General features: G+C 40.1%; 1 long non-coding RNA gene across 1 annotated transcript; it reads right to left on the reverse strand.

Moving 5' to 3' along the window:
• Positions 1-14,096: 14,096 nt before the first annotated feature.
• On the reverse strand, positions 14,097-57,624 carry LOC106035031 (uncharacterized). Its single transcript, XR_010827603.1, has 3 exons — positions 57,206-57,624; positions 17,103-17,143; positions 14,097-14,412 (listed from the first exon to the last, which is right to left on the reverse strand). It is a non-coding gene; the product is annotated as an uncharacterized lncRNA (long non-coding RNA).
• Positions 57,625-72,089: the final 14,465 nt, after the last annotated feature.

The following is a 72,089-nucleotide window of genomic DNA, read 5'->3' on the forward strand; positions in this document are numbered from 1 at the left end:
CACACATACACTCATTTAAAAAAAAAAAAAAAGTTACCCCTCTGTTTTAAGAAGTCAATTTTATCTGAATAGCAAAATATTAGAAAAAAAATATTTACATTCATATTTTAATAAACATTGATTCAAAAAAGGCGTTCAGAATTTTTAAGTAGGTCCTATGAGCCCTGTTCAGAGCTCACATGAAGCATGATTTGGTACCTCACATCTCTTCTTCTAACTCCTGCATTTTTTTCTATGAGGTAAGTCACGATCCTTCACAGGCCTCTGAAAAGTCCTAAAAAGAAGTCCCCAATGTCAGCATGAAGGAAGAAAAGACTAGCAATGATCTCTTCCTGACAATGGAAGAAACAGCATTTTGCAAGGAGCAGGGACTGTTGCTGAAGGCAGAAAAACTAGCCAGTGGAGAACTTGTTCCTTTTCACCATACCCTCAGTAATTACAGTTCCTGATTTACCCTTGAGAATCTTCCTGATGGGAGAATGTTCACACAAGGGTTTCTAGGAAAAAAAAAAAAAAAAAAGGCAGATGACCTATGGTTCAGACCTTCCTACTGCTCCACATCCCATCTGTGCACTCTCTCACCTGAGAAGGCCATAAAAAAGGAGATGCAGCTTCTTCTTCATAAAGGCCTTTGCCTTATTTCTGTTATTAGACGATAAATTCACAGTTTTTTTCTCATCTCATGCCTTGGCCCCTTTCCCTATTACAAAACTTGCACAAGTTTTATTCATCACCACACCACCCTACACATTTTAGACAGCTGTTCTTCCTCTACTTTTCCCCTTTTTTCCCATTTCGGGTTCTTTTTTCCTGTGTTTACCTCCTTTAGCCTTTCCCTAACCAGACTGGAGAACTCTAAGGGCACTTAATTTCACAGCTGCCTCCAAAAGAAGAGCTATTTAAATGAATATGACATGCCTATCCATGCGACAAACATTCACACAAACACAAATACACATCAAGCATGTAAATGCCCTCAAAATGCATGCAAATAATTTCTGCATTGACTCAATTTTACCTGCACAGTTTTCACAGCTATTCAGCCAGCTCCAGGCTGTGGGGAAATCTGCATGCTTGGAAGGAGGGACGTACTCCTCACACACCCACGAATTCAATGGGATCATGAGCAGGGAATAGAGGTAGGACACTAACATCTGGGAGCAGGCTGTTTCTGAGGATGAGATGCAAAAAAGGAAAAGGAGACAATGTGCATGGCAGATGCCTGTCTCTTCTCTCCATGACACATAACAGAGATTGAATATTCAATGGATAAGAGTCTTGAATTTGAATCCCCTTGATCTCTACATTAACCTGGCAACTTAATCCACTTCTCTGGTCTACTAATATGTATATATACATATATACATATATATATATATATATTTCTACAATTTGGGGAGTCCTCTCTTCAGGAAAACAAGAAAGAAAAAATCATATGCTACACACCTATTAAAAAAAGTGCAGATTTTTTATCTCTAATTTTTATCTCTAATTTATCTAATAGCCTCATTGTCCAGTCACATAGCTGGGATGTGAAAAACACTCCAGAAAAGAAAAAAAAATCATTGTGGAAAGAAAAGACATTTCTGTTCATTTCTGTTAGTTTTTTAAGGCACAAAATTTCATGGGACAGGAAAATCACTTCTCACAAAGATGTGTTAAAACTGCCCTTTGAGGAGTAAAGAAAAATCCCAGAGGTCAAGTAGAAGAGAATATGCCTCTAGGTTCAAGATAAAGCACAAACTTAATGGAGAGCTATTGGAGGACACCAGAGTCTGTTTCAGAGAGAAAAAGGGTACAAAGAAAGAGCAGTCTTTATAATGAGAAACCTCTGTTCATTCTCCAAGTGTCAGGGACTTTGTCACTGACATGCTATTTCTCTTCCCTCTGCTTATTCAGGCCAGCTCCATTGTGCTGCTGTTCACAGTTTTAATAGCTATCTGCTTTGGACATCATTAAAAGTGCTGTGGCTTGAGGCAGTAATAAGTCTCCGATCTGTTTATTAATGACAGCAATCCATAAACAAATAAGTTCCCTTTTGCTTGGAGCCTTGCTGTGGCTTAAAAGTGCATCCGAGAACCATTTCAGCTTTAAGTTTCTGATTGTACCGAGTCCCATTAAGGCACAGGGAAATATAGCTTGCACATCGAGGTGGCTATTCAGTGGTTAATGGGTCCCCCACTGTTCACGAAAAGTCTCTCTGTAAGTGCCCTCTTCACTGTAAAACTTACAAATCTCCAAAGCTACTGATGCAGCCAGCTGAAGTAACAGGCTCCTGAAAACTGACAGATTTAAAGGAAGAAATAGTGTGCAGTTTGCTAGAGGCAAGATATTTTAATATAATGCAGCAATGACAGCTGTCTACATTTAATCATCAGGCTCCTGATTTTCTCCTCAGCACTTGAATTTCACATGATTTAGGGATTTGGGGAGGTGCTATTTTACATTCTCCCTCCCAGCTACTGAGAGTACCTGCCAGGTTCAAGTTGGGAGCCATGTTTGTAAATTTTCCAGTTATTTTAAACTGAAGCCTAAATAATTGCATGCATGACATACATGCATGAGAATCAAAGAGGAGCTGATATATGCTTTCCATGGAGATTTGACTGCTCTGGTATTTTCAGAGTGGCTGAGACATAACAGTTGTACATTCCCATCCTTGCCTGTCCAATAACTCATTTTAATTCTTTTAAATATTTTTGGGATGCCTCTCAAATATGAATACATCTATTTGTCTAATTAATCATGCTGTGAGCAAAGGAACATAGGAATCCAGGGCTCCTGTCCATGAGTTTCCCAAAATTTATGTCCCTAATCACTGGACTTCAACATGATCTGTTACATTAAGCATAATACAAGAGTACCAGGGCTTGCCCACCAGTGTATGTATGTTTGCAGATCTGTTAAGGTGGATGATCAGAGAGAAAATAAAATGTTTGAAGAAAAATAAATTTTAAAAAACAGTATAGCTTTCTCCTGCAGCCTTAAGAACATTTTCATTTATTTATTTGTTTGTTGGAGATTACCCCACTTCACTGCATTCTTTCTTGGTCTGTCTCAGGCTCCAACTAGACCAGAAGAATAAACCAAGAGTCATCCACAGACCCTTACTAAGACAGAATAAAACAGTATGATACTTAAAAATCTGATGTGAATACATCTCAAAGCTGCAAATTCATGACAATGTCTTTGAGGCAGATCAATCAGCAAACCATGGAAGCCAGTACAGTGGTAGTCTCCTTCTCTTCTGCAGACTCCAGTGTCTGTGGACCACTTCTCAGCATGTGCAGAAGGAAGAAACTCTGCTATATGAGATTTTCTGGAACTGTGTCCCAGTTTTCTTACCTTTCTGGAAATGGAAGCTGCAACTCCACTAAGTTTTTGAAGGTGCGCACAGCAGGAATCTCTAAAAACCACTGAGCTTTTAATCTACTAAATTCTCAGCTGAGTAAGTCATGAAAACATATGGCAGGACTTACAGTCTGTATTTTATCCCAGGTTTAGTCAAAAAGTAAATCGTCCAGTATTTATTAAGATGTAAACCCATTGCAATCATCCAATATAACATGATCACTTATGTTCTCTTGATCAATCATGCTTAAAGACAAGGGCATCTTATTTCCTTTAGGTTGATTATATCAATTCTTAGCTATTTAGCTCAATTCTTAGTTATTTAGCACTTCCAGACAACAAATGAAGCTTGCTGTTCTCAGTAAATCCAACCTCCAGACTCCCATGTGCATTTGCTACCTGCCTGTGGTTTCAAAGGAGCCAGCTGCTTATTCCCATATCAATTCAGAACCCAGTTTAACCACTTATTGCACTTTTCCTTAGAAGAAGCATCACAAAGCTTTGTTAATTTTTTCCCTCACCTCTCTCGTTAAAAATAAAATAAAATAAAATAAAATGAAATGAAATAAAATAAAATAAAATAAAAATAAAATAAAATATAAAATAAAATAATAAAATAAAATAAAATAAAATAAAATAAAATAAAATAAAATAAAATAAAATAAAATAAAATAAAATAAAATAAAATAAAATAAAATAAAATAAAAAAAAAATACTGATCATTCCTGGTGCCTTCCCTCTATATCCAATGCTGAAAGAGAAAAACAATGACTAAGAAACCCTGAATGTTGCAGAAGTCGTATCTATAGAACCAATCTTTACAGGTCTGCAGTACAGACCTGTTAATACAAGCCTGTCACCCTAGGCCCTCTCAATGACAAGAAAACTTTAATTACAGGAAAAGATTCTTTTAACCCATTTTTACTATCAACTGTAAGATGAGATGCAGTTTGTATTTCTCTCCATTGTCTTTAAAGGCCACAGAGCTGACTAGCTGCACTACCAACGTGTACACAGTACAAGTCTACACTTGGTTAGACAAAACCAAACTGGGTGATCAGAATGACCAGGGTCAAATGTGGGCTTTAAACGGAAGTATAATCCTGAAAGCATAATTAATTCACTGGCTGAGGGACAGGCAACTAAGGAGGGGTAAAACTAAAGTGGATACAAGGGTATGTCATTACCAGTGAGAATGTGGGGCAGAGGATATAATGACAGACACAGCATGACTGGGAGAAATGAATGTGAGGTAATAAGCAAATTCAAATCTGAAGCTAAAATTTCACCCTTGTCCAGAAATTTAGAAGATGGGATGATTTCTTTCTCTAGGAATAAATAATGATGAAAAGTCAATAGAAGAATACAATACAATAACAATATGAATAGAAGATTTTTCTTCTTTATCTTTTATCAACAAGCATGACTTTATTGTGTGGATGACAGAGCACTTGAATAGGTTGCCCAGAGATGTTGTGGAGTCTCCCTCCTTGGAAATCTTCAAAATCCACCTGGACGTGGTCCTGGACAACCTGCTCTAGGTGTTCCTGCTTGAGCTGAAGGTTTGGACCAGATAATCTCCAGAGGTCCCTTCCAACCATAAGCATTCTGTGGTTCTGTGAATTTTATTTTAATGAATTCTTGCAGATTTTGAAGTCTGACTTGTGAATTATTATTCTTAATTTTTGAAGCTGATAATATCAACATCTTTAATAGCAAACTTTATTCAGTTTAAATAAAACAATATGTTATTGGCAATTGTTGAGAAACAGAAAGGAAAAATAAAGCTTAAGGCAAAGTTAAAAAAAAAAAAATCCACAAGCTGAGAAGGAAGATAGGCAAAAAATGACTTGCTTGTTACTGAGCTCAGATTGCAAAATATCAATGAAAGAGGCTAAAACTCTCTCTGCTCCTAGCCATCTATATTCCATCATATACCAGAGAAAGCTGTCCACATCTCAGTATGGGATTCAGCATATTTGACATATGATCATGTAAGCTTGTATCTTCAGTTCCAGCTCAATAAAATATTCTCTTGTACTGGTACCCTAAAATGGTGAAAGTACACAGATTACCATTTCTAGTCACTACAGCCTTTTTTAGCACATTTCAGGCACATATAACTGTTACCAAATCAATTTTAAGGACTAGAATAGGAGGGAGACTGTCTCTCAAATCTTGCAGTTCTGAAACCTGCAACAAGGAAAATATTTGTTCATTCAGTCCTGTATTCTGTCTTCTTAAAACCAAGTTGTCCTACTACTCTTTTCCCTGCTCCTGAATGAGAATAATGACAATCAAATCTGAATACAATAGGTTAATATCTTAGGTTAACTTTCAAATTAATACCCAGTAGAACAACAGCCCCCAAAAAGCTTTAATATTGTGAATAAGAGGGGGGAAAAAGTTTATAATCTAAATAACCAAACACCATCAATCTTCATGTCAATATTTTTCTTTCATTCATTACCTAATCTGATTCCTTTCCAGCCAAATAAACTGACACAGAAAGGGTCCATTCACTTATGTTACAGAAGGTCAATATCACACATGGGACTCACCTCATCTGACATTAGTTATGTAAAAGTCAGGCAACTGGTCTCAGCTTCCTAAATTTCATCAGCTGAGGATATGCAAAATTCATTTAATCTGTCTTCAATATTTATGCACCATGCTCTTGAAGTATCTCTGTTTTCCAGAGAAGGAGCATGAGTGATTAGCTAAAATTACACTAATCATAAGGTGGCTAATGTTACCTGAGATTAATCTCTCTGTACTTCACACAATTTGCCCAGTACCTCTCAAATTATCTCATACCCACTCTCTCCCTTCAAACATAACGCAGCTTTGGACATTTTCAAAGCATGTCAGGGTTATGCAGTTGGTTTTACTTTACTAGCAAATAAGAAATTAGATGACCTGAACTTCACCAGAAGTCTCCAGCCATATGTGTGCATGCTCTTTCATTCATATTCTTCAATCATCTTTTTTGTGATAATTATAGAGAGGATTGCCCCTCTTCTCTGTCAGTTCCAGTGATGGATGCTGGTTGGAGCTGCAGTGCAAGTGTCAGCTGATGAGAGTGGACAGTCTTTACTGATGGTAAATGACAAGGTAAATCCCAAACCAAAGATGATACTTCTTCAGAATGTTTGCTGGTACTTTCCATGCAGTTGGAAAAATTAGCCCTGTAGCTTTCTCTACTCATACCACACACACAGATTGATAGCCAGCTGTTCTGTTTGTAGACCCCAAGGTCTTTAGTCACCTGAACATAGGAACTGGTGTCATCTGGCATGCCTTAGCATGTACACAGTATCCAGATGGATCTGGCAAGTTGACCTAGGACTTGTAGGAGACCCTGTGTCATCAATACAGGCAGCTAGATGACACACAGAGTATGTAATAACATATCAAATGGCACTATACACCTACATTTAGGCAACTGAATGTGCCTAAATTGAATGTGCCTAAAAATCCATCAAATGTTGGATTTCTTTCAAGATTATCGCACTTAAAGGTAGACATCTAAATGTGAGTTAGATGTCTAAGCTTCCATTAGAATCATAGAATCATTAAGGTTGGAAAAGATCTCTAAGATCATCTAGTCCAACCCTTAACCTAGTACTAAAGTCCACAATTAAAACATGCTACTAATTTCTACATCTACACATTTCTTGAAGACCTCCAGGGATGGTGACTCAACCACTTTCCTGGGCAGCCTATTCCAATATAGTGCAACCCTTTCAGTAAAAAAATAAATTAAAAAAATCTCCTAATATCCCACCTAAACCTCCCCTTGTGCAACTTGAGACCATTTCCCCTAGTCTTATCACTTGGTGCTTGGGATAAGAGCCCGATCCCCACCATGTTACAACTTCCTTTAAGGTAATTGTAAAGTACAATAGGTTTCCCTGAGCTTCCTTTTCTCCAAGCTAAACAACCCCAGCTCCCTCAGCTGCTCCTCATAAGACTTGTTTTCTAGACCCTTCGCTATCTTTGCTGCATTTCTTTGGACGCGTTTCAGGGCCTCAATGTCATTCTTGTAGTGAGGGGCCCAAAACTGAACACAGTATTCAAGGTGCGGCCTCACCAGAGCTGAGTACAGAGGGACAATCACTTCCCCAGTACTGCTGGCCACACTATTTCTGATTTCCAGGATGCTGTTGGCCTTCTTGGCCATTTGAGCACACTGCTGGTTCATATTCCGATGGCTATCAACCAATACCCTCAGGCAGGTTTCCAGCCAATCTTCCCACAGCTTGTAGCACTGCGTGGGGTTGTTGTGCCTCAAGTGCAGGACCCAACACTTGGCCTTGTTGAACCTCATACAGTTGGCCTCAGCCCATCAGTCCAGCCTATCCAGATCCCTCTGCAGAGCCTTCCTACACTCGAGCAGATCAACACTCACACCTAACTTGGTGTTACCTGCAAATTTAGTGAGGATGCACTTGATCCCCTCATCAAGATCATTGATAAAGATATTGAAGAGAACTGGCCCCAGTACCGAGCCCTGGGGGGACACCACTAGTGACTGGCCTCCAGCTGGATTTAACTCCATTCACCACGACTCTTGGGGCCCAGTCACCCAGCCAGTTTTTAAACAAACAAAGCATACACCTGTCCAAGCCTTGAGCAGTCAGCTTCTTCAGGAGAATGCTGTGGGGAATGGTGTCAAAAGACTTACTGAAGTCAAGGTATATCACGTCCACAGCCTTTCCCTTGTTCACTGAGCATGTCATCTTGTTGTAGAAGGAGATCAGGTTCGTCAAGTAAGACCTGCCTTAGATAAACCCATGCTGACTGGGCCTGATCACTGGGTTGTCCTGTAAGTGCTGAATGATGGCACTCAAGATAATCTGCTCTCTGAGCTTCTTTAGCACCAAGGTCAGACCTGTAGTTTCCCAGGTCTTCCTTCCAGCTCTTCTTGTAGATGGGTGTCATATTTGCTAGCTGTCAGTCATCTGGGACCTCCCCTGATAGCCAGGACTGCTGATAAATGATAGAAAGTGGCTTGGCAAGCATTCTGCCAGCTCCCTCAGTACCCTCAGGTGAATCCCAGATGTACACAAGTCTATGGGGCAAGATAAGTGGAATAGGAGGTTGATAACCATTTCCTCATGGATTATAAGAGCTTCATTTTGCTCCTTGTCCCTATATACCAGCTTAGAGGGATGAGTACCTGGAGAACAACTGGCCTTGATCCTAAAGACTGAGGCAAAGAAGGCATTAAGTACCTCAACCTTTTCCTTTTCTCTTGTCACTATGTTCCCCCTGACATCCAATAAAGGATGGAGATTCTCCTTCAGCCCCCTTTTCTTGTTTATGTATTTATAAAAACATTTTTGTTGTCTTTAACAATAATAGCCAGATTGAACTCCAGTTGGGCTTTGGCCCTTCTAGTTTTATCCCTGCATAGCCTCACGACATCTTTGTAATCTTCCTGAGTGGCCCGCCCCTTCTTCCAAAAGTCATAAACCCTCTTTCTCTTCCTGAGCTCTAGACACAGTTCTCAGTTCATCCAGGCCAGTCTTATTCTGCGCTGGCTCATCTTTCAGTATGTGGGAACAACCTGCTCCTGTGCCTTTAGGATTTCTTTCCTGAAGAGTGTCCAGTCTTTCTGGACTCCTTTGCCCTTCAGGACTGCCTCCAAATGGACTCTGCCAACCAGTCTCCTTAACAAGCCAAAGTCTGCCCTCTGAAAGTCCAGGCTGACAGTTTTGCTAACCCTCCTCCTTGCATTTTCCAAGAAATAAAAACTCTGTTAATTTGTGATTGCTGTGCCCGAGATGACCTTCAACTTTCACATTGGAGGCAATGGAATCAGTACTCAGTAAATTCCAGAAAACTGGCATCTCACCCTGTTGTAGAAGGTGGAATTCAGCCACCCCTACCCTCAAAATGTATTTTTGCATTTCTGAAGTTATATTTGCTATAAGAGTATTTGTTAGGGTGCCTTTGTGCGTATAAAATTTCTCTCTCAGCCTTTGGAAAGCCTGAAATCGTTAGGAGGTCCAAAACTCTGTAGTTTGTATAGACAGCAGTACAGCTGTAATAGTTACAGTAAGTTGAGCACAAAGAGGTGATTTTCAAGTGTTTTAATTGAGTACAACTAGCAGTGGTTCTTACCCTAAAGGTAGTGCAATCCACTCTCACCAACTTTAGGATGTTGGGCTAGAGATGTCCCGAGGTCATTCTCAAGCTAAATTATCCTGTGAACTGTGCTTTTATGACATGGGCAAATTTTGAACTCTTGGCCTTAGACCAAAGTTAACACCACACTTTGAAAAATCCTGTCTTTGACACCTTTCCCTTTTTGGGTTCATTTATATCAGTGGAATTAATAATTTTTTTCTACTTGTCAATACAGGGAGCAGACATTAAGAACTACTAAACCTTCAGAAAGTCAAGCTATGTATTTAAAATTCTCTTTCAAGCCCATGACCAACTGCATTCGTGTTCACTGTACTGCAGCTCAATATTCAACCAGCAGACTACCTCACCAAATGAACAATTGTGAGAGCTAGTAACACATTTGAAACTTCCACACGCTTCCAAGAGAAAGTTATTTAGCACAGTTGTCACTGTAATTTTGATGCATTAGGAAAAGTCATTGTTCAGTGGAGCTCAGACTGTTGCCTTCACCTATGGAGAAAGATGGCCTGCTGCCAATTTCTGTCTGCTGCCTGTTGAATGATACAGAAAGACTGTCTGACTCACAATCTTTTTTTTTAACCTTGCATTTTCTTCTTTATTTAGCTAAATGCTTTCTTTAATTGTTCCTTTTATTTGAAAACAAAGATAAAAAGGAAACTAACAAAGGCTCTCTACATGGCTAACTTTGTAAGAATGCACTGGGGCACATTCATGGATTGCTTTAAATAAATTCATATATTCTGGCTGTGCTTTCAACTCAACTAGGCATAGATTAATGCTATTTTATTCATACACTGTAGTGTCTCCCTGGAATTCTGAAACATTATTTAAATGTATATTGCTTAGTAGATGAGGTTTGTACATTTTCGGCTAAAGCTGTGCAATACACATTAATTATACAATTACTGTCTTGGGTCTGAATTTATATAGGCAATCAATTTACTTAGCTCTTTCTACCCCATTATTGACCGATACAACACAGATGTACATTACACATGCATGTAAAATATTGTAGATATATTATCAGCACAGCCTACAGCATTTCTTATTTTGATTGCACAACACTTTTTGATATTAAAAGTTAGTATTTTATTCAACTTGAAAGTTTTTGTTTAAAAGTTTATCTTCTATCTTAGCACCAAATATTCCAGAAAATCTGGAGGGAAAAAAAAAATGCTCAGAATAAAAATAGGGAAAAATTTGTATTTTTGTAGTCTCAGGGCAGTTCTAGTTTTCTAAGAAGAGTCACTAGGATGCTATTTCATCCCTAATTTGTATCCAAGGTATGGAGATTTATCTAGTTATTCTTCTCAACCCGTAACCCAAAATACATAGAGACCTCAATAACAGCCAGTGCTCCTCAATGCATTACAAAACCTGACTCCGCTCTATGATTTGACAAAGTGGCATTGGCTTCATTTCTTACTCTTTCTTTGTGTTGCATGAACATGCTGGGACGTGTTTTCCTTCAAGTAAACCTACACAAAAGTCATGTCTTTTATTCCAAACAAAAATCTGATCACCTTAATCCCAAGACCCGTAACCTTCTCTTATTCACTTCTACCCACCAACAAACAGCTGGTGCAACCTCACCTCAAGTGCGGTGTGCAGTTCTGGGCACCGCAGTACAAAAAGGATGTGAAACTGTTAGAGAGATACAAAGGAGGGCTACAAAGATGGTGAAGGGCCTAGAGGGGAAGATGTATGAGGAGCGGCTGAGGTCACTTGGCCTGTTCAGCCTGGAAAAGAAGAGGCTGAGGGGAGACCTCATCACAGTCTACAGCTTCCTCACGAGGGGGAGTGGAGGGGCAGGTGTCGATCTATTCTCTTTAGTGACCAGTGATACGACCCGCAGGAGTGCTGTCAAGTTGCAACAGGGGAGGTTAAGGCTGGATATCAGGAAGAGGTTCTTCACCGAGACGGCTGTCGCGCACTGAACAGGCTCCCCTGAAAAGTGGTCATGGCACCAAGCCTGTTGGAGTTTAAGAAGTGTTTGGATTATGCACTTAGTCACATAGTCTAAATTTTGGGGTAGACGTGTGTGGTGCCAGGAGTTGGACTCGATGATCCTTATGGCTCCCTTCCAACTCGGGATATTCTATGATTCTATGAAACACTTTTATTTATTTACTTTCAAGTCATATTAAATGATTAAATACCAGGTTTCATTTTCTTCCTAACAGAGCTATCACTGAACTCATTGGCATCCTATGATTGCCCTATGTTTACAGCTGAGATCTGTTAGGTATTCTAACACCACAAGATTAAGCTCTGGCTAGAAGCAAAAGAAGGGGATAAGAAAAATCCATCACTCATATCAGGACTTCAGTACTTCCATGCAAGTGTCTTCACTTGCTAATGGCAAATGCTGAGATGCATTTGTAGTTTAGGGTCGTCTTAGTTAGAAAGCACCTGAGAAGGCATTTAGAGAAAAGCAGTTCTCTTAAAGTGAGACACCTTGACTCAATCAACACTTTACTGAAGGCATAAAGATGCTTTTTGAATTCAGGTCTAGCTCTACATGTGAATTTAAATCAAAAATCCACAAGATCTGGACCTTATGTCTCCACTGATGTTTGGCATTTTTGTACCTGTTTGAGGAAACATCTAAAAGGTAAAAAGCCACAGATATCAGGAAGAGGATGATCTGCACTCAAGGGACATTTTGGTTTGTTTCAGAGTAGTCTAGTAATATATTGTGAGAACACAGAAAATAGTTTTTTCAAGACTCAGAAAGCTTCTTTGCTTTATACTATCTACCTGTCATACACAGGATGAAAGTTACCAGTGTTACAGAAACTTTCTGAGATTCTGTGGCAACATCTAGAAATGAAAGTTAAATGCAGTTACATTCTCCCTACACACCTACATGAAAGCTATATCCAAGTGAACATATCTGTAAGAAATTAAAGCTGAGCTCTGTCTTTGTGTAGGATAAAATATCACAAATTTGTGTCCCATCACATGATAAGATTGTCCAAATAGAAAGAAACATTCTGGGATCTGCAATTTACTTCAGATCTCCTTCTCTCTTTTTTTTTTTTCTTTCTTTCATTTAAAAGGATCCAAACACATGCAAGGTAACCTCTGTGGAGGAGCAGAGACATAGAAGGAGAACATGCAACACCTCTGTGAACCCTGGATTCATTTGTTATGTTTGCTTTTTGAAAACCTTTCTACCTTTCTGTGAGAAACAGAAGAGAGAGTGAGCAGTGTCAGTACTTCATTCTTTGTCCTAGTCTCTAACAGTGGATAAGAAAAAAAAAAAATGTAACAACTATTTGCAAGTACTTCGCATGTGATTCCCCTGACTGAATGTAGGTCAGAGTTGTGTAAGCCTTATAATATATAAGCTAGTCTCATCTCCAAAGTTTTTCCTCATCTCAAGTAGAGATCTAAAACTATAGCTACTCAGATGATTCTGTCCTGGGACTACAAAGGAAGCTTAAATATCAGATGGATATGTCAACACAGCTGAGAGCTGGGTAGGGTTCAGTTCACCCTAACTCTAGGAAATTTTTCAGTTCCTCACACATTGGCATTATATAATAGTTTAGAGGCCCCAGGGTATCACAGATAGCAACGAAGAGCTGGCAGACATGGGAAGGATGCAAGATACCTATGCCCTGCTGGAGTGGCAGCTGTAAACCTGTCAAAGTACCTAAACTATCTGAATTAGCTTTACAAGCCTTTACACAGTCAAGTAGATCAACCTACGTGTTCTCTACATAGGTGTATACACACACGACAGGAATGCAAGCTTCTGTTAAATGTCTAGTTAATAGATCTATAGCCAAAATTCTAAAGTCAAATGTATGATCATTATAGTCAAGAGGACTTGTTATCCTAGAGACGACCATTTCTCACTGATGCTGCTTGGGCCAAGAACAGGTTGGGAGTGCTGCATGCCTATAGTCCTATGATTTACAGCCTTCTACAATTCACAGTCCACAGTCCTTCTCCTTTCCCAGTTTAACACTCTCTCCTTTTCAAAGACATTGGCGTATCAACAGGGATCAGCAGACCTCTGGAAAACCTGTTGCAAAAGAGATGGGAAGACAGCTCATTTAAAAAGGCCATGGTGAACTAGTGGAACAGTATTTTTGAACAAATACAGCTACATGAAATTCAGTCCTGAAGAAAAAAGAAAAAGAGGAAAAAGGGGAGGGGAGGGGAGGGGAGGGGAGAGGGGAGGGGAGGGGAGGGGATCTAGAGATTGGTGTTTTAGGACTAAGGTCCTGGCTGCTTTTGCATCCTCATAAAAATTTGGAAAGGGGCCTGGATTCCAGACATGACAGCAGAACAAGTGTTCTCAGAGAGCCAGTCCTAGCACTGGCTTTGGATTTTAACTGAGCAAAGGACCCTGGGGGGATAGGGGTATTGAGATGCTGATAAAACTTTTTCAAGGAACTTTTTAGAGTTCAATAATGAGTTAAGGTGCTGACAGAGATACAGCCCTAAGAAGGAAGGGGAGAGAAAAAAAAATACATGCAACTAGAATTCATGTTTTAATTTTTTTTTTTCTTCAGGGTTTCTGTTAAGTAGAAAGGCATAGGACAGGTAAGGATATCTGAAAACTTCCAGTGTGAAATACTAGTATTGTTTGCTTTATATTAAGATTACAATCAGGGTCTGAATACCTGATAATCATTAAAAACACAGAAAGTATCTGCTAGACAGGAGCTTTGCCTCCTACTCAGCACATGGCATAATGAGGCCCTTTCTCACAGAGCCACACTTCCTAAAACTAGATTACTTATAAAATCCAGTGTTCCCTCAGGTAAGGAAGTTTTTAAAGCTTTTGAAGTGGCAGAATTAGCCAAGCTATTTGGTAGTGTTTTACCTCCTAGGAGACTTCTCTTCTCAGCTGTTGCTTCAGCCTGGCAGCTCAGATGAAAGAACAGCCTAGGACAGAACAGATGAGGGACTCTGCAGGAAGGGTAAAAAGATCATTTTCACACTATTCACAAGAATTGGATCCCTCCACTGCATGTGGAACTAAAATTAGCCTTCTGTACAGGCATTCAACTTTTCAAACATTTCTAACATCTCATGGAGTAGAATCACACTTTATGGGACTGCAAGAACCACCCTTAATGAAATTCTACTCGAGTTGCTAAAGAAAGGAGAAAGGTGCTAGTATGTTAGCTTTTCCTCTGCTTCCCCCCCCCCCCCCCCCCCCCCGTTTTTTTTTTTCCCTCCCCACCAGCACCTTGAAGAAGTTCCCTCACAGTGAGGTAAAGCTTTGATTTTTCCCTTCCTCCCTGCTTCTCATTGTCCTGACTCACTGTCTCTCCACACATGTGAGATATCAAAAAAAGACAAAGACATGTTGGAGTAAGTTGTGATCAAACAACTGCATTTCAGATCTTGGCAAAGATGAACTGAATACCCCATTCAAAAAGGCATTTGCCCAGTCTTTGAAGAGCCTTAATGAGAAGTTCTACTAATCAACAGTTAACGAACATTATCATAAATATTTTTGACAAAATGTTCAGCATGAAAGTTCATCTGTTCTAGCAGCATAAGCAAAATCAGATTAAAACCTTAATTAAAATATGAAGAAGAGGCTTGTCATGATCTTCAACACAGTGGAAGATTCCTTTTTTGAAAATCAAGCTCTCTCTTGCTGTCATATTATACTATGTTGTTAATGAGCCCTTTCATTTCTCCATGCATAGAAATATATTTAATCTTAGCTGCATATTTTAAATGATTGATGTTCCCCTAATTACGTTTTATGATATATTGTGCTGTGCCACCTCTAATGAGTGGCAAACATGGCATTACCTCACTAGTACTCAACCACAGAAATCAATAACTGACATTTATTCAATGAACTGCAAATTGTGATTCACTAGCTTCTCTTTGTGTTGAGTAAATTCAAACTGTAATTAATTTTCATGCATATCGCAAATAGCAAATGTGTGTGTATGGGCTAACTTTAAAAGTGATTTGCTTCTTCCCTGTCTAATTACAACACAGCAAAACCTCTCAAGTCATCATTCAAAGGGCTGAGAAAAATCAATGGCTTGACAGAAACCATCTCCTTAGAAGGGTAGAGCACAACCATAGTTTACACTTTTGGGACTACTTCAGAGCCATTTCTTAATACATGAGGTTGTTCCTGTCTTATTGAATGAAGGTGGTAATACTCACAAGCAATCTCACCTACATATATTTGCTTGTGCATAAGAATGAGAATGAAACTCCTCTTGTAAGCTTTCCTGCCAGTGTGTTTAAAAATATATCCTACTAAAAGAAATAACTGCCTTTTTCAAAAGATGGACTTTGTCAGATATCCAGAAATTGTAACAAGAGAACTGACTTGTTATTGCTATTCAAAAGTGATGGTTTTGCTTGTAAGCAACATCAAAATTGACAAAACTGCCATTTGTTGTTCCTTTCAAAATTTCTACCCCTGGCTTTAACTAGCTTGTGATTTATTTATTTTTTTACTGAAAATTTCCACTCAAATCAGAGGACAGTACTAAGGATTCACAAATCAAACAAGTATTAGAGTTAAAACCCTCCAAAATTGATAGCAAAAGTTTCTGAGTTATTTTGGGATTGGTACAGTTCTTTTTTACTATAACAGAGCACAATTTCAGGGATGGTTGTAGAGGTCAACATTGAAACTTGCAGTCACCAACAGCATAAGTCCACTCCATTGAATTAAAAATGTCTAGGGCTGGTCTCAGGCACTAAGGCCAGTTGGTGTGAAAGGGCCTGCATCCACACAGTTATGGTCTCCAGAAAAGATAACACGCAACATGTCTCTTAGAAGTGACTTCTGGCCTATGTTAACACCCAAACAGTCCCTAGGTATAACATGAGAGGATGCTATTAGTCCTGGGCCAAAACTGTACCAGGGACTACTCTGATGATATAGATGGTCACGTGCCAAGCCCAAGAAAATGTCACGGCACCACCTAATTTACCAGTAAATTGGTATCCAATATTTCTCTTCTGCAACCCAGTACAGATGTTGGCTTTTTCTCTAAACAACTCCCCTTTAAGACATTCACCTTAAATCTCTCAGGTCAACATTCTGCAACAGAAATTATTTTCTATAACACCCTTGGCATGGTTCTGCATATATTACTTACATTGAATTTACTGATATGATTAACACAGAGTGAAAAAAAAGTGCAGCGGAATATGGCGCATTAGTTTACATTTAGTTTTAAATCATAACCAAACTTTTGGCTTCTGGGATTACTGCCAGCTCTGTCCAGGTGTCCCAAAAGATGACTACAGCAGATGATATCTGCTGAGAGCCAATCTGCCCAATTTAAACATTTTATTCACACCCTGACTCCAGATGCTTAGTGAAGGAGTGTTCTAAACTTGTGCCTAAATTGTGTGTGTATTCAGCAGAGACAGACACGTATCTTTGAATACCTCCAGAGAGCCTGCCTGGCCGATTGAGGTGTCCACAATCACACAGATGAGAACTTTCTCTCTCTCTGAAGCTTCTCAGAGACAGCTGCCTCCCTTCCAGAACTGATTTTTATGGCAGCCAAAACAGATCTGAAAATTCAGTAACTCAGGGAGAGATGCTATTTTCCCCAAAAGAAACACTGAATACATACACGCACTGGTTGTCCAGATTGACTCTTCACCACTATGTTCTCTACAAAGCAAGAGTAAAGACAGTGAAAAGTACAGTGAGTAAATAGAAGAGCTTTTTCTAAATACCAAAGAGGGAAGGAAAAAAAAGTTTATGCAAGTATTATTTTAATATTTATTTTAATGATCACTTGCAACAAGTAATAAGAATCTGACAATTCATTTTCTAGTTAAAAACACAGCCATCTTTTCTATAACGAATTGAAAACTGCTCAGGCACATATTTGCAGGTAGACGTGTGTTTTCTTTTTCAGTTCATATAGCACAGAGTTATTCCTACCTCTGAGAAATACAGTCTTGGTTTCCCTTGTTATCCTTTGGGGGGGAAAAGAAAAAAAAAAAAAAGGATAGCTAGAGAGGTAGAATTAATAGTGAAGTAGAATTATCATCATGATTTTAAACTAGTTTAAGTTTTTCTTCAATCTTGCCTCCATTTTAGCTTCTGTTATAAGTGTCTGAAAAACAAAGATGCTTTAGGGTTGGGTTGAGAGTAAACTTACCAGAAACCAATTCTAGATCTGAGAAACAGCAGAAGAGCAATCTCAGACATATTTTCAGAGTGTCATTGGAATTTCAGCCAATATTTCAAACAAACAGCACAAACAAACAAACAAACCTACCAAAACACAATTTACATCCTTTTTTTTATTCAGGGAAAAAAATAATAATAATAAAAAAATAATAATTAAAAAAAGCACTTCGACCTCATTTTCAACACACTAATTAAGCCACAATAAAGTTCCTTGCTAGCCTCCTAAAGCCTGGTTGAGCTCTGATAGGAGAGAGGTTATAAAAAAAGGTATTCCCAAAGATTCTTTGGGAATATGAAGGTATGGAATTAATTTAACCTACAGTGGATGAATGTAGGTCTCCATAAGCCTTGAATGATTAATCCATAGACGAGCCTGTTAATGGGTCTGTTATCCCACTGAGGTTAATGAGCCCTTGGGCATCTGGTGAAGGCACAGTCACTTAGCAATTAGTGTCTTGTATTCAAACCAGCTGACAGGCTAGGCAGTAGTTGATTCCCAGTTTTCATTGTACTGTTTTCATAGTATCTAACATGCCCACTCTAAGCCCTCCTGCAGTGGTTAATTAACTGTTAAGAATGGATTTCTCCACCCTTATATGAGCTCAATGATATGGCCTTTATGGAGTGGATTTGATCCAGAAAATTTTCTTTCAGGTTTTTATGGTTTCTATGCATGGTGAACAAATATCTGAAATAAACTCTTCATCTGCACAGATCAGTTCAGTTCAGTTCAATCATAAAGGTCGAACAGGATAGCTGGCCTATCAGTACAATAATAGGCAGTGGAAAACTTTTTTCTATTTCAGGTCAGCAAAGCTGAGAGATACAAAGTTATGAATACCAGAGCATTATTCCTTCCCAGCATATGTTGCTCATACGATGTGTGTCATAGGATGTGAACACAGAATACATATGGGAAATGCGGGATTTTAAATTGCCTTTGTGCCTTTGAAGGAAGTGGTACCTGAAAAACAATGCATTTTGCAATGAAAGGGTAGGGAAGGAGGAGAAAAGAGAAGTGAAGAAAAACTATTATTCCCCTTTAATGAATAAAGAAAATGAGGCACAGAAGGAGGTAACCACATCATCCATTTTCAGCTACTTTAGTTGCATGCCCTGAATTGCCCCTTGGAGGATCCTACTTCTTGTCAATGGCTGTACATGGAAATTCCCAGCCTTACTTATTACCTTAGGTCTCTGAATTATAGCTAAGATAAATTACTACAGCAGCCTAAAGTAAATGTTATGTATATACTTCAAACAAGCCAAGGGTTCTCTTCCAGAGTGACAGCTGCTTCCCCTGGGATGACTCTAGTGGCTCTTAATCCTAGTTATTCACCCACCGTTCTCTCAGTGAATGAATGTCTCAGCTGGGACTTTGCAACTGCAAATGAGGCAGCAACTAACCTGTCATACTTTACAGAGTGACTTGTGCAAGTAAACTGACTTGCCTTAATAAACTAGGCTGTCACCTGTGACAATCAAATGCTATTTAAGATTGATATTGTGGTGGAACACACATAACAACCGAGCCACGTTATCCTTGCCCTGGTCTCAGCTGTACATGTATATATAGTTGGAAAAAGACTGAAAGCACTAAAAAATTAGTCCATTTAACAGCAAACTAATTTTCACAGCGACTGTGGAAAGCTATGTTCAGTGGGGGATGTGGACCAAACTTCTGACTCCAGACTAAGATTTATGCATGTATGTATTTTCCCTGAAAAGTAGACTTCAAACTGTCTTGGCCTTTGGGGAAGTTTTGATTAGTAGCTGAATCTCAGAACTTCTGAAATTGTATATCTTCCTACCAAGCACATCTGAAACTAAGAGCTAGCTTTTGAATCTATGGTTTAAATTCAAGAATCATCTCAGTTTTCAAAAGAGTAAGTGTAAAGTGCCTGTTTCAAGTAAGTACACATAATGTAACTAAAAGCTGAAAAAGAATATAATTTAGAAGAATTTGCAGTCAAAATGTAGTTACCTCCTGGAGAGCTTTGAGCTATCCAAGTAGGGTATAAAGAGCATCTTAACTCATCCACTAAAATAACTTTCTGGTCTCAGATCATTGATCATTTATATTATACTTCGGATATTTTTCTCCTTTTCTGTTGTTGTGAGGTGCTTGAATTATGTCTTTCTGCTGTGAAAAGCAATTCCTTATAAAATGATCCAGGAGAAAGTGTGCATTTTTAAACAGAAAATATTTGCTCTAATCCTTCATATTTACCCTGTATAAATTGTTGGGATCCCCATGACTGTTCTCAAATTATCTTCACCTGGGTCAGCAGCCCTAATAACAGCAGTTTTTCGCACAGTACCTGATTTTAATTAATCTTCTTTAACTAAAGTCACTATTAAATAGCTCTCAAATTTTACTTTTCATAGGAAATTGAATTAACATTATCTGAAATGACTGCAGGATTATTCCTTCAGTGTTTTTTGAGAGAAAACACCTCTGAGATAGGACTTCCCCTTTTGAAATATTCATTCAACTGCACCTTCCTTCAACTGCCTCTCTTCACTCACATTCAGAAGGTGTCTTTTGAGGATTTAATATCACCATTATGGTGAGTTCCACGGCCAATGAAGTTTCATTTTTTTCCTTTATTTGTGCACATTACTCTTTCAAGAGTCCATCACTTGATAAGATTATTTTTATACTGAACTACAGTGTTAATCATATTTATTGAAAATAAGACCTGTGTCATCATGCACAAAATTCCTACTGGTCAATGTGGTGGGTGGACCCCAACCAACAGCCAGGCACCCATACAGCTGCTCGTTCACTTCCCTATCCCCAGTAAAACAGGAGAGAATAGGATATGCAAAAGCAAGAAGACTTGTAGGTCAAGATAGAGACGGCTTAACAGATGAAGGAAAGAAGAAAAAGAAAACAAGCAAAGACAATCACTCACCACCTTCTCACAAACAGACTAGTCAGTCTCTGAGTGACAGCAACCTTGAAAGCCAATCCCACTTGCACTTCTTACTATACCTCTAGTTTTTGTTACAGTGCACATTATAGGGTACAGAAGATCACTTTGGCCAATTCAGGTCAGCTATTCCAGCTGCATCCCCTCCCAGCATCTTGCCCATTCATGGTTTATGTACTCTGGGGGCAAAGTTAAAAAAAAAAAAAAAGGGAAAAGGAGAAAGCTTTGACATTGTGCAATCCTTATTCATCAATAGACAAAACATCAGTGTGTTATCAACACTGTCATAGTCACAAATCCAAAACATAGCACCATACAGGCTGCTGTGAAGAATGTTAACTCCATCCCAGCCAGACTGAGTACAATTGATAAAGAAAACATTGAAAAGGAAAGGTTTTATCTATATGTATACAGAGATACCTGTACATAAGTGTGTGTTCTAATGTGTCACCTAAATAAACTGCATTCTTCATCCCTCTAGTACAGCTATTTTTATGATTTTCTTAGAGTCCCAATACAGGAGCCTTTATAGAGTCACAGAGAGATTCAAGGGACACCTGAAGATCATCTAGTCCAACCTACCCACTTAAGCGGGGTCACCTAGAGCACATTGCACAGGATTGTGTACAGGCGGGTTTTGAATATCTCCAGAGAAGGAGAATCCACAACCTCTCTGGACAGCCTGTTCCAGTGCTCTCAAATGCATTCTCACAGTAAAGTTTTGCCTCATATTCAGATGGAACTTCCTCTGTTTCAGTTTGTGCCCATTGCCTTCTTATCCTGTTGCTGGTCACCACTGAAATGATTCTGGCCCCATCCTCTTGGTGCCATCCCTTAAGACATTTCTATGCATTGATAAGATCCCCTCTCAGCCTTCTCCAGGCTAAACAGGCCCAGATCTCCCAGCTTTCCTCACAAGAGAGATATTCCAGTTCACTAATCATCTCCATAGCCCTCTGCTAGACTCTCTCCAGTGGCTACAGGTCTCTCTTGTATTGGGGAGCCCAGAACTGGACCCAGGACTTCAGGTGTGGCCTCACCACAGAGTGGTGAACAGAGTGTGAGGATCACCTCCCTTAACCTGATGGCAACACGTTTCCTAATGCAGCCAATAATACCATTGACCTTCTTGGCCACAAGGGCACATTGTTGGCTCATTGTTAACTTCTTGTCCACCAGGACTCCCAAGTCCTTCTCCTCAGAGCTGCTTTCCAACAGTTCAGCCCCCAACCCATACTGCTGTATGGAGTTATTCCTCCCTTGGTGCAACCACTCGTCCCAGTTTTGTATCATCCACATACTTGCTGAGGGTGCACTCTGTCCTTTCATCCACATCGCTGATACATAAGTTGAACAGGACTGGACCCAATATTGATCTCTGGGGGGCACTGCTAGCTACAGACCTTCATTGAGACTGCACATCTGATCAGAACCCTCTGAGCTCTGCCAGTCAGCCATTTCTCAATATTTATACAAAACCACAGAACTCACCTAGCCATGTGGGCTTAAAAGTCTGAGTGTATTGTTTCAGATAGAGGACTGAGGCCAGTTTTATATTATTCTTAAAAAGAAAAAAAGGAAAAAAAAAATAGACCATCTGATTTATTGGGCATTTATTGGTATTTCATAAGAAACAGAATCAACATAGAGTATGTTTAACTATAGATTTATACTTAGGTCTTTTTATTTACATATGCAATCATTTCAGAATAAATATACACCTTGTATTCATTTATTTTTTAATTACTAGCAGCATTAATTACATGCCTTAGTATGTTTCCACTTAGAAATAATAGGATATTTTTTAAAAGGCTAGAAATAGGAATACTTAGAAAATAAATAAATAAATAAATAAACTTAGAAATAACAGGATAACTTTTAAAAGGTGATTTGTCTATAGATTGATTGTTTTTGCCATAATTTAAAGTAACATTTGATTTTGCTGGGATTTTACTTATATATCTCAGTTGGCAATGCTTTCTCATAAACAAGGACAAAAGTACCCAGTACATTTTTGTGATACTCTGTGATATCTTTTCATTGCTCTTTCAGAATGATGTTCATATTTCAGAGGCATTTAGGGTGATTTCAGAGGTGAAGGGTGATTTAATCCCCTGTCCTTTCCTGACAAGCTAGTTCATGGCTTGTTGGTGTGCCCATGATTTAGAAATCTTTCATATAAACCTAACAGTCTTTCAGTTTTAGGAGTATTCACTTGATAAAAACCTTAATTCAGCTTTGGCTGCTGGGGATAAAAATTAGACTTTTCAAACTGAGGTATGTGCTGATAAATTGGTACTGTAGAATATGTAATCATATAACCATTTTTGTAATGCAGAAAAGGTGTTTTGCTTGTTTTCAACTGTCGGGCATAAGAACTGTGATAGCTCTCTGCATCCGTGTATGTTTTTTCCTCTGCAGAGTATATAGTACCTCGAAGGGCAGCGATATTTGGAAGTCTCTTAAATTAATGGAATATTTCACTAGAACGCAACAATCTGATACGTTTTACTAAATTTAAAATAATATGTTCCCATAGTAATGGCTGTTTTTAAGCAACCTTATGCTTGGATCAGCAGTATAACAGTAACTGTTGGAAGACCTTAGGTGTGCTTACTCTACCAAAAAGCAATTTATTATATCTACAAATAAGTATATCAATATTTCTTTGTGCTAATTTTGCAGGAAATAAGACCATATTCTAAAATTATGCTTGGACAATACTACCACATCTATTATGTGAGCTGTAATAAATATATACCTGTGTAAAACATATGATTCAACACTCAGCAGTTCAATTGTTCATATATTTTTTTTTATTTTTTTTTTAACAGTGCATGCATATGAGTGGCCCTTTGCAATACATACAGACATGTATAAGCCAAATATTTCAGGAGAACCTGATGAATTTAATGTCTGTGTTTTTGCTGCTCAGCTTCCAGAATCCTTAAAAAAGCAATGCTCAGCACTTGCTCACTTTCAGGACTCTCTCTGATGCAGGACTCTGCATCATCCGGGCAGCCCTGACTGTATATACAGACGGTGAGACAAGAGGCTAGAGAGAAGCCCCATGGTCAATGGCAAGTTGAAGACAAGCCAGCAGTTTGCCCTGGCAGCCAAAAGGGCCAACCATACCCTGGGGTGCATCAGGCCCAGCACTGCCAGCTGGGCAAGGGAAGGGATTGTCCTGCTCTGCTCTGCACTGTGTGGCCTCATGTGGACTACTGCGTGCAGTTTTGGGTGCCACGATATAAGGACTTAAAATTATTAAAAAGTGTACAAAGGAGGGCTACAAAGATGGTGAAGTGTCTAGAGGGCAAGGTGTATGAGGATTGGCTGGGGTCCCTGGGTTTGTTCAGCCCAGAGCAGAGCAGGCTGAGGGGAGGTCTCATGGTGGCCTGCAGCTCCCTCACGAGGGGAGCGGAGGGACAGGCGCTGAGCTCTGCTCTCTGGGGACAGCGACAGGACCCGAGGGAACGGCATGGAGCTGGGACAGGGGAGGGTCAGGCTGGGGGTTAGGGAAAGGTTCTGCACCCAGAGGGTGGTCGGGCACTGGGACAGGCTCCCCAGGGAAGTGGTCATGACACCAAGATTGACAGAGTTCAAGCAGCATTTGGACAACATTCTCTATATGGTTTGTTTTTTGGGTGGCCCATGGTGGAGCCAGAAGTTGGACTTGATGATCCAACTCAGGATATTCAGTGATTCTAACATATTTTCTGCTGTGTCAAACTGAGCATACAAAAATGAAGCACTTAGAAACACGTCACTGTGGGATGTGGCAGTGTTCTACATAGGACTGAACCACCTCCATGGCTTCATACTTGTGTAACATCACTGAGATGTTTCACTGGTGAGTCAGGGATGCTAGGAACTAAGGGGTCAGACAGCCCTGTTTTTCTGTCTACTCCTACCTTTCTTCAGCCAGGGGCTTTGCAAAGCAGACCAAGGTTTGTTTCAGCTCATTGCCTTCATTTATGTCTTGCACTCCAAAATTGAGATGTTAGTTTTATACTTTCCAACCTGGTTTTCCATCATCTCTGAAGGTGGCTTCTTTAACCTTTCTCCAATGATATCAGACTCACAGTCATTAAATTCACTGTCTCCTCTCCCACTGTCCTTCACACTCAATTGATCCAAAGCTGAATGGGCACTAAAAACAAAAGGAGACCATTAAGGTTTTCTTTTCCAGGCACCACAAGAATACGAAGTACAATATTTCCAAATGTTAATTTGGAGAAATAGGCATATTTACCTTAAATTGGAAGCAAATTTTCCTCCAGCTGAAGAGATGAAGGATGGAAAAAGAAAGAACTTGACGTTGTTAGATGAGAAAAATATCATTTCTTATTCTTTTGCATAGATTTAAATATCAGTGTGGCATAAACAAGTATCTCAGATTTAAAAAAAAAAAAAGGTTACAGTACAAGAAATAAAGAAAAGTTCAATAGTAAATGTAAACACGGCACAAATATATGCATAATACTCAGCTGCAGTATAACCTGCATATTTACAGGATGAACAAATCTGTTTCTCAGTTTACAAGTAGAGAAACTGAAACACAGAACAATCAGTCATTCAAATGCTCAGGTGGGGCCAGGGGAGTGGGAATCATGACTCAGAATCGATCAGGAAGGATCAGTCCTTTATGAGCCATTGTCTTCTACTCCTGGCATACCCAGGGCAGACTGTACCAGTTGGGTGTTTAAAGCAAAGAGGGAACAAGTGACCAACCCTTCTCTTCACCCTCTGCTTTACTGATCACTGAGAATCTCTTGGGTAAAACTTGGAAGATTAAAAAACATCAATTAGTACTGCCAGTTAAGGATGCGTGTGGAAGAGATTTGCAGAGATATCAAAGAGGGGAAGTTAAAGGCTATGTTATGAAGTCCTCTCTTTTCCTTCTCCCCCGAACCCCCCCTTAGAAAGCAATATGAAGTCAAAAATATTAAAAAAAAAAAAGATAAATAAAAAGATGGTATTAAAAGCTAGTGTCTCTCTCAGAGGCTGCGCAGTCACCACCCACCCAAATGACATGTTCCAGTCCTGCTTCTGAGGTCACCACTCAATTTTGGCAAAGTGGCAAAACATAAGGCCCACAAAAGCAGCACAAAAAATGCAGAGAAGCTTTCAGCCTACCCTGATTTCAAAGACAGCTCTCCTTTTGTTTGAACTGAAACACAAACAACCTATAACCAATGGGACTGAAGAGACCAGTCAAAGCCAGAAAGTGGCAGAAACTTTGCTTTATGAAGGGAGGCTAAAAGGAGTTTTGCAGCCCCTCCGTATTTGTCTGCCTAGTTGTGAGTCAGCCTGATTTTATGCACTAGTGCACTTACTGGGAAGCAGTTGCTCTGCTCCACTTGCCGGTCTCTGGTCCTAGCAACAGTGGCAAAATTATCTTTGAACAAATCCTTTTTATAGGAATCATGAATATTTCTTTATCCTATAAGCTCTGTACAGAAAATCTCCCATCTGTGAATGATTTGATTTTCCAATACGTCTTTTTTACTCGGCAGAGACAGGAAGGTTCTTTCTAGCCCACCAGGGCTGACAACTACTGTAGCATTTCAAGATATGCTTTTGACAATGATGTTTTAGCAATTAGAGGCCAACAGTGCATGACTTATCTCTTGGTCTTACTTTTTCATAAACTTAAGGCATAAAGCCTGAGGTAACAATGTTTGCTGTTAACAATTCTGGTAATTTCTTTGATTCTATCCAGGATCATGCTTGCTCTGAGAATCATGCAAGAACCCCGAAAGGGCTGTAGGTGCATGGTCATCCTGTCATTTTCTTCCATGTGCTGTGACCCACCATCTCAGAACAGAGCAGCGTGCGGTAATGAAGGACATTCAGAGTTAAAGAAAGACATTTTCGAGGCAAGATCAATGCTGCACCCATGAAATGACAGGCAGGCTAGCACAGACACTCTAAATGTGTCCCCTGGGACATCTGACATTGGCTTGATGTGGTTCACACACCCTACAGCTTGCCAGGCCTGCTTTATGCTCCAGGGTGGAACTCCCCATCACAGTCCTGGAGAAGACAGATCTGCTGCCTCTCCCCATGGGGTCATCAGGGAGCTCGCCAAACCTCCCCCCCCCCGCTCCCCCCCCCCAAGGTTGTTGCCCGTCTTGCGGGAAGGGTGATGGTCCAGCTGGGCAGAAACAAGGCATGCACACACATAAAAATTATTATTATTATTTTTATTAATAAAATAATAAAAAAAAAAACACGAGATGCGATGGGAGCAAGGGACAGGGCGATGGATGCCCCTCGGACCGACCCCTCTCCAGCCCCCCCCGGCCGCTCGCCCTCCCTCGTCTTCAGACGAAGCAGCTCCTAGAGCTGTTTCTATTTCTCAGCTTGAACTACAGAGGGAGCCCGGGGCTCTGCTTTTGGAGGGAGCGGAGGCGACGTGAGGTGGGTAGCGAGGAGGGCGCCCGGAGCGGCCGTGAGCTCTGCTCAGCCCCCAGGGATGCGGGAGAGGCTTCACCGGTGCCAACGCCGGGCCACCTGCAGGCACCAGTGGCCAAAAGCCCGGCCCAGGTGGCACCTAACCCTCGGGAACTCAAGCTGCCTTCCTCTCCTCTCCGTTGAAAATTAATAATAATAGTAGTAATAATAATAATAATAATAATAAGGAGGAGGAGGAGGCGGCAACATGGCTCCCTAGGCACACCCTGTGAGGCTCCCTAGGCAGACCCTGTGAGAGGCAGGAGGGAGTTGTGATTTATTGTTGATCTGCTGCAGATTTAGTTGTCTCCCCAAGTCTTCTCCAGATCTCATTTTACACGTTTCATAATTGCTACATCTAATCGTGAAGCCATCATTAGCATGCTTTGTGAACAAATGAAACCACAGGGAGGCTGCTTCAGACTCCCCAAATGTGATGCAGCGAGCAGTGAGGACGTTTGTTTTAATGGGAGCATAAACTTTTACAAGACCTTGAAAACTTCTGCTATTTCACTCTTTTGTTTTCCCTATGAGGTAAACAATTTCTGTTTGATTTCATCCCTGTTTCAGACTCCTGTAAAGCCTGAAAACAATCTACATTTCTCAACTGTCTGCATATTTTGTAGATTTTATGGCAGTGTGTTATCATGTGCAATAGCTTCAAGATTTAAACACGAGGAAATGGAACCATTGAGAAGGCACTGATATATTTGAGAAATAAATCTGAAGGGTAGATTTTGTGGGGTTTTGTTTTAATTTTATAATTGCTCCTTGAAACAGAACCTAAATTAATAATCTAATCCAAAAGCATACAAATGAGATACGTCTTAATGTCATGTTATCTCATATTTTTATTAAACTCTTGGATATTACATTATTTTGTGATTAGGACCAGAGGGTTCAGACTGCTGAAAAGAAAGATATCAGTAAAAATACTCATCTCTTAATAAAATCTATTCCAAGAAGATAATTCAGGATCACACAGAGCTAAATATGCCATACAGTCAGTACCCTAGTGGCAGGTTAAAATATAGTTGAGGTTACTGAAGCGCAGCAGAGTAGAAACAAATCATCTTTATCAATTCAAAGCCATCTTTTCCTTAACCTGGTAGAAATTAAAGAAGAATCAGAATTAATTGATTTCTCGACTAGATGCAGAAGACTATTTATTGAATTACATCACCTTCCTCTTATCTCTAATCTTTTAAGCCGTTTTTCCCCAAAGCACCTTCTCAGACACATGTTAAACCAACAGCATTATAAGACTGCAACAAGACAATATTTGTTATTCAAATGATTTATAACCAAATACTTTTCTTATTAACAAAGACTAAAACTGGATCCATCAGTCTGGACACAAGTAAATTAGCCATTAACTTTCTGACACCTAGCATAAAACAACCAGTTAGGTCTGGCCATCTAAGTAATTAAAGTTCTCTTTGTGGACACCATGGGGATTATAAGGTGGGCTGAAACTACTCAAGTATCTCAGCTGACTAATTTATATTAAATGCCTATTATTTAGAGTACTGAAGCTAGGGAAAATTAACTCCCCATCATTACAGCATAGTTACAGTACGAGCCAGTTCCACAGTGTAGGTACATGTCTACCTCCCACTGGTTTCAGTGGGAAGTTAGAAAGTTCCTACAAGCTCCTACATAACACTTTTCATCTTTCAATTGTAAATTATTTTACAAAGGAAAGCATGGACTTAATTTACTTATGGAGAAACTGAGGTACGAAAAGAAATGAAGTCTGCAAAGTCCTGGGAAAGTGAATAGGAATTGATTGCTTTCCCTTCCAGGACAGCAACTGGAGGGCATCCAGGGGAACTGGCATATCAGAGGTCCAAAATAGACTGAGGGGGATGCTGCTAAGGAGCAGCAAGTGCTGCTGCACAGGTGAAGGGGAGCTGGAAGTGGAGGGTTGCAGTGAGACAGGCAGGGGCAGTGTTCTCACTGTCAAGGGCACAGTCCCTCGACACCCAAGCAAGATCAACAGAGCGGGTCTAGGGACCAAGGCAGAACAAAGTGCCCAGTGACCACCAGACAGGTTTGCATTACGAGGTCCAAGATAAAGCTGGAAATCTAAAAGCAGCAAACCAGGATCAGGGAAGAAGTTCTGGTCTTGCACTGTTAAACACAGCACTCCCACCTTCAGTGCACAAAGTCCTGGCACTTTGAATTGGTGTAACCTGAGTCAATTCATTTGGGAAGATGAGTTGCTTACTCATCTTAATACTATAATTTTCCCTAGACCCCTGCCATCAGCTAATCTCAGCAACATGCTGCTGAACCGGTTTGACTGGGCAGAGCCATGACATGGTAAAGCCAGGGGTATGTTCTTTGCACACCTTAGAGGTGGTTGTGTCATGACTCATGGACCATTATATTTGTCTTCTCTTAAAGAGAACTGCATCGTCAGCAGTCTGCAATTGGGCTTTAATCTTTGTGTTTGCAGGATTTCATCTATTCTACATGAATAATTATAATAATGAAGACGTAACCATAAGTTTATCAGTAAGTATAGTACTCAGGTACTTGAGTACTTCATATGGGTCATTTCAGCCCATATGAATATCTATATGACAACATCTCCACTGAAATAGTATTAAGGGTGTTTCCGGTTTTTTTTGGTTGGTTGGTTGGTTTGGTTTTCAGGGTGTGGCTTTTTATTTTTTTTATTATTTTTATTTTTTTGGTGTTGAAGACTGTTCTGTACGCCTCTGGTGATGACAATTGCACAGACAAATTGCAAGGCCAATATATCTAGAAAAAGAAGGTATATGTGTGTTTTTTTTTTTTAACCTAAGTAAACCAAGTCTTTTTATAATTATGTTCCATTAATACTATCTGCCCATGTAAATACATGTAAGCTGATCGTGGGTGTAGCTTGTCTTTTTGCATTTATTTTATATATATTTTTAGTGTGTGTGTTCTTCTGCCCTTTTCCAGTCCCTTCCAAATCCATTCATCAGTTATAACTATATCTGAGAGCCAACAGACATTATATTCTTATAACAAATAGCGTCTATAAGGACAACTTGAAAGCAGGATAAAGGCTGCAGTACGGGCATATACACTATTGCACACTACAGAATAGACCTGGGAGAGCACCGTTATGAATGCCCCAGCTGCTGGAGAAGCTTCAGTTGGTGCTCACTCATTAAACCCCAGAGAATACAACTTCATGGAACAAATCCTTTGGAAAACAAGCTTCATTTGCTCTGTTGCTCATGAATTGTCCATCGCTGTTTTAAGCCACCAGACAATAATCAAAAGTTTGCCTTTGCAGCTTGCTAAACCAAACATCAGTTAGTGTAATCAGCTGAACACCAATGGCTGTAGCAGAGCCATAATCAAGTTGGCTCATCCATCAGTGCTCACAGGGTCTTGGTTCCAGTACGCAGGGCCATAAGGGAATGGGAGAGAAGAAGGACTTTGTCTTCCTTAGTGCTGATTGCCTCATTGCTTCTCTGGTGGCTCTACATTTTTATGAATTTTTGTCATCTAGCAAGAGTAATCAGGGTGTGGTTTTGGTTTTGGTGTTTTTTGTTTGTTGTTTTGTTTTGTTTTCATAGCTTGCCTGATCAAAGGATATTCTGTGTTAGTAAATAGAGATGGAGATTGTAGAGATTGTTTGTAGATGGAGATTCTGCTCCACTTCCTCTCCAGTCACACTAATTTGATAAAAGGTCAAAGCTGTCTTCCTCAAGAGAGACATAATTAACAGAAATCTAACAGATTTAAGTGTTTTATGTATTGTTTATTTCTGAAATCAGAAGAAGAAGAGCTGTTAAAAGATACCTAAGATGCTCTCATCCATTTTGCTGCCAGGGCAAGTTTATTTCCACCACATATTTCCTAGTGCAGTGGTACTCAAATGACAGTGCTTGAAGCCACTTCTGTCACAACCAGGAAACATCAGTCAGTCTTTCAACAATGACACCTTCTGCTCCTTATAGCCCAGAATAAGGCTCTTTCAGGGTTCCCAATAGCTATTTTAACCAAGTAAAATCAAAATAAGTATTTGTCTGCAACACGCGCAGATGCTTCTTGTCTTTTTCTGGTGTTTTTTGTTTTGTTTGATTTTTGTTTATTTTCTGGTGGTTGGTTTTTTTTTTTGTTTTGATTCGTTTTGATGGTTTGAATGGTTGGTTGGTTGGTTTGGTTTGTGGATTTGTTCGTTTGTTTGTTTGGGGGGAAAAGGTTCGTTTGGGTTTCTTTGAGGTGTATGGCTCCAGTCATGATCAAAACTGGGGATTAACATACATTCTGCAGGACCAAACTTCAGAATGGCCCCAAAAGAGTACATCTAAAAGTATGCAGGCCTTAGAAACAGAATGTTAATAAAATCCTTCACCTGGAAAGCAAGCATATCCAACATGGAACAACAAACTACTTATATGCTATCCCAGAGTTCCTTTTGGATGTAGAAATGGCAGTATGAATGTTTAAGAATAATACCTAGAGAACACACATGTTTAATAAATGAACATATTAATCTAGTCATGCTCATACTCATAGGAAACCAGTGTTGGTTACCTATGTGTCTTTGAATACTTGCTGGTTTATTTAGAAAATGTTTGTGAGTTCTGAACTTCACATTATTCTTGTTTCTCATTATCAGTTAATTGCCATCATTAATCATTGTTTTCTTGATTAAAAAGTAGCAGTCAGTTCAGTACCATGTGATATGGATGACTAATCACAACTCAGGAGTAATAAAGAGTTGAAATAAATGTTCATGAACAAGTTGTCATCTGTAATTTGTCCTCATAAACTAGTTGGCAAATACTTATGTGCAATGAATACTTCCATACAAATTAAGATGAGCTTGAAAATGATTCATAAACAGGGAAAAATGGTTGAATTCATCTCCTATTTTGTTTGCAATAAATAATTTGGACAAATACAGTTATCAGGGGGGGGGGGAGGGGCAGAAGACCTTTATGTAAATTGGGTATCTACAATGCAAATGAGTTGAAAATCACCGTTGCTATTGCTTTCTGCTCTCAAAATTTTAAAGTGCCAGGTGCTGATGTGATTTCACTCAAAATACTGTTCCATAATCCTAAAATCATCCCCTCTTCAGAAAGTTTTATCAGAATTTTCATTTTCTTAATTATTTAATTTCTCTTTATACAACTCTACCTTTCCCTCATAGCAATAGGGTGGTAGATGCAGACCATACTGCTTGTTGTTTCTATATTCTTGATTCCACCAACCTTAAACACATTTTGAGTAGGGTTGTCATCTATATGAAACCATCATCCATGGCAGTTTGAGTCACCCTAACATACTCAGATAGGGATGACAGAAGTGACGCAGAACCTGAGGAGAACTCATTGCCTTTTGACGATCTTCATTGTCTGTTACAAATCTCAGGCAGCCTCACCTGCATGCAGAAGCCATCCTTATAAACCTAGAATTTGGTGTTTTAATCTAGAGGTGAACCTAACCAAATTAAATGACATGAAACTCATTCAGAGTTTCTCCATGTTCTCCATGTTCATTCATGTTTTCTCCATGCCATAGCCATTACTCTCATGCAAAAAAAAAAAAAAAATATTATTATTATTATTCCATCTTTGCTCTCCATTATCAATATCAGCCAAGTAGCCTCAAGATTATTTGTTACACCTAAATTAGCCATCTAATTGCATCAACTACATGCCTTTTTATTTTGCCTTGAACTAATCACTCTGTTCCATTTTGTCTTTTTCTTGCCTATACATCTGTACTCTCATTTTTCCCTCTATCCACATTCCCCCTGACCACATTTCCTTTCCCATGCTGGCCTGACAAGGTACTGTGGAAAGAGACTCTGTATGTAGTTTCTCAAAAATCTAATGAAGCTATTAAATAGGAGTATGGATAACTGTGAACCAGATGATGCATGGTGCACATCTCTGAATTACAAAAGGAATCTTCTGAAAGCTTTTCCAATATAATATTCTACAGTGAACAAAATAAAATAATTTTGTTGTATGGAACTATGGAATAACCAAGGTTCCATAGCAAGTCAAGGACCCATCTGAGTATTATGATTTTGTAATAGGAAGTGATTTAATCCCATCTGACTTGGATGTCTCAGTTGTACTAATATTTTAATCTTCAGGTGAAGTAGTTTTTTCCATAGGAATTTTCTGTATTCCCCAGAGAACGTGCCAGTTAAGATCTCTAAAGGGATAGCCTGCTTTCCTCCATATAGGCAATTCATTTGGCTGGACTGGATCTGCCCCCTGAAACCTTCAGAGACACTGACTTCTGTCCCTGGAATACACGCAACTCTTTGGAAACATACTGTACCACAACTGAAATAATCACCTAAAAAAAAAAGTTGTGTTGAATTAGAGCATAAATCATGCAAATTCTGTCCCACCTTTCACCTGTGTCTCACAGAGCTTATTTGTATTTACAGTGGGCTGTTATTATCTAGGGAGCAATGGACTGATTTCTCTGAATACATTGGTTTCATTATTTTCACCATTGATACATTTACCATCACAAAAATCAAAAAGTTATGTGATATGCAGCTTTGACATGTTCTTCTCTATAGCATTTGAATTTTCACAAATATGTGTTGTCATTATGAGAGGAAAAGTGTGTGTGTGAGTGTGGGCACAAGTGAGAGTGTGTGAACACATCTGTGTAATTTGTCTAGTTACAAATACCCTGTGCAAAGCTACCCACAGCACCAGAGATTACAAATACAATCCAAAGCATAAATCAAGAGATACAAATAGACAGACACTACCTTGCCCACTTTGAATAGGTACTATAGATGATCTTTTTGTCAGCCTACAAATTACTCAAGTATCCCTAAGGGGATGAGATATATCATCTTTTACTATTAGCTATTATTGTTACATGCCTGAAGTGATGGAGTAGTGTGCTTCTATTTCAATTACAAGGTTTCTTTACTGGATATGGATTGAGCTGATTTTACCCTATAAGAACAAATGCTGTTATTACATTTAATGATTAAAATCCTTCTTGCACTCAGCTAAAATATAAATCAGTAGTTTGGAAGAACAGGCTTCAAGCTAAATAAAATTGCTTTGGGAGACCAAATAACTCAGGGAATTACGAATAGGCTATTCAGGTTTTCACCTCTATAGCAGGTCACTAATTGGATCTAGACCAGGTTCATAGTAGTGACCTGAATTTGGAACCAAAATTATTATGTCTGCTGTGCAGCCTTCAGTGCCTCGTGTCTTCATCCAATTCCTAGAAAGTATCTGTACAGAGATGGACATGACATGAAATGAGTCACCCAGCCATGTTAGTTAGCATAGTAGGAGATGTGTCACATTTATATGCCTATTTCACTCCATTAAATAGGGAAAGTATCTACATTACTAGCCCAGAGTTAAACAGTTTATTTTCAGATAATTGAAATTAGGGAAAGGTACAGAGCAGTTGGTTGATGAGGGAAATTTTGTTACAGCTATATGAAGAAATTGGCTAAACATACTTTTCCTGGATTTCTAGAGATCACAATTCAGAAACTCTTCACAATATGGAGAAAATAACTGTATGTACAAAACCAGTAATACTGATGTTCTCCTTGTCTCCACAGAAAAATAAATAAACAAATAAACAGATAAATAAATAAATCTGATTCAAAGGCTTTGGATACTAGTAGAACGATAACATTATCAGACATAACCTTTGGTTTTCATTTTACTTTTAGGCTACATTTAAAAAAAAAATGACTTGGGGTAGAGATGAGGGCAGAACTTGCCCCTTCAATATTAGAAACACATTTACAGCAGGAGGCAGGTTAGTCCATAATACTAGAAGCTTATTACTTCTTTATCTGTTTTATCAGCAGATATGTCCTATTTTCCTCCTTCAAATCAATACAAACTCATGAGTCAGGAAGAGCCCTGCAGGACTATTTTATCCCAGGGGAGTGCCAGGATTTCATATCATATCTCTTCAATCTCCTTTTGATTATAATTGCTTTGTGATTTCATGCAAAATTTTAGCTCTAATTCTGTATAGTTCGTCATATGAACTTTCATTGGATCTAACCAAATGTATTGTTGTTTGTTTGTTGTTGTTGGGGTTTTTGTTTTTTAACTATCAATATCAACAGCTTTCCTTGGAGGTTTGCATCTTGGATACATGCGCATTTCATACTGTGGCAAAAAGGTTCGCTGGGTAATCTGAGCTCACAGGGTGAGAAGGGGGCAAATATCATCTGAGCAATACTTAAGTGGGAAACATTTGGTCAATGGCTTGTTTCCTCTCCACAGTCTAAGTCTGCTACTTTTTCCTGCCAGATGGTGTGTGAGATTTATTTCTGAGCTTCTAGACAGAGATGAGGCATTTGAGCTGCTTTGAGGCTGCATCTCTTCTCCAACACTCTTAAACAAGGATTTCGAAAGTCTCTGTTGTAAATTTTGAAGTGGAAGTTTTTCAGAATTCATGCTCACAGAGCATTTTTTTAATTGTCATCCCAACCAAAATAACTTACATTCACAAACACATAAAAAGTACGCTGCACAATGTAAACAAGCACATGTGCACAAGTTCCATGCACATACCCAAAACTCAGTAGCTAGATTGCAGACAGACATTAACTTCTGAGTGAAGAGGTCCAGCTATAGACAGCATCCTGTTCCAAATAAATACAACAATACAGTTCAGCTCTATACAAACATGCCAAACTTTCCTCAGGACTTCTGACAGCAGGGAGCCAATTACTTTGAAAAGAATGGGTTCTGTCTCATGACTGCAGCAGCACAAATGCATCTCCCTTGATCCCAACATCAAGGTAGAGCTTTGCATTTCCGATATTTTAATTCAATACAAAGCAGCATTTTCAATGTTATTTATTTATTTATGGTGGGTGGCAGTTTATTGTTTTTTTTCTGCAGTCAGATGTAGCAGCAGCGGGGCTAAAAGAGGCATATAAATAATAGATGGTTTCTCTCACTTAAAGAGGGATCTGTCAATTCTTGCCCTCCTTTTAATTTGGGAAGGGGATATCATTTAAGAGATGACAGATTCTTTCCCATCAAATTAGACAAGGATAAGGCCTCCAAAAGAACAATGGTTGATGCCACAGCATGACTATCTGACAGGCTTGAAAAGTGACTATAAAGTTGCCAACACAACAAGCCTTTTATCTTTGATGTTAGTATTTGAAGCTTGTGATTTTTATCCAAGGAATAGGAGGTATATGATGTCCTCCCACTACCTCTTTTCATACTGTTTTAATTACCATTATTTAAAATATATAAATATTCACCAAATAGACATCCCTTTTTAAAGAAAAAAAAAAAGCCTCTAAGTGAGTAACAGGAATATCTTCACTACGTTACTGAACTTGACTTTATTCCTTACATAAAACTACATAGCTCTTTTTAAATTGATTTGCCTTTATGTTCATTTTATGGATAAAAAGGTAGCCTTACATCAATTAAATTTGTTTGGAAGCTTAGTTGCAGGTACATTTAATTACTGGGAAGACTAGTTTCATGTTTCTAATACACCTCAGGTTTTGCTATGTAAGATGGCAACCATGGGGGTTTTCCTGAGCAAACTGTAGCCTTCAGCTCTCCAGGGGTTACACTCAAGACCCAATTAAAAGCTGCATTTGGGAGTTACAGTAGCTGGAATCCTGACTCATCAGCTGGAGAATTTAGAGGTTAATTCAAATTCTTCCATCCTTTCTGCATGAGAAACAGACCCATGTTGGAAGACCGTACGCGTGTGCATCCAGCTGAGGCAGATTCCATTTGTTCCAAGAAGAGGTCCCTCACAGGAAGCATTGGTAGGGTAAGGCTGATGAGCCCTTCCCCAGTCAGATGCATCAGGTGCTTAAATTCCTTCCAAGTAAAGCAAGAGGTAATTTGGTTCCTTCACTGTAGCCAGCTGTGACAGACAAAGCTAAAGGGAGGGATGGATACATTCGAAACGTTGCCTCTCGCTTAGACTAGAGCACTTATCTGAAACACTGCTGTGAGCATGCGATTCAGAGCCTGAAACCTGATCCTGGCTTAAGCATTTGGATTTCCCTTGAGGAGAAGACTGACAAGGCAGCTCTCTTTTGCACAACATCTCATTCAGCAAGTGGGAAAGCAGAGTTCAGCGTCTTCCTCAAACTAACAGGGTTTGAATATATACCTCCCAGAAGTAGCGGAGGGTGCATGAACTGCCATCTGTAGGCTCACCTGGGTAGAAAGATGCCTCCACATCTGTTCAAACTGAATTTTTGTACAGCCAGGCATGCAGAATTATGGCACCCAAAAGAAGATCAGCAAAAGAGCCTGAACCTGTACCTGAGAATAGGGACAACAGTATGTACAGCCTTGGTTACAGGACACTGTGTGTGCATCGTGCACATCAGCATTGGAAGGAAAAAAATCATCCAGGGATAAACAAAGAAGCTTTTCTGTTCCCTGCTGACTCTGTAAATTTTTCACCCCTGCCTTAAACAGGAAGGATGTAAGGGATCTTCTTAAGGATATGTCCTTGACTTGTAGCAAGGATATCCTTCTCGGAGGCACAATCCTCTGCTTTAATCTGAACAATGTGAACATTAATTTAAATCCTTGGTCTTCCATTTCATGACCAAGTGCTCCACACAGTAAGTACTCTATAAATGATCATTAACTCCACATGTTCTTAGCTGAAATCAATGTCATCCAAAAAAAAACCACCTTAGACCAAACATGCTTTGTAATTAGATCTTAGGAGAGATTGTGTATATGCTTTCACAAGTGGTCTAAACCAATAGGAAGCCTTGTTGCTCTCAGAAATAGCAGGTTTATCTCATGCTCCACATTTCCGCCCATTAGCACTCAGCCATATGGTTATCATCTTGCTGATCCAGCTACCATACAGCCACATAGATGCTTGTGCTTGCCTAGAGATGTCATGGGACCATGTGCTCAGGATTGGAGTGGGTAGGAGTAGGAACAGACTTCCTCTCGTGTCACTCAGATTCGTTTAAATTGCCCGTGGCCTGTCATTTACTGTAAGACACCTATTGTAACTGCCAGACCTCCAACATAAGAGGTAAGCCCCTAGGGAATTTGCTACAAAATATCAGCGACACTCTGGGGACATATGCAGGAACTTTTCAATCAACCCCAAGCAGCTTAGAAGGGGTTTTCTCTGACTGCTTTCCTGTATTTAGGCTTCCTACATGATATTTTAAATGCCTGGAGCTGTTGTCTTGAATTTGATCCCTCTGTGGAATAAGGAGAGCTAGATGGGATTATTAGCACACGTGGCAGTATGCTGTACTATGTGGTAACAAGAAAAATATATGAAATCTTCCTTTTCCAGTATTAAAAATAACTATTCTCAGGATTAGCTATGATTTTGGTTAAGAGGACATAAGAGTAGTGTCACTGAGTTAGACCAAAGGTGCATCTAACCTAGTCCTTGTTTTTGACAACAGCCAATAGCAAAGGCTTTGCAAAAGGCATTAGAAAGAGAGAAGTACATCAATAGCAAACCTTCCCTGATCCCTCCTGTCAGCAGTTTAGGGTCTTCCTCAGCCACAGGTTATACCAGATCCTCATGTTTAATAGATTTTTCTATTAGAGCTTGAGTGGGCTGTAATAGATAATTTCCCCAAGAGTCTGCCCCCCACCCAATTCTTACTTAAATCTGCGTTCTCAGAGTATCCAGTTACAATGAGTTCCATAATTTATTGATGTGAAAAGTACTTAATGTGCTTGCTAGAAGTTCTCCAGAAAACTTCACTGGACACACCTCCACCTGTGTTATACTAAGTAATTATATTTAATTCACTTTTTCCATTGTTTATGTTTTACTACATCCCTTTTGCCAGTCAGTCTCTCCCCAGACAGAAGTATCTCATTCTGCAAAACAGACTGGACAGACCTTTGGTTACCGCAGTCACTCCTATGAATGTTTTCTACTCTCAACCTGTTTTGCCAAGGGCTGATCATAGTCATTATGCATGAGGAAGGAGCACCATAAACTATCTAGAAGTGAAGCCTCACAATCAAGAGTCCTACCCATCAAAACACAAACTCAGGCTTTCTTTTCTTTTCTCTTCTTTCTCGACCCATGGCTCTTGGATAAAAACATTATAAATGCCAGAGAATTTCCCTCTTCATTTCTCTCCCAAGGCCCCGACTGTCTACGTGTAGAATTTAGGGGGACCCTCCTTTGGAGTGAAACATCTTGTTTCCTCTTAAACAGCCTGATGAAGACCTCAGCAGTGCTATCGGTCAGGGTACATCAAGTTCAGTGCTCCTGGACTGCCTTAGGTAGATCTCCAGCTCCTTATTTTAGATACTTTGAGTACGAGGCTACAGGGAGACCAGAAGTGCCTGAAGGCCAGCACAGAGGGGATCAGCCCTGAGCAATATGAGTGCAGGACACTGATGCTGGATTTGACTGCGAGCAGTCCTGCATGTAGACGTTGTTGTGGCCTTGGTTCAGTAGAAAGAGCCCTCCAGGAGTGCTAATTGTTGCTTTTTGTCTGTGAGGCAGCATAGATGTTAATCTCCTGAAATAAAAAACTGAATCCAAGCCTAACAATTCTGAAATTAGTGTTCCAATGTCAAGGTTATTTCTACCACTTTGAGTGCTATATTTTGTCTGAAACCCATCCTGTTGGACAGCTGGCTTAGATCATGTCTGACAGATCAGACAAAGGATGCAACTTCATTTAAAAATCCTAGATAGACTGAGGAAGGAGACGGGCATGTGGAGCCTTTTGGCATCTATGTTAGCAGAATTTAAAGCACCAAGGAACACAGGAAAGCTTGCAGCTCCTTAGAGAGCTAAACAAACCAAGAAGGAGATTGAGGGGTGGTTGAAGATCTCTATCAAGAGTTCAGTGTTAATAATCTAAGTGGACTTTTAGGTGTCTTACTGCTCTTTATGTCTTAGAAACCCTAGAAGTCATTTTTAATTTATGGGTTGTACGTACATAAAGGGGAGGGAAGCACATATGTGTATACTAAGTTACTATGCATGTTGAACATTTAAATATTGAATAAATATTCTGTATTTGTGTGCATGTGATGTATATACATACATAAATATATGTGCATGCATATGTATATATATATGTGGTATACGTGCATACATATGTGAACATACATGTACATGAATAGAATATATTTGCTTGTTCTCACTTGGGTATCTAAGGCAGGATTTTGTGAAGGAAAATTAAGTGCCAGAATCCCACTAAGTTGCCTGTATCCCTTCTTTTGACTTTGAAAGCTCAATGCTCGGCCAACAAATGTGTTCAAAAATCCGTCTATATTACATTTCCAGCACCTCCAGTCACATCTTCCTCAAGTTATTACTGTCACCCTTTAACTTTTTGTTCTTTCATTTTCTCTTTTATTTGCTCATTGTTTCTTGAATTTTCCTACAGATATTTTAGCAAGCTATTATTACTCCTCATTTCTTATCCAGATTATTCTTCACGTCTTCCCCAGAACACTTGCATTTGTGGTGCTGATTTCCACACAGCAGTGGCAGTTTGGGTGTAAACATTGAAAGAACAATCAGAGAGAGAAAAAAGATGGCACAAATGAGAGGAGACATCATTTACATCGTCTGCGCTGGGGATCTCACTCCAGTTGTCTAAGTTATGGGCTTCATCTCCTCAAGCCCTGGAGTCAGTGGAGAGCAGTAAATCCCTGCCTGAGGGAATTCAGGACATTTGCTCTCAAAAAGCCTACCTATTTTCCATGCATATATACCTGACTATCAGAGCCAACAACAGAGTCCTTAGACACCTATGGTGGGATGCCTAAAGCAGAGTCTGAACCCCCTAGACTGACATTTTTTAGCTGTCTTGATGACAGTAATTTTTATTCTGAACTGAAAATCCTAGACTGAAAACAGGTTTAATTAAAACAGTGCAAGCTTGTGTGTAAACCAGCCCTTAGGCACCTTCACAGAGTCGTTTAAATCAGAGGCATATAAGACGCGTTATGTTCCTGAATGCATCTGCCTGTCAGTGAGCCCACCCATGCAGGATATATCGTAGCATTTTTATTCAGCCTAGTTTTAAAAGCCCAAATTATTTCGCCATTTATTCCATCTTGCACAATACACTCAGAGCAAATGCCCTTACTACTTAGGGTCATTTAAAAACCCTACAACACTTTACATAAAAATTGCTACCAGCAGTGTCCTGTTCAATTTATAAATGAGATAATTGCAACACTATCTAAATCATCTTTACAGTTTCATCTGGGTGCAGTGCTTTCTTTATTAGTGGTGCTAACATTTTATAATAACACTTGGAATTTAGGTTCTGCTGTTCGTCACAGAAATCTAAATATTTTGCATAGGAAAGTAAGTAGCATCTCTCCTTTGCTGAATGGAGCACTGCTGCCGTGACAGCACTGAATGAGAAATTAATATCAATGCAGCAGTACAGTTAGGATTGAGTATGTCATATCTGGACTCCAAGACTCAGCCTAGACCATTTGTGATGGACATTATGAAGCAGCAGCCATGATAGCATATAGTCATGAATAAGCTAAACCATCCACACAGGAATACTAGTAACATGGAACAAGTGGGAGAGATGTTTCCTTTAAATTCTTCTCTCAGGGAAACACAGACCCAACAGCCAACTGCCTCCCAGGAGATCTGCCAGAGGCTGGAGCCATCTGACCTGTGGGTTTAGGGTCCTCTGCAGCTTCCTGAGCTCCCTCGTCTTTCTCCAGGTCATTGCTACTCAAACACAGATGGAGAGGGAATAAGGAAAAAAAAATGCATAGAAACCAAAAAAGATAGAAATGCCATAAAATACCTAATCAGGCACAAGTTCCACAGGATGGAAAGGCTTTCTGCTCAGACACTGGTATAAGCTGAGGCAACTTATGCCACTAGTCTCCACGCACTTCTATACATCCCCTTTTCTGATACAGAACCTAATCCCAACGATTTTACTAGTGGGCATCTTTATACCTCTATACACAAACTGACCTACAGGACAAAACTGGAACATATAGTATTACTTATCTCACAAGAGTGCAACAAGATTCAACAAATTTCCATTTTTTTTTCCATTTGTAAAAGCAAATTTGGGAAAAGAAGCACTGGTGAAAAGAAAAAAAAATACTGCTACCATTAGAAAAGATCATACTGAGGAAAGACGGATGTGAGAAGAGCTGTTTCCAGCAATTGCTTAGTGCCTCTGCCATTTATACTCTTCTCTGTCTTCCTCTCTTTCAAGAGGCAGGTGCCCAAATAGATTTGCTCATGCATTCAGATTCCACATTTCTTTTCAAAATGCTCATCATCTGGCACACACTCACACACACACACAAGGCGGGGGGAGAAGGAGAGGGAGAGAAGAAGAGAAAGAGGAAGGAGAGAAACTGCACCTAGATTTGCACTCACAAAAGGGTTTTCTCTGATAGACAGAGAGGGGATGCTGGAGGGGAGTATTTTTTGAAAAGATAGGATGTACTTCACAGTAGGGCTCATGATAAAAATGGAGGCAGCACAGTCAGAAAGCGAAGAGGAGGCTTTCATGTTGGTGCATCCTACTGCACTGAACTGACACAGAAGCCGTCTCCTTTGCAAGCGCTCAGAGAGGAAATTATTCTTGAAAATAAACAGTCTCTGAGCCATGATTTAAGACAGCATGTAAGAACGCATATGTTAGAGTGCAGTCACTCCAGATTTTGCTTTATTTGCATTGTAGCATATTGTGACCCATATTAAATGTTTTCCGTGCACTGACCACAAAACAAACAGGCTCAAATGACACAGCCAAGCATGCAGACAGCTCAGTTTTGTTGCAAGTGTAGGGCAAAATCATGCTACAGCTTTACTATTTGCCATTTTAGAGCAGTGGTATACACCTGCCATTGTACAGACACACTTGGACATTATTAGCTGTAGGCTGCAGCACCATGAAGGCGGTTGGAGCTCTGTGCTCATTGCTAAAGTCCCAGTCTCAGCTAACTGCCATCCCAAAAATGATACAGTGCCTCATAATGCCATGTAGCATATCAGATGCCAGTGCCTGCTTAAGTGTCTCAGCACCCTTTCTCCAGCATACCTGAGCCTATATGGTCCTACATGTAATATAGTCACACATACAAAGCGCTGCTCAGGAGGCAATAAACCTCTGTACCTGAGTTGGCTTTCATGGACCCAGCTCAGAAATCTCTGGGCAAACAAACTAGTAAACCCTTCAAATGATAGCAGAGAGTACATAGCAGTAACAACAACCTCCAGATACTGCTAAACACATTTTTTCCATAGGAGGACTGCGAAGACCTGAATCGTAAATCCCAGTTTTACAGAAAAGGAACTGAGAGGGCTAAAGCTAATTGATTTTCCTGCACTGTAGCATGGATATACCAAAAATGAAATATAGTTCTTATTATGTTTTTATAATGAAAGGAAAAAAAAAAAAAAAGGATGTGGACATGAATATATAGAGAATAAACTGCATATTTATCTTACAGGCACACACAAACAAATGGGTTGAAAATAAGCTTGTATAAAAGAAATGCCTGTGTAAATTTAGAAAATGTCAGGTCTAAAATTCCTCCTGTGACCTTCTAGCACTCTTAGGATACAGTCTTCCATTACAACAGAAAATGCTGGATTTTTCTCAGATGTGAATAAAAGATTATAACTAGGGTAAATATAGATATAAATACCAGATACATGCAATGGGACAGAAATGATATTACAAGAATAAGCTTAATAATAGTGCTGGCTATTTCTAAATGCTGACCTTTCAGTCTTTTTGTTCTTTAAATGTGTGTGTTAAATATAAACAGGACCACCTTCTGTATTACACAGATGTACTTGACACTCTTCTAAGATAAGTGTTTTTTGGGATAGATTGGAAATACAAGGTCACTAGCAGCTATGTGATACAAAGAAAATCATTCAGCTGTGTTATTTATCCAAGTATAGATCCAAAATCACCTAAATGTGGTCTGTGGGAGAGTTTGGGTCACTTTCATTATCCAAATGGTCCATCTGACATGCTCTCATCACTCAGGATACCGTATGCCAGGACATGCTTCGAGCACTTGGATCAGATGTTATCAAGCCCTCATGTTCAGTTTGCTTCTGCAAGGTAAAAACAAACACCAGCATGTCCATTTGGACTCAGCTGTGGTATTTCTATTTACCACATTGAAGTCAGGCAGCCATCATAATTAGCATCCTCATGAAGTTTGCACAGCATTTGGCTTCCTCCTGCCTGTATGCCTCTGAGCAAATGGAAGGGCATTTGGTGTGACCGAAGCAGACAGGAAGCAGCTGGGAGAGGTGGCTGCATTAACACCTTAACACATAAGCTCAAAGCTGCCTTTCTCCATCCCACCAGCTCAGTTTATGTGATGACACTGGACCAGATATAGGATGTTTGTGTGAATACTACAGCCTTAACCACCTCCTCTCCTCTCTGCAGTATCAGGTCTCATGCACTACCATGCTCTGGACATTATCTGCAACATCAGACATTTGAATTTACAAGTTTGCTATTTTTTTATTTTTTATTTTTATCTTCAAAAAAGATTGGTTAGAAATCATTGTAATACTGGGGAAATTCCCTCCCTTCTGCTGATGTTTTTCATTAGCCTTCTTAGATGGGTAGCTGAGATCTGGCATCTTAGCGTTGTCCTCCAGACAAGGAAAATGAGAAAGGTACCAATAAACCCCATATAAACAAAGCCTCTTGAGACAGACTTTCCTGTTTCAATTGGCTAGTCTTTGCTGTTTTTCATAGCAAACAACTGTTCTGCTTGTCCACCAAGGAAAGAATAAAAAGAAGGAATTTTCATTTGCAGCAAAGTTCGTTTAATTTAGCTGTTTAATAATGCATTGAAACTGAAAGACTAGTTCCACATCAGAGTTTTCTGCATGAGGTGGTTGTAAAATCTAGGGTTTTCAACCTAAATCTAGGGTTTAAAACAGCTGAGCAATTAAGGGTTTATAACAGCTGAGTAGACATTGCTCCTTCACCAAAGGTTTAGGTACACCTCATTCTGCCTTACTGCAGTGAGTGGTAATTAGCAATCTCTTGAGAACCTTTCCAGCCAAATATATCTATCATTTTATCATTTTCCTATCTGTGAGCTTTGTCTGTTTAGCTGATCCTAGTGATTTTGTCATGAAATTTCTACTCTGACACCACCCACCCCTTGTTCCATAATACATTTTAGAACAGAACCCAACACAGTTCAAAGTCACCACTAAAATAAAGCAACTATCTCCTACACAACATCAATGTGAGGAGAAGAAATTCCTAATGAATGCTTCCAAACCCTCCAGGGATGTAAGAAGCAACAACATTAGCCCACTTTTCTTGCAAGCCCACATAAAACATAGAGGCTATGGCTCTGCAGGGAAGTAGAATGGATAGATCTGTCTAACAAGGACAGGCAGACAGTAGAAGGTAGAAGTAAGGAACAAGATATGCTAGCGGCAATGCAATTTGTGAGAAGTCTGTGCTGTCAAGACCTTGAAGAACAACATATGGGGACAGCTTCTCCATGATGCTCTGAGAACTGGAGGGTTAATCAGAAGATTCAATGCAGCTGGTCAGCTAATTACTAAGTATTGCATGCATGGGAGTTTGGGACAGCTTTTCTGATTACAAAAGCCACTGTTAATTTTCAGCAGATAATTTTACAGTAGCTTCCCAAATACCACATGGAACAAATCCAGTATAACCATACCAAAATATTTTGTCACATAGAAAGCCTCCATCTCATTTTTTTTCCTGCCACAACCTGCAACTCCTGGATGCAGAAGCGACTGCAGTCAACAGTCTGTAGATATGTTTTACCTTGTTTAGCACAACATACTCAAGGATGAACACCTTTGCTAGGACCTTGACCTTGAACATCAAAGAAAATGTCATGTCGGAATATTTTACTATTTACATAGAAAATTACTGGATAAGATGAGAATAACATTCAGACTATATGCCTTCTGTCATCAGCAGTAACAGGAGAAGCTGGATAATCCTGCAACATATCTTCAAGGTGAACAAAAGATTTTAAATCTAACAGTAGTGTATTATTGCTTATATAAACCACAGGAGTAAATAAAACAGACCACTTTCCCTTCTTATCTCAAAAGCCAAACTATTTACCAACAACTATCCTATCACTTATACCTATACCTGATGCAGAAGAACTCATTAAAGAAGTTAAGACTGGAGGCAGTCTGGGCTGCAGTGACCACGCCCTGCTTGAGTTTGTGATCTCGAGGAATATTGGCCTGGCAAAGAGCAAAGTCAGGACCCTGAACTTCCAAAGAGCAAACTTCTAGCTATTTAAAGACCTGGTAGATGAGATCCCCTGGAACGCTGTCCTTAGGGACAGAGGAACTGACCAGAGCTGGCAGCTCTTTAAGGATGTTCTCCTTAGAGCACAAGAACTCTCCATCCCCCTGCGTAAGAAAGCGGGCAGGGAGGGCAGACAGCCGGGATGGCTGAGCCAGGACCTGCTGGTCAGACTGAGGCGCGAGAAGGAAATGCACAGGCAGGGGTAGCAGGGACGCGTGGCCTGGGAAGAGCACCGGGATGTTGTCTGGGTGTGCAGGGATGGGGGCAAGAAAGCCAAGGCACAGATGGAACTGAGCTTGGCGAGGGATGCAAAAAAATAATAAGGAGGGATTCTCTAGGTACATTAACCAGAAAAGAAAGGCCAAGGAAAGTGTGTCCCATCTGATAAATGAGAACTGGTAACGACAGACAAGGAGAAGGCTGAGGTACTCAGCAACTTCTTGGCCTCAGTCTTTGCTGCCAGTCAGGTTTCCCACATCTCTAGAATCCCTGAACCTCTGGGCGAGGTTTGGCTGGGAGAGCAAAGTCCCTGCCACTGCAAGCAATGCCGTGCATCCCAGGGTCCTGAGGGAACGGGCTGATGAAGTTGGCCTCTCTCCATCCTATTTGAAAAGTCCTGGCAGTGAGGTGAAGTCCCTGGTGACTGGAAAAAGGGAATCACTCCCATTTTTAAAAAGGGAAGAAAGGGAACTTAGGGAAATACAGACCAGTAAGCCTCACCTCTGTGCCTGGGAAGATCATGGAAAAGACAGTCCTGGAAGCAGTGTCGAGGCATATGCAGGACAAGGAGGGTCTCCATGACAACCAGCATGGCTTCACTAAGGGCAAATTATGCCTGACCCACCCGGTGGCCTTTTATAATGGAGTGACTGTATCAGTTGACAAAGGAAGACTGACTGATGTCATCTACTGGGATTTCTGTAAGGCCTTTGATACGGTCCCACGTGACATCCTGATCTCCAAATTGGAGCAAAATAAGTATTCGAAGGGTGGACTATACAGTGGATAAGGAATTGGCTTGAAGTCTGCACCAAGAGTGGTGGTCAATGGCTCCATATCCAGGTGGAGTCCGGTGAAAAATGGCGTCCCTCAGAGATCTGTCTTGGGACCGATGTTTAATATCTTTATCAGTGGCATAGACAGTGAGAACAAGTGCACCCTTAGCAAGTTTTCAAATGACACCAAGCTGAGTGGTGCAGTTGATACAACAGAAGGAAGGGATGCCATCCAGAGGGACCTGGACAAGCTAGATAAGTTGGCCCACATGAACCTTATAAGGTTCAACAAGGTCAAGTGCAATGTGCTGCACCTGGGTTGGGGCAATCCCAGACATGAGAACACACCAGGAGAAGAACTTACTGAGAGCAGCCCTGCAGAGAAGGACTTGGGGGTTCTAGTGGACAGAAACCTCGACCGGAGCCAGCAGTGTGTGCCTGCAGCCCAGCAGGCCAACTGCGTCCTGGGCTGCACCACCAGAGGGGTGGGCAGCAGGGAAGGGAGGGGATTGTCCCCTTCTGCTCTGCCCTCGTGAGGCCCCACCTGGAGTGTTGCATCCAGGGCTGGGGCCCCAGCGCAAGAAGGATGTGGACATGTTAGGGCAGGTCCAGAGAAGGGCCACCAAGATGGTCAGAGGGTTGGAGCACCTCTCCTATGAAGACAGGCTGAGAGAGCTGGGGTTGCTCAGCCTGGAGAAAAGAAGGCTCTGAGGAGACCTCATGGTGGCCTTGCAGTACTTACAGAGGGGTTATAAAAAGATGGAGAGCAACTTTTTACTTGGGCGGATAATGATAGGACAAGGGGGAATGGTTTTAAACTAAAAGAGGGTACATTTAGATTAGATGTTAGGAGGAAATTCTTCACTCAGAGAGTGATGAGGCACTGAAACAGGTTGCCCAGAGAAGCTGTGGATGCCCCATCGCTGGAAGCGTACAAGGCCCTGGGCAACCTGATCTAGTGGGTGACATCCCTGCCTATGGAAGGGGGGTTGGAACTAGGTGATCTTTAAGGTCTCTTCCAACACAAGCCATTCTATGATTCTATGAACTTTCTTGTTAATCTTACACGCCCTCCAACTTCTGATTCTATTCTATCACTCTGTGATTCAATCCGTCTGTGATTCACCATCCAGCAGCAGAGTCCCATGGTACCCAAGGAAGAAGAAAAAAGTTGAACGGGTGACGGTGGCCTGTTCTGCGTTTAGTGATTGCACATCAAGCTTATAAAGTTGAGTCCAAGGTCAAGACAGGAAGTCAATCAGCAACATGAGGCCAGAAGCTGCAAGATCAGAAATCAACAAAATGTAGGGACTACCATTTAGCTCAGGCAAAAATACAAAGCAAGGACTGAGGTTAAATCATAGGGTCACAAGATAATTCAGTTTAGGAGAGACTTCAGGAGGTTGTTAGTACAACTTATTGCTCCAAGCAGTGTCAGCTGTGGGGTCAGAGCAGGTTGCTCAAAACTGTATCCAGTCATATCTTGAAAGCTTCTAGGGATGGAAATGTTGGTCTCTCATCCAGCCTCTGCCACTGCTGGGCTGTCAGGCAGAAAAGAATTTCTATTTATATCCAGTCTGAACCTACCTTGTTTCACCATATGTCTCTTGTATCTGATCATGTTCCCACACACCACTGTGAAGAGCCTGGCTCTGTCTTCACAATGACCTCCTGTGACATCCTCCCTCAGCCATGTCTTCTCCAGACTGAACAAACCCCTCTTCCTCAGCCTCTCCCCAAAGGTAAGTGCTTCACCAACAACCATTGTGGTGGCCCTGCTGAACTTGCTCCAGCTTGTCAATAGTCTTCTTGTACCAGGGACCCCAAACTGGTAGCTGTATCTAGATGGGGTCTGATGAATGCTGAGTAGGTGGGGATGACAACTTCCCTCCGTTTACTGGCTGTGTTCTTGGTCTTATAGCCTTGGTGGCTTTTTCAATATTTTGCTGCAGGGCTCTTGTGCAGCTTGCTGTCTACCAAGTCTTCCTGGTCCTCTCCACAGAGCTTCTCCGAACCTGATAGTAGCCAGCTTGCATCCCTGCAAGGATTTTGTTTTTTTGTTGACTGTTTTTTGTCATTGTTGTTGTTTGTTTGTTTTTTTCCAAGTGCAGGGATTTGTATTTGTCCCAATCAAATTTCATGAATTTTTGTCAGCCAATTCCTCCAGACTGTCTGGGTCTGTCCGGTTGGCAGCTCTGCCCTTGACTGTATCTACTGGTGCCCCCCAGTCTGGTGTCATCTGCAGATTTGATGAGTTCATCACCTCCTCTAGGTCACTGATAAAGATGTTACAGAGGTCAGGTCTCAGGAAGAGGATTGATCTCACTGCAGATCTGGTGGTGCAGAGAAGAGCCACTCAGGTCAAGGAAATCTGTTTTAGATGATCCTCAGCCTGGAGAGTTCAGGAACTGACTGACATCCAAATGAGAGGAAAGGAATTAAAACAGGGAAAAAGAAAAAGAAGCAGAAACAGAAAAAGAAGCAGAAGCAGAAGCAGAAGCAGAAACAGAAACAGAAACAGAAACAGAAACAGAAACAGAAAAAGAAAAAGAAAAAGAAAAAGAAAAAGAAAAAGAAAAAGAAAAAGAAAAAGAAAAAGAAAAAGAAAAAAAAAAGAAAGAAAGAAGGAAAAGAAAGGAAAAAAAAAAGGAAAAGAAAACACAAAGAAGGAACAGCAGTCAAGAGGGAAGAGTTTAAACTTAAAACTGATAAGAGGTCATAAATAAAACAGCAGAGTACTTGAAGAGATAGTCAGCCAGGACAAAGAAAACCACTCAGCTTGCCCAGGGCTTTTTGCACTGTACCTGATTCAGTTTGCTTTAACTGAGTTCATATTTGTCCATCACCATGGCTTAAAGGTAGATACAATTGCAAAGCAGAATTTCTTAAATATTCCTGAAAACTGTTGATTTTCATTTGATGGTCACCATCTGAATATAGAGAAAGTAGTGTAACAGTAAAAGATTTCTAAAAATAAAAATAATTATTTTGTATATACCACTGCATGTATGCACGTAGAGGCTGACAGAAGAGTAGGAGAAAAGTCTCCACTGCTCCCAGGTCCATATGAGCCTTTATTTCATTGACTTTATAAAAGTCTAAGTTGGGGTAAGCTCATCATTTGTGACTCCTTTTACAGTCAATAGACAGGAATCAGTACATCCAGAGAGTGATTTATTAGAGCAGTCTTAAATGATGAATCTCCTTGGAGACTTCAATTTCTCTTCATTGACTATAAAGGGAAGGTCATGTGTCTAGCTTAGACTTAGATGCCTAACTCATGGCAGAAAGCAGTAATCCTTCCTCCTGTAATTACACAGACCACTGGGGACACCACCTGAATCTTGCTCAGAACTGTTGATCCTTGTGGGAACAAGAATTTTATTGCATAAGACTGTAATAGGATCTAAATCTTCCTGCCTGCTTTTTCTCATTGCCTTTGGTTGACAGACACTGTTTTAAAAGATTAAGCCTTAGAGACAGTGGAAAAGAGCTTGAGGGGAAGATGTTGCTGTGCAAGCAGTGAATTTAGAAAATTAGCAACACAGATCTCACTAAGGCGAAGAAAAAAAAAATGTTTCTTCATACCACTGCACTAACCTGCTTCAGTCACAAGTGGCATCCTGTGGCTGTGGAGCATGCAGGAAGGCATAAACACTGAAATGACTTTAGAGCTGCTCCAACATGGTTTTCACTTGGTTTTGATTCCGTTTTGGAAGCACCAGAGCACAGACCATAACATGGAGGAGCTGTAAGGCAACAATGCACTGCCTCCTTGGGAACAATATGATTCCCAGGGGTCTGTGAGAGGCGTGTGCCCAGGAGATCAAGAGTGATCCAAATGTGGCATTAAATCCCAGTCTTAGAGCAAGGTTTGGCCACCTAAACAGAAGTGCCTAAATGCCGTAAAAGATGCCACAGCAGCTCCAGCTGCTCCAGAAGAACAAGTGCCTTTCATAAGCTATGCATCACGTCGGCCCCATATGGGCACCTCAGATGGCATTAGACACCTCTGTTTTATAAATTGGGTTGTTTATTGCAGACCAACAGAATAACTTCCAGCCCCAGATTACACATAAGCAAAGTGCCAGTTCTGGTGTGCATCGCTCAGCAAGTGACACACGCTATGGGAACAGCCTGGCACCTCTTCTTGCATGTGCACAAAGGTGAACCATTTTTACAGTGAGCTGCAACAGCTGCAATGATTGTGCTCTGACAAGATTACTTTATGTACTCTGCACTAGGTGCTCTTCGCACTTCCATATGCAGTATCACATGGGAGAGGGAAGCATTTGTCCCATCTCATTTTAGAAAACACCAGTACCAATCTGATACAAATATGAATTGTTCACTGGAGAGAAATGGATATTATCTGGGCACGGTTTAGCTTACACGTTTTAAATATATTCTTTAAAATGACATCATGCGAACATCAATCAAGATCCGGTCCCACCATTACAGAACACCAGGTGGTAAGAATCTCAGCAGGAAGACTGCCAAGTACATTGTCCATCTCTTGTGGAAATTGACAAAGTTGCTCAGAGAAACTCAGTTTGGAAAGTCTTTAGCAGATAATCTTGCCCATACTTCTGCCACTGCTGGATTGTCCTACAAAGCAGGTCTATCTGCCTCTGTCTGTCACTGAAATGTTTTTACTCAGGTTTTTCAAGTAACACTGTATGAGGATGACAGCTTTTGATGAAGTAATTTGAGAGACAGAAAGATGTGTAATATGTATATGTGTGAACCTGTGCATGTGTCTTCCCCATCACGCCACAGTCCCGCCCTATCGTTCTGCAATGGTCCCAAGTTACAGGACTTTCATCATTTCCATAGGAAAACTATCCTAACATTTATTACTTAAAAAGTTCAATCAATAGTTATTCTGTATCTAGCCTATATTTTATTTCCGTGAGAAATGAAGGTGTACAAGAAGCCAACAGTAAAAAGAGAGGAAAGAAAAAAAAGGGGAGGGGGGGGGAGAAAAAAAAAAGGCAAAAAGGTGTAGAGGCATACAAGAAAGAAAGAGCTTATGGCATATGCATGAGCCTAAAACTTCAAGAAAAAAAAAAGTTAAATTAATGAAGGTAGTTCGCTGTTTAAAATTAATTATTTTTGCATTTCTTTTTCTCAGAGGTTCCTCTTCAATATTCCAAATATAAATGGTGGTGGGATTATTTAGAAGTGGAGTACATTATAACTAAGGCCTATAGCAACCTCACTCAGCAGTGAAATTTGTTGTCTCCCTCTGATCCTCAGATTATGGAAATGAGGGGATGAATGTACATCAGTAAGATTCCCTACCGAGATAGCTTTTCACTCTTTTCAGTAAGAAAAAGATCAAAGGCAAAATAGCTAATTAACATACCAAAGGAGACAAAACCCCTAGAGCTTTATCGTTGTTGCAATCCAATAATAAACAGCCAAGTACAAAAAAGATTATTTGATAGTGACACACAGAATTGAAAGCCTTTGAAATGTCAGCTTCTCAAAAAAAAATATTTTTGGAAGGAAAAAATATCCATAATTATACAGAATAGTGCCTAAACATTCGGGAGTAACTCTTCATTCCTGTGAGAGCTTGCTTGTAAAACTACTTTGCTTAAGAACAACAGCTTGGTTTGCCTTTATCTAAAATGAAGTGGAAAGAAAAGAAAAAAAAGGAAAAAGAAAAAAAAAAAAAAACATACAAAAGGCTTCACATCCCTTCCTGAGTAAACAGTGGACTCTTTTATAAATTAAAAATTAAGTACTGTTGCTCTTGTTCTATGAGAAGATATCATCAGTCCCCATTCCCAGACCAGCTTCCAGCTTTAACAGACTTGGGGACAGTGGGAGACCAAGGTTTTAAACTACGTCTGTCTGTGCTGGGTAACTTCTATGCCATGTTACAAGTTCTGGGTTCTTTTATAAAGCCAGATACAAAAAGTCAAAACTGTGTAGCAGTAACTTGTATGAAACTGTTCTGTGGGGAAAGCAACTGTTCAGACAACACAGATACATCAATATCAGTAAAAGAAAGTGGACTAGGGAAATGAGCCCAAGCATATTAAACTGTATAAGCATTTTCTCTGGCACACTTTTGGCTCAGAGCAGCTTTTGTTTCACAGCGCTGTGAAGAGATTAACAGTGCTCTGAGGCCATTCCCAACAGATATCTGGCACAGCCAGCCTGGCTTCAAGGGTAGTTGTAGATGTATGGGTGCAAACTGTGACATTCGCAGGGCCAAAGGATGGTCGCTGTTCTGTTCCGCTTACAGGTGCTGACGTAGCCAATCAGCCTGTGTTAGAGAAATATTTATTTCCTGGGACATCAGAATTTTGAGTAAGGGAAGCTGGGAAACATTGTAGTGAATGGCTTTTTGGCAAACAGCACAAAGCATTGCACTTTTATCCTACCAAAGACAGGTTTGCATATTTGAAAATTCTGGCATAATAGAAATGATTTAGAAGAAAGGCTAGTCCTTGCATGGATACTATAAAGAATATTCAGGAATCTGTTTGAAAATGTCCCATGGGATAAGGCGTTAAAGGGAAGAGGATTCCAAGAAAGATGATTGCTATTCAAGAATCACATCCTCCAATCTCAAGAGCAGTCTATCCCAAGAAGTCCAGCAAGGATGAAAAGGGAGTTCCTAGCAAAATTCAAACATAAAAAAGCAAGTATACAGAAAGTAGAAGCAGGGATGGGAGAAATACAGAGACACTGTCCAAGCCTGCAGTTAGGAAAGCCAAAGCCCAAATGGAATTCAATCTGGTGAGGTATTCCAGAGACTACCAGAAGAACATAAGTGACAAAAGGGAGAGTAGGGAAAATGTGGGCTGCTGAATGGGGCAGGGACCTTGGTGACACAGGACATGGAAAAGGCTGAGGTACTGAATGCTTTATTTTACTCTGTCTTTACTAGCAAGACTGGCCTTAAAGAATGACAGGTCCCAGAGATGAGGGGGGAATGCTAGAGCAAGGAAGAGATACCCTTCATGGAAGAGCATCAGGACAGAGAGCGTTAAAGCAAACTTGACATACATTCCATGGGCCTTAATAGGATTCACCCATGAGTACTGGAGGTGCTGGCTGATGTTATTGTGAGGCCACACTCAATTATCTTTGAACGATTATGGCAACTGGGAGAGGTGTCTGAGGACTAAAGGAAAGCATATGTCACTTCTATCTTCAAAAAGAATAAGAAAGATGGTCCAGTGAACTGCAAGCAGTCAGCTTCACCTCAATCCCTGGGAAGGTGATGAAGCAACTAATCCTGGAAACCATTTCCAGGCACATAAATGAGAGGAAGGGGATCAGGAATAGCCATCATGGGTACGCCAAAGGGAAGTCATGTTTGACCAACCCGATAATCTTATATGATGAAGTGACTGGCCTGGTTAGACAGGTGAAGAGCAAAGGATATTGTCTACCTAGACTTCAGTAAGGTTTTTGACAATGTGTGTCATAAGATCCTCACAGAGAAGCTGAGGATGTATGGGGTGGATGAGCATACAGTGAGGTGGATTGGAAACTGGCTAAATGGCCAGGCCCAGACGGTGGTGATCAGTGGCACAAAATCTAGTCAGTAATTAGTGGTGTGCCTCAGAGTCAGTACTGGATCCAGTCCTGTTCAATATACTCATTAACGATCTATGGATGTTGGGGCAGAGTGTACCCTCAGCCAGTTTGCAGATGACATGAAGCTGGCTGTTATATCCGAGGGTTGTGGACCTGGACAGGCCAGTGAAATTGGCTGACAGGAAACTCATGACGTTCATCAAAGGGAAAGTCCTGCACCTGGAGAGGAACAACCCCCGGCACCAGTACATGCTGGGGGCCACCCAGCTGGAAAGCACAAGGTCCTGTTTCAACCAAATTGAACATGAGCCAGCAATGTGCCCTTGCCACAGTGAAGGCTAACGGTATCCTGGGATGCATTAGGAAAAGCATTGCCAGTAGGTCAAGGGAGGTGATCCTTCCCCTCTGCTTAGCTCTGGTGAGGCCACACCTGAAAGTACTGTGTCCAGGTCTGGGCTCCCCAGTACAAACAGAGACTGAACCACTGGAGAGAGTCCAGCAGAGGTCCACAAAGATGAGTAAGAGACTGAAGCATCTTTCCTATGAGGAAATGCTGAGAGAGCTGGGACAGTTCAGCCTGGAGAAGAGAAGCCCCAGGGGAAAGCTCATCATTGTACATAAAGTTCTGAAGGAAGGATGGAAAGATGACAAAGCCAGGCTCTTTTCAGTGTTGCTCAGAGACAGGACAAGAGGCAATGGGCACAAACTGAAACACAAGAGGCTCCATCTAAACACCAGGGAACACTTTTTTACTGTGCAGGTGACAGAGCATTGAAACAGGTTGCTCAGAAAAGTTATGGATTCTCCCTCCTTGGAGATCTTCAGAAGGTGCCTGGACATGATACTGGGCAACTGTGTCTAGATGGCCCTACTTGAGCAGCGGGCTTCAGCTAGATAACTTCCAGAGGTTCCTGACAACCTCAACCATTCTGTTACATCTTTTCACATCCAAAGTATTTTCCCTTTGTTAGGGCCACCATTACTCTAGGAGAAAATTGAATTTCTGGTGTTTTTACTCCACCTACTCTCTGAAGATAGTGTCAGTTTCCACTGGAACCTGTTATTACAATAAAATAATATTCTTCACATTTCAGTTCATTAGTTGGTTCATCATATTTGTGATTGGGTGCCTAAATGTTAATCTGTACTTCTCATGAAAATAGAACCAATGAGCCCAGTCCTTGAACCCTGTTTATGCAAACCAGGGATGCAAAAGAGACAAGAGGCAACACAACCCACTGCCTGACTCAGCCTTTGCAAGCACAGTGTTAATATACAATTATATTATATATAATTATATAATATACAATAAATATAGGGTGTTAATATACAATGTCTATGTTTTTTATATTTTAGGTCCCAAATAAACGTATCCATACTGCTAGCACTAGAGGATCAGGAAGCAAGTGTGAGTGGAGAACCCTGTCTTTTTGACAGAGCATTGCCCAGGTCTGGGTTGTTCCAAAAGCAAATCTGTTAGAGATGGGCTCCTCCCACGAGCCACATGGTGCCACATAAACTACAGGCCATAGATAGATCTCTAGTTGTCTTTCAAAAGACAGCAAAGTAGACATAGTAATAAATGGTTCTCTTGGATAAAAAAAAAAAAAATGATGTCTTTAATCTCAGTTAAATCACAACAGCCATACACTCAGATGATACCTAAATTAAACATGATGGACCCAAAACTAAACAAAAAGACACTTTCAGAGGCCCAGTCTTCCACTTCAGCTGTTCCAAGCTTATCACACCAGCTAATATGTATAGCAATAGCTTTCCATTCCAAAGACACAATTATCGCCAATAAATCCCCAAAAGATATTTAGTACATGGCAATTCATAGGATACATTGCGGTTTAGACAGACCTAAGCACTTCTTCAGTGCAGGGCATTCTGGCCTGAATAACTGTCAGTTACCACATAAAGATACAGTCAGCAGAATTGTTGCTGCTGCTATTCTGATTTACATGTCAAAAGGGTCCAAAGTACATACCACTGAGCTTTTCCTGACAGGTCTGGAAGCAAAAGGTTTTGCTGCATTTTTCCTCAATAACGGCAAATCCAAGCATGAAGTACAATTTTCCCAGAAATTCCAAAACTACCAAAAATCCATACTACTCTTCAACAAGACAAACTTCATTGTGTAGTCAATGCAACTGCTAAACCCAAACTGATCCATGACTACAAACTGGATCTCACAACTACCTGCCAGGTATGGCTGAGTGGTAATCCCCTTTACAAAGTCAGTCAAGAAAGAACTGAGGAGAAACCTTGTACTCACCTAATAAACAAAATATGTCTATGGATTCCTTGTAGAGTCCGTGTTTTGGACAGATTGTGGACTTGCCTTTACTCTTCCAGGGTTAGTCTTTTCAGTGTGAGTGAGAAAAAAAAAGTATCAAAATTTAGTCCCTGTTGTTCTTCTGTTTCAAAAGGACTTCAAAACACTCCCAGAACACCTGCAGGACAGCAAAAAAATCATAACAATATTGGGTCAGGTGTCTCAAGTCACACAAATGTCACATTTAAAAGCACCTTTGCTAAAGTGGAAACAAACATATATTGTAGACTGCAAGAAATATTGTGCCACACCGACTCCTTGGCAAGCTACCAAAAGATAAAAGTCTTCCAATGAATCAATATAAAAAGTCTTTCATAAAGCATAATATTTGCTTTAGCTACAAGACACAATTTTTATGTCCTTTATCTTTTCACTCTAAACCATTAGAGAATTTAGCAATAGCATGTGTGTGTTTTCTTGTCTGACTAGTCTCATTCCTTGTCTCATATTTTCCTAAATGTAACTTTTTTCTCAGTCATTAATCACTAGTACTAGGCTAATATTTAAGAAAAACAAAAACCACCCAGAGTCTTGTAGATGGCTAAGTGAATTCACTTTAGTTCTTGTTGTGTTTACTTTCTCTGATTACTATAAAAAAATGTTTCCAGGGAAGGGAGAGAAGGGAGAAATGTTAAGATAGGCTGTGAGTATCAGAAAACAATCAGAGAAATCAAATTAGAACAGAATATAGACGAATATGTTGTGACACATTGGTACAAATATTCGTCTATGTTCTGTTCTAATTTGATTTCTCTGATTGTTTTCTGATACTCACAGATCAGTCAAAACTATTCATATTATGAATAACAAACACACAAAGACTTGCTTATGAAATGGAGAATTATTTCCATAAATTAATTGGGAACAGATTTCCTCACCAGATTTCCTCACGTCTATTCACATACAGCAGCAGCTTGTTCCATAGACAGGTTTTTCTTGCTTCACTATGAGTAACCAGGAAAGAATTTGACCCTTGACAAATGATTTTGAATAACGAATATGTTTTTAAAATATTTCAATCTGCTCCTGGGAAAATTCATCAGCAGAGCAGCAAGCAAAATTTGCTGTCTTTATTACTTTTTATTATTTAGCCATCTACTCTAGCTGTTTCTCCAGACCTCACCCTTTAAATGCTCCCACCCTCTCCTTCTTTAATTTCAGCTGTTGTAGTAGACGTTTTTGTAAAAACCTCCTGTTGGTAACATTCATTACATGTTAGTCTGCAAAGTTATGAAGTAAAGAATGCTTGGAATGAAAATGAGGAAAATAATTCCTACAGAGGAAATGCAGTGGTAATAATTATCCACTACACTTAGTTTTCACTGTTTGATTATGATTCTCAGCCAGCTACCATAATTTCTTATTCAGAGGCAATTGTGGCAGAAGAAAAAGGAATAGGCTTTTTAAGGTCTTTGTGAGGCTCACTCAGTTCCTTTTTATGTTAGACTTATCCACACAAAAAGATACACTGAAAGAATATTGCTCAGATTGCAAAGTCAAGCACTCCAGTACTAGTAAATGCCAAAATTAAGATCTCCTGAAAACATTAATTCAGTCCCTTATGCATATGCATTGTGCCATAGTCTTTAATTACTTGATGACATACTATTTTTCCACCCAGTTCTTGCCTCATTCTGTGTTCATGCTGGATGGTGCTCGCTTAATGAGTAAGCTATTCAGCATTTTCTTTTATCCTCCACATTCAGTGTGTGGCCCTAGTGCTTTATTTACGGTACACTGTTCAAACCCTGCTATGAAGACAGAATTAATTTTCTCATGGGCTTTTCTATGGCTGTCATCACTATCATATCTTAAATATTCATTAGGCCAGAGAGAGGGAAATGTTGTAGCTTGGTGGTTGGAAGACTCACCTGGGAGGCTTGCTCTGATGCAGCCTCTGCTTGAATGAATACTTAAATAGCCTGTATCAAACAGAGCAGCTTTGAGAGAGAAGACGCTAACCGGCCAGTACCTACAGACTCCTGATTACAACATTCATCAGAGAGGTGGGTAACTTAGGTTGAAGACTTCATAGATAAAGACAAAATCTGGCCCCTGACCTCCAGATGATTAACTATCATGTATCAGACTGCTGCTTTATTTTCCAGTGAAATGCTACTGGGGATAAGGGACTTAGCTATAGGAGGTGGTTTATCACTCTGTGATGGAGAGAAAAACTGGCTTCCCTCCATTTGGAAACACCTCCTAATGCTTCTCTTAGGAAGTTTCTCACTAAACTTTCTGACTTCTTCAGACTCCTTTCTTGGGTATCCATTTTTTTCCATGCTCTGTGTTGGTGCCCAGAATATAAGGCTGTAAGTCAAAACCACATTGCCCAACAAAGGATCTAAGCACATCCTAGTCCATAAGGAACCTAAAACAGACTACTTCTTCTTTTGCATCACGTTTCCTAGTAGTCTTCTTATATGGTGTTCCACTGGTACCTGTGGCAGAAAAGCTCTGCTCCAAGCAGCTCTGCACCCACCTCTTTCTAAAAGTGGAGAAGCTGGAGTTTGAAGCCCAGTCTTCAGAAAGCAAGGAACCAAAGTAGGCTCTAGCATTCCAGTGCTACCTGCCTTCTTTGCTTAATCACATCTCTGCTGAACCAATGGCAGAGTTTTGAAAGGAGGAATGAATAACATCACTCAAAAGCACTTAATCTCCTGGCTAGGGTAACTTCCTGCTAAGTTTAGTACTGGGTCACAAACTGCAGGGTTTTTTTAGCTGGGAGGTATATTCACAACTTGTTAGACTGTCTGTGGTTGAATGCAGCTGTCTTTGACTTTGAAATTTATTCTCAGCTATGACAGCAGTAAACATCAGTTTTTGCAAAACAAGAGTCAACTTCCACCCACTTTAATTTAATTTCATTCTAACTCAATAAAACTTGATTGTATAATGCCTGCCTTCTTCAAAGTTTCTTGCTTGTTTGAGGACTTGGTTTCTTAATTGCTGGGGGTTCAAAATTAGAAGTAATTTTTTTTTTCTGCTGCCAAAGATTTCTCATAAGCAGGTTTCTCTTAGTCGTTTGTTCTTTTTTTTAAAAAAACATCCTATATCTGTCTGCACTCTGTATAAAACATTCTTGTGGATTTCAGAGGAATTTTCATAGGATTTTTTCCCTTTCCTTTTAAATCATCTACTTCAGAATCTCAACTTCTTTTTTAATCATTGGAAGACATATAATTTGTCACAGAAACACAAGCTTTCTCATATACAATACACTCCAATTTGAATTTAAATGAACATTGATGGAGACAAAATGATCTAAAATTCCATCTTTCTGCTGGGAATGTATTTGAAAGATTAAAAACACCTGGAAAAAAAAACTTCTCTAAAATTAGCTATAAACACAAAAGCAATCATTGACTCATTTCACCTTAGCCTCCCAGGTAGCAATCAGGTGACGACAATATCTAATGACTATTGCCTAAGGTCAGATTTTAACTGATGTCATTAACCCTTCAAAGTTTATACCAATCCTTTGAACTATCTAGATGGTTTAATAGGCTCTTTAATTCACTCACATCTAATTACTTGTCTCACATAAATATTTGGTTTTGATTCATTAGAATACTTACTCTGTGCTCACGAAGCACTAGTCAATGCATAAAACCCTTAGTGAGGATTACAATCATTAAATAATTTCTTGCAACCTCACCCTAATTTTCATCTGTGGGTCCTGTTTCCTTTAACAGGCCAAGGGCCAGCATCAGTGAAGGATGAAGTTACAGACTACACAGACCAGAAAACCAGAAAGGCTAATTATTGTAACTCTGCCACTGAAGGGCATCTGGGAATTGCTACTGATTAGCAGCTAGACAATAGCCTAACAAGCAGTATGTCTGCATTTCATCAGAGGGCTCCAGAAAACATATGTGGTATTGTATAAATAGTGTGTAGGGACCAGAAAACAACCAAATATGGCACTCAAAGATACATAGCTTGAACTGAACACATGGTGATGGTAATGATTGGCACCCGAGTGCATGCTGAGCACAGGGCTAAAGTAATGAGCCAATTACAAAAATCATGATAGAAGCATGGGAAAAGATCATTAGGAATACATGCCATGATGTATAATGAAGTAATTACTTGTATACAAAACTGAGTTTTGTCTGACTTTTTAGATGCAAACTGTGGGATCCATCGTGTGCTGCTCCACCAAGAGTAGAAAGTATTGTGCTTCCTACTTGCCCCATGACCTCAATAAAGGAACCTGTGTTATCTCTCCAGTGCTATGTCAAACTGCACCAGAGTCTTCATGGTAACTGCATAAAATACCAAGGTTGGAACAGGTGAATGTGGCCTGTGGGTAAGACTATTTACTCGGAACAGCCTCCATTGTCATGAGGTCCCTGAATTGAATGCCTGAAGCATATGAGCATATGAAGCATGGGAGAGCCAGCTGGAGCCAGACCAAAAAAAAAAAAAAAAAAAGGCAGATGTTAGGGAAAGCAGCCTCCTAAACAGTCTAATTTACCTTTGTTTCCCCCATCCATGGCTGTGTTGAGAATGAGAACCATGAGGTTGTTCTAAGTCATGCTTATTGTCACCATGCCTTATTCTTAGTTACTGGAAGAATAGAAACCATTTCATTATGGGCATAAGGACATTTGAAGTATCTACATGAAAACTGAAATCAGAAAAATAACTAAAAAAATAAACAAAAATGGATACTTTCATTTACAAAGTGCCTGGAGTTAGACAACAGCTACATCCAGCTGATGGGTACCTCTCCTTCTTTCCACATCCTCCTTTCATCACTAGCAGCCACAGACATCTTCTGCACAGCCCTGCCTAGAGGTCCTCATCACCTCCTCCAGCCCTGCTGCCATCACCATGAGGCAGCTGGGTCTGCACACATGATCAGTGAGGAACAAGAAAGCCTGTAGAGAGAGACAGGAAAAAAATGAATCCCTTCACTAGCTTCACAGACAGCAGCAACAGTCAATAGGAAATGATGATTTGTCTTCCCTCCATCTTCTCAAAGACTGGTTACCTGCTCATGTCACCCTCATATCTCTAGCAAGACTCACACAGCCACTGGGATGCAGGGTGAGGATGGGGCTGACTCCTGGAACCTTTTCCATTTGTCTCCTCTTGTGCTCTGGTGAAGTCCTAAGTACGTGAGAGGCCTCTGCCTTCATACAGCATGAAAACAACCCTTCAGGGGATATCATAAGGCAAAGAATTCAGCATAGACATTAATGTCAGTACTTCATCTCCTGCCATCCTTAGAATGCCCTAGCTCTGGAGTACAGACTTGTCAGGGTGCTGGGTAGGTGTCACAGAGAGAGGGATTTCTTCAACCTGCAGAGTTCAGAAATAAATAAAATCTTTATGCAGGGTAGAGGAGAGGAAGAGGGAAGAAAACAAGACACGAACTGTGTAACCAAGCTGGTAGGTAGCTCACCTGCATCCAGAAGCATTTCTGGGTTATGGCCTGTTCTCAGGACTATTTTCTTCTTCATTTACATCTAGAGTATGGTTAAATGGTGTTTATCCACAAACATCACCAGACATTATTCATTATAGTCGGCAACTCAGTTTACACTTTCCAGATCAGTAGAAGATGTGTGCTAGACTCCTTCACATAGAGGTGAGCTCTGAAAATGTCCTTTTCTCCAAGTGAGTAATCTAACAGCTACATTATTATGTAGAAAATTGGCAGAGAGAGTGCATCTTCTGACTGTTTTTTTTTGTTGTTGTTGTTGTTGGTTTTTTTTCCCTCAACACAAGAACAAGGTTTTTATAGCTATAAGGATTCCAGCTCACTTCACGGCAAAGTGAGCGCAGGGTAATTCCCTGAAATCTGCAGCTCCGCTGTGGGAGCATGGGGAAGGGCACAAGTTCATTCATTTGCTTAGAGTTTCCCGACTCAGTCCATGGACAGGTTTGGACTCCAGCCCGAGGCACTTTGCTTTGCTCACACACAGAGAAGGGAGCTTATGTATCCACCTGGATTCTGTAAAGGACAGAATAAGGGACAAACACTTTATACCTAATAACATCTGGCTTCTCCTGTTTAAGCGGTAGTCTTTCAGCATCTGATGCTAACAGATCATCCAGACTCTCTGAGTATGGAAAAGAATTACAATCATACCTGTCTACCTTTGGGGTCATGATTAGTAATGTTGCTATTTTTATTCCTTTGCTGATGTACATGTAGATATTTCACAGACACCTTTAACTTATTTTGTCAATAGTCTGTTTCCTTTGCTAATTTATATATATATACGGCTATGAACTTCTCTATTTTCCTTTCATTTTTATAACATCTAAACTATATTTATGTCTTCTTTTTCCATCTAGCAGATCTTCCTTCTTGATATTGGAGGGTACTGGGTGGGAGGAGGGGAACATCTACAGAAGTACTCAAACATTTGTATTTTTCCTGTACAACTTTACACTGTAGATATGCCTGTACCAAACCTTGTACCTTGCTGAGCCTGACCTGCTGACTTGACTTCCTGTCTTGGCCTTGGTGTTGCCTCATCACTGCAGGTATGTCTGGTGGTCCCTGGGCTCACAGACAACCCTTGATCCTTGTCCCTGCTCTGCTGGCCTGTCATGGGACACCATGGAACTGTGCTTTTGTCAAAGAGGACGCTCTGCTAACCTTCATCCTGGCTTCTCTTCCCTGCCAAGCATCTCTGGTTGCACCCTGACACTAAGACATTCATAAAGCCCTTTTTGCCCTAGCATGTTATTGCCTGTAACGTTCAGATCTTCTGATCTGCTTTCATTTAGTAAACCTTAGCATGGGTCCAAGCAGCAAGAGTGCACAGAGAGCATCCCGCAGTCCTGTGTGAAGAAATGCTTCACGAAGGAAATGCAGAGATGCTTCTGCCCTCAGGCACAGTAGGATTTTCACAGCAGTCAATATGCTCTAGGATGCCAGTGACTTTTCTTCAGTGGGACTTCACAGCAAGGTCTGCTGTACTGCCAAGAACTAGGGCTGCACCCAGAGCAGGCAGTGTGAGTAATTGATTTCTCAGGTCACTCAGCAAAGAAAACAAAACTAAAAAAGGCCTCATTTCCAACTGTTTGGAATGTCTTTCAGTTCTTCACCCCAAGAGGAACTAAAAATGAAATGGAAAATGCTTTTTCAGTGTATAGTATTCCACTCAACAGAGAATAAGAGTGCTTTGGACACACCAAATGAGTATGAAACCCTCTGCCACTGAAGGGAGAGAGACAAATTCACAAAATTGCCATGTGACATGGATTTTCCTCTTACCCATTAGCACAAAGGCCTGAAGCCAGGATTTGGATACGAGTCTTCTATTGCTAGTAGTAGTTGAAGCCACATCTCCTAGACCCACAGCCTGGATCAAGTTAGGATTTAGAGCTCCATTGCAACATTGTTCCATGTGTTGTTAGCAGTACACCATCTTAATGTCTGCTTCATAAAGTGGAACAGTTCTAGAAAGGATATTAAACTGCACATCCTTCCCCAAAACACCGCTGGTGAGGGCTATCTAACCAGCAAGACAGTCAAGATCAAGGCCATCTTCTGACTGATTTATCATGGCCAAACAATCCAGGACCATCTGTGTCATCAATGTGTGTCATTTGTGTCATCCCCTTATCACCAAGTGTCAGAGTCTCCTGCAACGTTTTCCTCCAAGCCACAAGAAGAATTATCTTCTGTCCTAGAAGTTACCGCACTTGAATACTGGGAGGATGATATAAAAAATGTCACATTATCTAACAGAAGACAAGAACTCCCAGCCCAGACCCAAGTAGCTTACCAGGAGGGACTTTCCCTGGGGGCATCAGGAGAAATTGAAATTGTTTCAGTACAGCTCAGGTACTCAGTCCTATATCTCCCAGAAACTGAGCAAATGCTGCATGACTCTATACTGCTGAGGAAAAGCTGTTTCTCTGTTTTGCCAGATTATCACTCTTGACCCAAATTTATGCTAACTTTAGGACAACTATCACGTATTTTCCAAATAATTTAACTGGTAACAAAAAATAATCACCAGTTATCACCTATGATTTCTACTTTTTCCATTTAAGCAAATTATTTCAATTCTACTCCACCCTTTTCCACTTTTTATGCAAGCTCATACCAGTCCATGTAAAACAGACTGTAGAGATTCTTTAAAACCAGTCCACCAACCCAATTCATTTTGACAAATTCAAAGCCAGTACTAAATATTAATAATATGAATTAATAATATTTTGTAGCTATGTAAGTGGAATATGGATTACAGGAGAAAGACTCATCAGACATTTATGACAGTAAAATTGTCTGGATGAGAAAGTACTCACCACCCTCTTCTCTTTCTTTTTTGCCATCTCTCTCAGTCACCAGCCTTATCACAAGCCATCTCTTCTTATTTCCCTAATACAATGATCTCTACATCTGTCTGTCATCCAGCCTTGAGTGAAGTGGCTGTTTCACTCATCTGACAGAAGTAGAGTTGGTTTGCCAAATTTCCATCACTAACACTGCATGGCATTACTCTGGGATATTAATAAATAATTTCTTACCTAGGGCCACCCAGCATGGATTACTTTGGAGGCACCTCTTATCTTAGTGCAACAATTATAACATTTAATAGGCTGAGGGATACAGCGTATGTAAGATTTCAGGAAATCCCTTCGCAAGATTTTCATTCCTTAGTTGAGATGCAGGGCACAACTATTTAAGGATTAGCTCTTCCCTCTCCCAACACATGCCTCTTTGATGATACCACATCCTTCTAGCTTCTTCTGTAGAACAGAAATGGAGAATAGACATGCTGGGGGAATTGTTAAGCTCAGGGTCCTTTACACCTTTAAGGCAATTACATTCCAAGACAAGAGTATCTAATGTGCAGCACTTTCAGCATGTGTAATGGGTATTTTTATGAAGTCACGAAAACCTCCAGATATATTCCCTTTTTAAAGACTGTCATATGTTATAAACCTTAAGCCAGGTTTAATGCAAGTGTGTAGGGTTTTTTATGTTTTCAAAGTGGAAAATGTTTTCTCATAAAATACATGGGCATTTTTTACTCTGTAAAACACTCTGTGAACTTTTTTTTCCCCCATGGTGGGGAACTAAAGGCAGAATTTGGTAACAACCAAAGATAATTAATTTGCTTATTTGTGTGTTTTAACGTACATTCAAACAGACACTCAGCACCATACTATCTGAACATAATATTTCTGCAATGGAGAAGCATACAAAACGGTTTCCAGAGAGTGGCAACTGCCAGAGCAGTACTTCAAAGAACAAATACTATATACAAGCGTCCTTTGCATAGTACCCTGGACTGAGCAGATGATATTTGTGTCATAGGGAGGGTAACTTCTTCCAGAGATGTTCCAGTAAAGTTAATTCCACATGATTCATAATCAAAATGTATGGAGGAAAGCAGTTCACATATTTCTGAGCAGACGTCTCTGGCATCATTGCCTACAGAAGTAGAAGGCTGGGCATAATAACAGGCACAGAAGGTGTTGATGTTCCTCTCTCTTAAATTAACCAGGCAGAGCTTGTTGAAAATATCCCATCAAAATGAGTTTCTGAAGGAAAAGGTTGTGTCAGATAGACAAAGGAAAATCTATCTATATACATTTTTCTGCTTCTGTAGGCCTATACAGGTTCTGCAGGCTTGTGCAGCTGTTTACTGTACAGCTTCGCATCTGCTCAGAATTGCACATTTCTCTCTCATAGGTAGAGTTTCTCAGACTCACACCTCCAGTGCCACAACCAAATTTCCTCTTTCTTGGCACCCAAGGTATGAAGCTAAGCTTCTCACTTCCTTTATCCCTTCACAAGTTGTTTGTTTGTTTTGTTCGTTTTTGTCCAGTGTTGTTCTGCCTTTACAGGCAGTCATTCAAGTTTGATATAGCTCTGTTGTTATTCCAGCACTAGGAATTTCCCTGTCACCACCTCTGAACTTAATTCTAATAGTGAGAGGAAGGCAAGTCAGAGATGAGAACAAAACCATACACCCAAAACATATTTTGTAGCTGAATACTTGTACACATAACAAACTCCTGGTGTCAAGCTGACTGCATTTGCATGTAGGCAGGATGACTCCACTGTCACAAAAACTGTTTCTATGTAAAATTATCCCTGTCCTACATGACCTATCACCACAAAAAAAAAAAAAAAAAAAAAAAAAAAAAAAAACACTTTCATTTCCCTCCTCAAAATAAATCTGTTCTTGGTTACAACTTTCTTTCCTATCAGGATTTCTCACAGGAAAAAGACTTCTCTCTTGAGCTGTTGTATACTTGAGGCTTGCAAAGTCATAAATAACTCTGGTTCACATGGTGTTAAACTGGAAATCAGAGTGAAATGCCAGAAGAGCAATGTTGGAATAATATTTAGTGACCACCCCAAAAAAGATGAGCTGCTGACATTCTCTTCTAGCAGACATTTATAAATCTCTTTAAAGCAGAACATGTTGCAGAAATCTTGCTTGGAATGACAAAGACATGAGTAAGTGTGACAAGCCCCTCATCAAAAAAAAAATGTTTCAGTCCTCTGTCCAAATAGATTTCAAAAGACAAAATGAGCTACCAGTTTTGTCTGTAAATGGACACAGAGTGACAGATCAAGTATGGCTTTTAACTGATGATCATATAGTAAATAAGAAGAGAATGCCTCCAACAGATAATTCAGGCACTGTTATTATCCAGCTCTCCTGATACTTCCATAACCATTTCTATCTTACCTACTTTGCTCACCCCAGTCAGTCAGGCTCAGGAAAAAAAATAAAATAAAATCATCAAAGGAATAAAAGTACAAGCAGCACTTCTATTTTCACTGCTGACATCCCTTATGGTTCATTACCTAACCTGGCGGACCACTTCAGACTGTGAATGGAATGAAACACATCTGACCTCCCAAAATCTAAGCAGCAGAATACTCCTTTCCGAGTGAAGCAGGTGACACAAATAAAGCACCCATACACACACACACACATCTATGTAGTCCACACTGGCAAACTTTCATGGGACTCCAACCACTCTGGCTCTGCCTGGAATGTGGGGAGTATGCACATCTAAACCAGCTTGCTTGGAAGCCATCCTGGCAGTACCCAGCAATGTAGCACTATCCTTATTTTCTTATTGAATGGTGAAATCTCTTCCTTTTTCCAGCCCCTGATGGAACAAGGATAAGAGAATTAGCTGACAAAAGCATGGGAGAACTCGGAAGAAATTACAATGAAATAGAGAGTAAGTGCTGGAGATGGGGAAGTCACTATTAACTTCTCCTGAGAACCCTGCTTCTGGTTACTAAAGGCTCAATTCAGTCACCTGAACATAAGTTTATATTGTCACATTACACCTTGAGGGTATCTCTCTCTCCAGCTGCCACTCCAAAAGCTCTCACATCTAAAAATCCTGTGGAATATGTATTATACCTCTGCAGATGTCAGGGTTACCCTAGGGTATCTAACATGAAAGAAAACTTATGTTTAAGGTAACTGTATCACTCCTTTGTGGTATGACTCAACCTGAGACTAAGACATCTGAATTTAGGACCAGGGTGCCGTTGACTAAACAAAAGGACACAGTGACATTTGAGGCAACCTACAGTATCCAGGACAGTCAGGTCCTGAATCCTAAGGCATCTCAAATGGCAGTAGACTCGAATGTTTAGGTACCTCAGATGTCTGCCTGTGACCTGTATATATCAGTTTCACATATGGTCAGTGGAGATTTTGACTTATTTTAGTTACACACATACAAGGAGTTAAGTTTAAGATGCCCTATAGTGTGGAAGACACATGGAGATGACAGATAGGACAGAGGACATACAATAGAGCAATAACTTTCCATAGTTGTACAGGAAAACCAAGGAAGATATTTTGGGTAATCTAAAACATCAGTGAGTCAATGTGTGGGCACCTGAATTCACTTCCCAGCCATTGCATTCAGTAGTGCCTAGAAAGTGCCTCAGATAGTGCTGAAGTAAATACCTGCAATAGGACTATAGTAAGATTATAGCTGATACCTTCATTTAGACACCTACAGTTAGTCATCTTTAGCTGGAGCTGAATCTCATTTTACTGATCAGATAGATGTAGTCAGAACAGACACAGGATCAAATCCATTCACCGTTCAACAGCAGGTCTGCACACCTTAGTTCAGAATGGCATGAGAAATTCTGGATTACTGCAAGGGCCAGTGCACTTGGCCAGCTAGGCTTTAAGATGTCCTTGTAAAGGGACAAATAGGTCAAGGATCTAGGATCAGCTCTGTCAGAGTATAGATACAGCTGCTGAAGGCCCAGTTGCTTAAATAGCTCTATACAAAACTACTAATTTAGGTCATCTTAGGGACTGCATAGTGATGACCACTTACATGGTCACATGGCTGACCACAGCATGTTAAGAGTTGTTAAAAGGAACTAACGGAGCAAATCATCCCATTGCTCAGTAAAAGTGACAGGTTCACGATAATTTTTCATCTTGAACTGGTTAAAAAAAAAAAAGTCAGTTTATGACCCAAGTATCAGAAGAACATAATTTACCTTCCTGTTCTTATTTTACTATTAAACTACATAGGTTGGAAGTTACTACATGGGCAACAAATACATCAACTCTACAACAATTCCCACCGTGACCTCTGTGTGTTCATGTGTTAAGCTTGGAGGGATGGATCAGACTAAGCAGAGAGGATATTAGGTCTGCTTAGTTTCTGTAGACTTCATTGAGATTCAGGTAAAAGAATATGTCAGATATTTAGCCTGATTTCTTTCAAAGAAGCCAGAGAATTCCACCTAGTACTTTTTGTCGAGAAGACATTACTTCTTCCATTGTGGTGGTAGATATTATTATTGGTTTGGATAGGAAAGCACTATAGCTGGTCTAGAGTTCCTATTATTAAGATAACTGCCCATGGCCAGATAGACACCATGTAATATCATCATCATAGCATCAAATCAACAGTAGCACCATAGCTATCTAAAAGTTTCATATTGATATTGCTTTGACCTAAATTTACAAGATGTCTGAGGTTACTTTCAATCTTGCTGGATTTTACTGTATTGGGGAATGTCAAATGTTACGATGCTATTTGGAATTTGGGCTTCTGTAAACTCTACTGTCATTCTGTCATTGCTGCCTCTGTGCCTTCCCTTTAGGTGATGGGTAGAGCTATAATCTATTACATTTTGCAAATACACTGCCATCTTATTGTCACTTGCTAGTCTACTTTTAGAACCTCTCTTTCAACAGTAGCTGACAAGGACTGGGCAACTAGACAAAGCCACTCCACTTTGAGGTCTAGGAAGGCTACATGTAGGAGATGTGAAAGGAAAAGCCAAATGGCATTGTCCTCCTTGCATTTTCTGGCATTAAGATAACAATTAAAGGAAGGAATGTGGAAGAGTTGGAGTTAATGCAATAAACCATTTTTATATTAGTTTTAATCACTAATTCTCAAAATCATAAGCATGAAAAATAAATATGCATATATCCAGATTAGAGCAATGGAAAGAAAGAAAAAGAGAGAAAGAGAGAAAGAGAGAAAGAGAGAGAGAGAGAAAGAAAGAAAGAAAGAAAGAAGAAAGAAAGAAAGAAAAAGAAATAGAAAGAAAGGAAGAAAGAAAGAAAGAAAGAAAGAAAGAAAGAAAGAAAGAAAGAAAGAAAGAAAGAAAGTAAGTTAAACTCTGCCTATTACTACATAGTAAAAAAAAAAAAATCAATTAAATCATGTCAAATCTTCTGAAAATCCTGAAAAACAGATAGTGTCATGGTAGTAGACATTTCTACTCTATATTCATTATAAAGTGAATATATTTATTGCTTATGAAAAGAGATTATCTACTTTACTGCTTAGCCATTTTAGGATCTTCCCAACTAATTTAATATCTTTCAAGTCTAACCTTGATGAAAGTTGCAATTTTTTTATTCAGTATGTCTTTAAGACTTGTGGTTTTGCCAGCACTGTGAAAGGCCATTAAAAAGAGATGGTTAAACACAGGTTAACTAATGGGATACTGAATTTTAGTACTCAAGGGAGACAAGCACTGCTTTGCATAAAATCACAGTTCGGCAGTGATTAGCTGGCACACTCCTAAACACAGCAGTGCTCATCTAAAGTAAACAAGAGACATTATGTTAGATAGCAGGAGAAAAACACTTACATGATACAGGAGCCAAAGACCTACTCAAAGGACTCATGAAAGTGTTACCTCCCTTGTTGGGTGCCAATCCCAACAAGCTTTTGGTCAGATTGCCAACCAGACAGAAGCCATTTGTCCACGACTGGGCCGACAGGACCAGGAAGGAGTCTCAATGCCCTGTTGTTTCACACAGGATCACAAACAGCCAGTAGATGGTAGCAACTGTCGGTCACTCGTAACCTGAGCTGGATTCCTGCCGACAACCTAGATATAAAAAACTCGGCATTTCATTATCAACTGCATGAGCCTGCCATGAGAAAAATTTCATTAGCCTTTGCAACTGCTAATTTTAGTTGACAGATGAAAGTGTTGTCAGAAATAACACTATAATGCACTATAATACACTATAACTCCTATATATGGATTTCTTAAGCTACACAGTCCATTTCAGGCAACATAGAGGGGAAGAGTAACACCAGGGCAGGGCAGAACTGCATCTGCAGGGTCTGTGAAAATGGTCTGAACAGATGGAAGGGTAAGGAGAGAAAGGCTGTCTTATCTATCCATAAGGCTCTGGTTTTGGAAGGAGGAAAGTTAGTTGAACAGAATAGAATAAAGAACAAAGGAGTTATTACATGTATGCAAAACTTTCCAGACTAAAATCTACATCTCCATGTTTTCCAAAAACTGTCAAGTGTCTTAAATGTTAAGCATCCTCCTTTGTGTGGAGGATATCAA

The sequence above is a fragment of the Anser cygnoides genome, chromosome 1, assembly GCF_040182565.1.
Source record: "Anser cygnoides isolate HZ-2024a breed goose chromosome 1, Taihu_goose_T2T_genome, whole genome shotgun sequence".
NCBI lineage: Eukaryota > Metazoa > Chordata > Aves > Anseriformes > Anatidae > Anser > Anser cygnoides.